Source organism: Rhipicephalus sanguineus, chromosome 9 (genome assembly GCF_013339695.2).
Source record: "Rhipicephalus sanguineus isolate Rsan-2018 chromosome 9, BIME_Rsan_1.4, whole genome shotgun sequence".
Taxonomy (NCBI): domain Eukaryota; kingdom Metazoa; phylum Arthropoda; class Arachnida; order Ixodida; family Ixodidae; genus Rhipicephalus; species Rhipicephalus sanguineus.
This window is the reverse complement of record NC_051184.2, coordinates 65,119,026-65,191,114: the sequence shown is the minus strand read 5'-3', so window position 1 is coordinate 65,191,114 and position 72,089 is coordinate 65,119,026.

The following is a 72,089-nucleotide window of genomic DNA, read 5'->3' as shown; positions in this document are numbered from 1 at the left end:
CAGCTTGTGCCCTTTCCCACTTGAATTCCACGTTGGTTTTCCTAAGGAGAGTTAGTGGCTTGGCGATCCGTGAAAATCTCTTGACGAAGCGTCTGTAATGGGCCCAAAAACTGAGAAATCGGTGTACGGCTTTCTTGTCAATGGGCGGCTGGAAGGCAACGATGACCGCTGTTTTCCGTGTGTCGGGGCGAACTACAGACTCCAACAAGAGCTACTGGTACGGAGAGCGGCACTTTTCTGGTTTCAGGGTGAGTCCAGAAGGCTTGATTGCTTGAAGTACAGCTTCAAGGCGCCGGAGGTTATCGTCGAAGGTTGAGGCATGCACATCGACGTCGTCCAAGTACGTGGCAGGTCTGCCACTTCAATCCTGGCAGTACTGTATCCTTAACAGGCTGGAAAGTGGCAAGTGCAGAGCAAAGCCCGAAGGGTATTACCTTAACTCGAAGAAGCCGTCCGGTCTTATAAAGGCACTCTTATTTGGGTCTCTCTCTTCGACTTCCATTTGTCAATAGCCTGTGTTGATATACACCGACGAAAAGTACTTTGTGCTGTGGAGATGATGCAGGGCGTCCTCTATCTGGGGTAGAGGGCACACGTCCGTCTTCTTGATGTTTGTTCAGGCAACGACAATCGACACAGAAGCGTAGGGTTCTATCTTCTTCCCTAACACCACGGAAGACGACCATGGACTCTTGGACGGCTGGATGATGTCGTCGCATAGCATTTCGATTACTTGTTTCTTTACGACCTTGCGTTCGCGTGTAGAAACTCAGTACGGGCTCTCACGAATTGGTTATACACTTACTTCTGTTAAAATGCGTAGTTTCGCAAGTGGAGTCTGTCAAATTATTGACGACGAGGGGAAGCAGTCCTTGAATGGCAGGTGCAAGGCTTTTCAGGTGCATGGCGGCAGGTGCAGGGCTTTGTGCTTCGGGAGACTCGGGTTGACACCTAAATTTGGTTGGGGACCTTCATCTGTCCAAGCATGTTCGGTAACATCGAAGAGGGTGAAAGTATTGCTGGCGTCCACGAATTCTTCAAAGTAGGCGACACTCGTGCAAATGTTGAGGTGCCTATATTCGTGGCTGAAGTTTCTCAGCACTACCTTTGGTTTCCCATCAGGCAGATAGGCTATGCCTCTTGCGATGCAAATGTGTACGGTTCAGGAGCAGGTGCTGATCGCCCACGATGACGCCTTCGAGGTCTGGGGATTTTTCGGCGCCGACGGAAATGATGACGCTAAAGAGAGGCGGAACGGTAACGTGCTCTTCTATCGTATTCGATGCGTGGTTCCCTGCCGTAATGTGGGGCAGCAGCGTGTTTTTTAAGGATAGTAGGGCAGCTCCGCTCCAAAAGTAAGACAGCTCCGCACTAGTGCTGCAAGGACTCAGGTAGCGGTGGAGCTACGGGCGTTCCCCTCCTCCTCACTGTCAGCTCCCCATTTCTTTTTCTCTCTCTCTCTCTTTCTTTGTTTTTCACGGTCTTTCGATCTTTCTTTCTCTGTATCTGTATTTCTCGCTTCCTCTTTGTATCTCTCTCTCGCTGTCCATATCTTTCTCTGCCATATATTCTGACATTTCCTCTCAATTTTTCTCTTCCTACTTTTAGTTCTCTCTGGAGCTCCCCATTTTCCTGTCGTGTGTTCTACCCTCTCCTCTTTTCCGTCCTTCTCAACCTTACACCTGCCCTCCTCTCCCTCGCTTCCCTGTCTCACTCTCTTGCTATAGACGATTTCACGTAAGACACATAGGCGCCGCCACCTGGGTCTGTTAATGGAATGTTTCTAGCTTTTGTATGTCGCGAAGTGAAATATTAAAGTCATAAAACATCGACTGGAGCAGCCCAACCATTTCTACGTGCGTGAATCTGGCGTAGGGCTGCTCGTTTAGCCGTTCAACATACAAAATGGCAAGGCTACAGCCCAACATGGAGGCACCGAAAGCTGTCCGTAAGATAGTCTGTACAATACTATGAAATGCTCTAGTGTGCTCTGCTAGCCGGTCGCCTTCGAATGGTGTGTACGCGAGTTCGAATCTCGCCTTGTGAAAAAATGTTTCCCTCCGCCCTCGCGGCGGAGAAATCAGCGCTTCTGCTTTGTGAGTGAAGTCGACGACGACGAAGAGGAGGACGAAAAGTGCGCGTGTCAGTTCATGATGATATTCTTCTGGTGAGACCGCACAAACTATGGCGAGCTAAAACAGCTTCGCTGACAAAAACAAAGAAACAAGAATATCTGGGTACATATTATTCTTTAATCGCCTGTGCAAGTCTCTTGTCCTGAAAATTGTTAATACTGCCTTCATCCACGATGCCTTTAACGACGACACTCAAGGGGTAGCTGTCGACCTCAGACTGTGGTAGAGGCGAGCTAAGGCGACTGCAAATTATCATCTCGGCACGTTGTAGCGAGGGCAGTTGTACAAGATATGTAGCGTCTCCTCGCTACCACAGGCATTGCGAAGAGTGTTGAGAGGCATTATATTATGACAAGCGATCTTTCAGATGGAACATTCCCTTTGATAAAAACACGATCACTCCCTTGACGTTGATTGATCAGGTTCTAGCCGCGAGTGCTTGTCATCGGCTAGTGTCGCAAGTGTTTTCTTGGTTAAGTGACGCATGACGGGTCTGTCAAAAGCGAATGATTGAGGCAGCATGTCGCGTCCATGATACGGGAGGCTATTTACTCCTTATCATCGTTCTGTAACCTCGCTGACAATACATCCTGGCATCGCACTTTTATATATGTGTCACCGCTGGTGGGACATCTTACGAGAGCTTAACACTTCTGTGCCTACAGGACTCCTCAGGACACCTCGCTTGTCCAGTGGAACACTCAGTACCACCAAGCCGACAGCTCCGTCTCGTCCTACGGTACGTGTACTTCTCTTGTCCTTTTATTGCCGCAACTCTCACGGAGCTGGCAGGGGTAGCCGCTAGGACCGATGGTCTCCTGGCCGACTGATCCAATCGTGGACGTTCGCACGCTAAACTTCAGCTGCATGTATATGGTACTAAATAAATGTTTTTCCGTCTCGTCCTCACCACAAGCAGTGCAATCTAAGCATCATCAAATAGCCCAAACTTCTACTTTTCTAAAGCAGGCTCTTGTCGGCCTCTCTGCCTATTGTTGGCATCTCTTTGTCTGAAAAACCGGTTTCCCCTTCGGTAATAGGTAGCCAACTGTGTTCACTGTTGGCTTAACTCTGCGCCTTTGATATGTCTTGTCATGTGTTGAGCGCTCACACTAACCAATAACATGTGGGGTTTCACATGACAAACCCACAATATTATACAACACAGAGCGCATTTTTTAAAAAAAATCTTGGTATGATGTGAAAGAGATCAAAGTATACTACGCGGTGTGAAAGTGATGTTGGCGCACAAATAAGGCGCCGCCTACTCCTTAGCTCCAGAATTGATTGCGCGTACTGCACAACAAATAAGCATACGAATAGTAGCTGAGGGCTGTGGAAATATCCACGCTATGGTGTTCCATAAGCGCACTGCCGTCGCACAGAACAGGTGCCTCTAGCATTTCAGCTCTATCGAAATGTCACCGCCGCCACGGCCAGGATCGAAGGCGCGATTTTCAGGTCAGCAACACAGCACCGTAACCAGACATCTTACGGTAGGGCAGATGTAATGCTTCATTAGGGATAACGGAATACAACGTGTTGAAAAACAGGTAATGACTGAAGAACACTTGTTCAGTGAGTTATCCCTGAACAAGAACGGCTGAAAAGACTACGTTTGGTTCAACAATTTATGCCACAATAACGGTATGCACAGGAATTTAGGCAATAGGTTGAAATGAATAGAGAAATGTCAACCTTCAATAATTTATTACCCCTTTTGTGGAATCGATGATAAGGTGGCGAAGTATACCTTGTGAGTGAGATGGCTTCAATGATAAAACTGAAAACATGCGAATGATGTGAATTTCACACTATATATTTACAATAGCAGCGAATCAGAATTTAGTGACTTGTACATGTGCGTTTTGTATGGTACAATTGTCTTCTACGCGCCACTGACCGTTTCCCAGCCTTCTTGTTATGCAGCGTTGTACTGATCCACCTGGACGCAACCAAAAGTGTAGACACATATCTGTGCAAATATGCAACTGTGAGTAATAGGCAGCGGCAAGTTTGCGCACATGTGTGTCTTCTTTTCGTGCTGTCCTGGTTTTCTGCGCAGCGAAATATTCTATCGCAGCAAAATAACGGTGCCATACCAACTGCCCCCATTGAAGCATTATTGAACGTTTACCCAGACTAGGCAATCATGGCCTGGACATTTCAAAATGGGAAAGAAAGCAGTTGGACATTACAATTTCAGTTTTACTCTGGTCTAGAACGAAACCGGGCAGCTTTCTTTAGTGCCGTAAAACTGCAACCATCAGCGGAGCTAGCATTCGACCTAGCTAAGTTTTGCTAGTAATGCCAAGCTTTTGCTAAAGATGCTAAGCTTTTGCTAGTAGTACTGCGTATGGCTTGGGTTGGCTATGCTTGAATAGTCATGTCACGGGACTACCTGTTAGGTGGTGTGATTTGAGTCACGCGACTAGTTGTTACGGGGTCTTTGGCGGGAACATGTCACGTGACTAGCAATTACGTCAGGTTACTTGATTTTATTGACGTGATTAGGAATTACGTGATGTTGCGTAAATGTTAGTCACGCGACAAGTTCTTACGTGATGTTACGCATTTTCAGCACGGTGACTAGTTTTTACGTGATGTTACGTGATTTTTATTCACGTAACAGACATCAGTTTTTGTATTCTGCGCCAAGCAAATAGGCACACGTGTTGTTGAAAAGGACAAAGCAGAAGTTAAAGAGTACGTTGAAGAGGATGGAGCGGTGCGTACTCGTTCATAATGAGAATTCCTGTTCGCACTACCCGGTGCAACCAAAGGATTAAAGAGCTCCGCTCATAAAAGGCCAAAATATATATTACTTCACGAATTCCTGCCAGTAGCGGTCACCTTCTTCGCCGAAGTGCCCGCTGCTATGGTGGAGAGGTTATGGTGCTCGGCCGCTGACCCGAAGGTCGTGGGTTTGATACCGGCCACTGCGATCGAATTTCAATAGAGGCGGAATGCTAGAGGCCCGTGCACTGGGCGATGTCAATGCACGTTAAGGAACACCACATGGTCAAAATTTCCGGGGCCCTATACTACGGCAAGCATCATAATCATATCGTGCTTGTGTCATGTAACACCAACGATATTAATATTATTATTACTCGTCGAAACAATTTGGCGATTATATCAGTCAGTGTGTTGCCATAGAAACAGTTCAGCAGGTGGCGCTACTGTCGGGTTAGTGTTTAGAAATCACGTAGATAAGACTTCCTTGTTTGACATATATATTAGAATGTAGTGTAGCCGTGAAGTGCGGTATTGTTACACATTGGCGAATCAACGCCGGTGTTCTACCGCACGCAGACGTGACCCCCAATGAAAGAACTGGGATACAGTATTCGAACCCCATCAGAAGCCTCTGGGACGCAGTGCCAAGTACAAGCCACGCGGGCAACCTACTGCCATCAGCCACAATAGAAAACTACTCTAGGTGAGTGCAGTATTTATACTTTTGAATAAATGGAGCAACTAAGAAGCGGGACGGAACGCCTGTCCACGGTTGATTTATTCAAGGCATTCGTGCTGGGCTAGGCCAAAAAAAAAAAAACAGATGCACCTAAATCTTCAAAAGTGCGTTTAAAGTGAAACCATGACGTGTCCTGGATTGTAAACTGAACAGACATCAATATCTTTCGACATCCGTGTCATGTGTGATTGTCGCAAAAGACCTGAGTTGGTCGTGTGACTTTGCATTTTAAGTCTCTGATGAGAATTCTTAGCTGTGCTAGTTGGTTCATAATAGTGAACAGCAAAGCGGAAATTGGATACGGGGCATCAGAGGACACACCCAGCACAGTACAGGCTACCTCTCAACTACCTTTATTGTGAAAAAGAATATTAAAATGCTTTGCACAGTGGTGCCAAGCCCGAAGGAAATGCGGAACTGGGCGGTCATCTTTGTTTCTCTTCATTTTGTTCTTTCCTTCTTCATCTTCTTCTTTATTCTTTCTTCCCTCTAGTTTCTCTAGGTGTCCCGGAGCCCTCTGCGTGGCAGTTGCGTATTCTACCACAAAACCACACCTGTCCTAGAAACTCTTTCCCAAACAGGCGTCATACAGGCGTCATGTCGGGCAAGGAGTCACGTTAACATATATAATGTAGCGTGGTAGAAGAGTAAAAGATAACGCCGATGGCGATGGGCCTTCATGCTTGCCGATCTTCTTCCTCACAATAGCTTCGCTGTAGAAAGATCTATGCCTCTACAGAGCAAAATGCCGACGCCATGTCTGCTTATTCATTAGTTAAATCTAATGCTCCTCGCGTCATTTGACAAGGTTGTAGGCGTGCGCACACGGAGGGGACGGGTGTGGCGGCCCCGCTAAATCATCTATAATCCCGAAGGAGGGTGCCAATTCTGCCGCCACACCTTCACACTGTGGCACCTTTCGCGTCATTTTTTTAATGCGCAGGGCTATGGCTAGGCATGCTTTTTGGACTATAAGGGCGACCGAGAACCCCTGTTAGTGGATTACAATAACTGTTTGCTTCCCACATTTACTGTAGAAACCCCAGGGACCAATGGGAGACCTCTGTGAGAAGCCCCTCATCGCTCCATCTTCGTTTTTGCATCCATTGCCGAGCTCGTTTTGTTTGGGACTCGACCAACGGGGAGGGGGTTGCTGACCCTGAGCACGCCTATGGACAAAGTCACATATTCAATGATTCGGCGATATAGTGGTTCGCATTGCGTTTATTTGAAACATATTTCTCATGCGTAGGACATACAATAGAACAGGTACGAGCGGATTGTACAAAATGGGTGAACAGAGAAATCTTTTGCAGCTGCTCTCATATGACTTGAGTTCGCGGTGCGACGCGTGGCAGATTCAACAATTTTGAAGTAGCTTTATTTCACACTTATTTAGATTTTTTTTTCGAACAATCTGGCCATCGAAGTGGTATTGCTTGAACAGAGAAACGAATTCACCGCTTATGGACTCTCAGGACAAGCAGTTACCATCGACCTGTTGCAACAGTGAGTCAATGTGTAACTATGGTATAACTGCTTCCAGGATGACAGGCCATGCCGAAGGAACCGCCGTAAGGAACGAAGGAGAACCGGGTGGAATCATCGCTGATGGCGGCGGGAAGCCCCATGTGTGCATCCACTGTGACAAGAAATGCGCCACAAGAGTAGATCTTAGGAGGCATCTCAGGCTGTGCGGACCATACAAATGTGATTCCTGCGCACGTTATTTAAAGACGCCGTTGTTGCTCAACTCACACGCTTGTTCCGGCGTAAAGAAAAAGCAGTACAAGTGTGAGCAGTGCGGCAGGCAGTTTAGCCTCGAAACGAGCCTCACAGATCACAGGCGAATCCACGCGGGAGAGGCACCGTTCCAGTGTTTAGTATGCCTACATCGATTTGCGTCAAAAAAAGCTTTAGGACAACATATGATAACGCATCGAGATAAGAAGCACGAGTGTACGTTTTGCCGCACAAATTTTTCGACCAAGGGAAACCTCAAAAGGCACTGGCGAGAAGTACACGGTCATGAGACCGATTAGGAGGGCTCCTGTATTTTCTTTTATCTTTATGTGGGGGAGGGGGGAGAGGAAGATCCTACTTTTCGCAAAGTTCGGATGTTAGAGTACGAAAGGCTTTTGCCCCAAACGCTATCGGCATTATACTGGTGCAAGATCGCGCCTGTCAGGTCTTTTCTTCTTTACAAATGTAGCCAACAGATACTTTTTTTTTCGCGCCCCACTACCGCTTTTCGGCGAGTGTTGATTTAGATCCAGCAGGCTCACTTTCCTCCGTCCACAATTCTCATTAATTCCATGTGACGTAGAGTGCCTTTCACCACTCGATAACCCGTTCAACGCCGATATGTACATTCGCTGATTTTAGCACTTATTTTAGCAGAACGATGCGTTGACAAAAAGGCACGCAGTAGCCTTCGCACTGCAGTGTGCGTGTGTGTTCACTTTTCACAGACCGGAATTTTTAGTTATAATCTCGAGTACATGTCTTGGTAATAACTAAGCCGTAATTTTCACTCAAGTAAAACTGGACAGATAGTTTTAGCAAGTTGGTGAGTTCACATGCAGAAACACACAACTTCGTTTGTTTCCTTTTTTTTGCCCAGGCCACAACATAACTAACCGTAAGCTTATGCGGCTCCTACAAGCGCCTATGTGATCGCCATCAATGGATATTTGACTGGAACAATGTACCTTTGTTTACAGTAACCTCATCATATTAGCTTTTTTAACATCACATTCGCTGTGCTCTCAGTGACATATTATAGTATTTATAGGTATTTTTGTAAGGTAATAATAATATTCATAATAACAATAATAGCAATAATATTATTAATATCTGAGGTTTAACGTCCCACAGCGTCGATCTGATTGTGAGAGACGCCGTAGTGGAGGGCTCCGGAAATTTCGACCGCCGGGGGTTCTTTAACGTGAACCTAAATCTAAGTACACGAGCCACAAACATTTTCGTTTCCATTGAAAATGCAGCCGCCGCAGCTGGGTTTCGATCCCACCATCTTCGGGTAAGCAGTCGAGCGCCATAACCACTAGACCGTGATGCAGAAGCGTGATGCTTAAGCCTAAAATGGTAATAAATTTTCCAAAGCCACGTGTAGTGCCAAGCTGTATTTGTGCAGTGAATTGTTCAAGAAACTCCGCAATATAAGTACAAAAAAGTTATTCCAGACATGTGCCAATGTGTTTCAAATAACTGTTTATGTGACAGCTATTTCAGTCATTTCAATAAACATTTTTCATCGTGTGGTGCTTACTGTCTCGCTTTCCACGGTTTCAATATCGGTTTTCACGTTTTTCACAGTTTCACGGTGGAATAGTTCTTCATTCTTGCGGTCCCGCGCTGAATATTGGACCATCCATGAGCGGACGAAAAGGAAGCCACGTATCAAGTTAGACTCAATTCAGTGTTGGTCTATTTATCTCTGTCCATAACCTTGATTCGAAATCTGTTATTATTTATCTTAGAAACTACCGAAACGATAGTCTGTCCGCTTGCTCCTTCAACAATTACATTTTTTAACCTAAATTAAAGATTTGTTTAGTATAATTGGTGATTACCTTAAGCATCCTGCCGCCCGGTTCTTGGCCCATCCCCCTTTGTGGGTGAGCGCCATCAAGTCGAGGATATCATCATCATCATCATCATCAGTCGTTTGAGCTTTCTGTTCTTTCCAGCTGGAAATAAATGCGGATGGTTTACAAAAAAAATCGCCTTTAATACAGTTTCCTGTAGCAGCTAACATTTACGAATAAATTAATTCCCCATAACCACGATGATTTTGCGTTGCAAGCTCGGCGTAGAAGTCATCATGCAGCGTGAGAAAAATTCTGTGGCAGCTATACCATTTATCAAGAGATGCTTCATCAGCCTGTATTAACTGTGTAGATAGTTTGTCGCGTTCGATGGAAAAAAAAGAAAAAAAAAGAAAAGAACGACAGCAGAAGCTCACGGCTGAATGAACTTGCGCAATAACAGTACAAGTCATTTCTTTCACAAAAAAAATTTCACAAGATGCAGGCAAACTTTGTCGTTCCCCAGGAGTCCGGCAAGAAACAGCACGATGTCCCATACTTTTCGTGGCTATCGAATATACCATCGTCTTCCAGCACTGAGTGTTTACCTCTTCGAATAGTAAGCCCGAAGGTTCGTTCTCTGGAGTTCTCTGGACACCCACTTCCTATGTATGCATTTTGCCGAGGCAACGATTCCTACTCTCATTACATTATAGAAGGAATTCTCAGATCGGCTTTACGATCAACTCAATCGACTGAAGATAGAAAATTCGGTACTCCCCCAGTACACGTGTCACACTGCGGGTTCCTGTCGTTCCTCGCTCAACACTGGACACTGGAACGTTTACACCACGTTTTAAAGAAAACAACAAATAATGTAGCCAAGGAACGTATAGGGGACGTTATATGCAGTCTTTAACTGTAGCGTCGTAATTATGATATCGACCGAAACAGGTTAGGGTGGATAAAAAAAATCCGGCAGGCGCATTATGGGAGTCGACTTAATGCGAAGCAGTCAGCGAGTCAGCGAGCGCTGTGCTAATTCATTTATTTATTGCTTTGAACGTAGCGTTCTAAGTTGCATCGATGACAGTGTAAGTTGAGTACATTTTGTGGGCGTACAGGCACGTTAACTACACTGTCGCCTAAAGGGTAGCTTATGGTCCGACGTAACGTCAACACTGATGTTAGAGCAAATAAGTCAGTTTTGTCGAAACGAATTGCACGCCACATTGCGATGATGTGCATTTCATACTAGCTACCGTTAGCGTATTCCTTCGGGGTCCAGCAACGTTTGACAATATCTTGCTGACTCATAGGAGTGCATGTCTTGTTTATTAAATTATTGTGAAAGCTGACAGCCAACACTGGAACCAAAATTGTCGTTGCCGTGGGAGGACGCCTTTAAAAGGTCTTGTTCATATACAGTTTGAAGCACTTGTGCCGCCCTGCGGGGCTATATTTGACTGCCACGCAGAATGTATGGGTTTGATTTCCGCTCACATCGTGATTCTTATTATTTCCATCCATCAGAATCTTCCGCTCATCGACAACACCGCCGGTGCCGGAATATCTTTTTCCCGGGCTCCTTAACTTGATCGATCGCGCTACGAGTTGCAATGTCTGTTTTCGCCGCTCCTCCTGAGCTCACATCAACAGCGAATCAATCACCTGTGGCGTATATATGCTTTCCGCAGGCCGTGGTTTGCGGGTATGCACCACACGTGGCTGTGAGGAAGGGCGTCAAGACATGCGCGAGAGGCATGCCATGCTGTTCATGTCATGACTTATCAGTAAGATTTGTCATACACTGATGCCCTCTATGCCAACTTTGGTATATACGAAGTAAAGCAGGCGACCATGAGTAGGTAGGTAGGTAGGTAGGCGGGCGGGTTTAAATGCATTAGGTTCGCTAAGAAATGCTTCACATTTAAAGGGACACTAAAGAGCAAAACGATTTTTCTCGCATTAGTAAAGTAGTGTTCCACTATACCAAAAACACCACGCTTACTGCGCGAAGACGCGTAATAAGCGAGAAAACGCGCAAAAAAAATACAGGTGGCGACGCCACCTTGGAATTCCCGCACCATTTGCCGTGACGTCACATATGTTTGACGGCGCCTGCTTGGGTCTACGTAGTTCCTAATCGGTTAAATCGAAGTACATTGTCCTCTGAGGGGGCCAGAGACTTGACATAACGAATTTGTGGAAATTTCGTCGAGCCAGTGGCGCCAAAATACGTTAAATGCTCTTTCAAGTCTTTTACGTCACGAATTACAAAGTTCGGCGCGAAATTTAAAAATGAAACATTGAACTTGGTTTTCTCCTCTAATAATAAACCTATGGTGGTGCAATAAACTACACAAGAGTTCTCCGAGCACACTTTATCAATCTAAACCAATTCATTGTTTCTCTTTAGTGACCCTTTAAAACAACCTGCCGGCGGTAGGGACCGAGCATGGGGAGTGTCATCCACAGGTTGTAGGGATAGGTCGACAAATAATGTGGAGATCGCCAGACTCACACATGAAACATATCTTGCCCGTATACTATACAACACCCGTATACCAATCCACTTATCTGTTTGTGTGTTAGGCCATACACAAATGGGGAAAACGGCACACTAACAGGTACGTGAATTGCTGTGCGGGCGTTGTATACCAAATTTTGTTAAGCTGTGGAAAGAGTTTCATAGGGTAGAAGGGCAGGTGTATAAACGACAGGTCGCGTGAACATAGCAAAAACGTGAACGTGACACCGCCGGACGGGTCCCTGTCTCTGCAGTGCGAAAAATGCAACTGCAGCTCGCGCTTTCAGAATACCACCATCTGAGATAAGAATTGGTGCCAAGTAATACGACTGATTGTAGAAGCTGAATGAGTAGATAGAGCTGGTAGTCCACGTGTAAGCAATCCGTATATTACGCTCTCGAGAAAGCAGCTGCAATACGTGCGCATGAGCTGAAGTGTGAAATGAATGAATTTGCTTGTTTCTTGTCTGAAATGTTTGTGATGCATTATTAGCGGCTGAAATATTGCTGATGATCTGCTGTTTGTGCTCCTCCGCGCGTTAGTTACGTTGGTATGCAAAATGCGTATAAGAACGGCGTGGTGCCCGATAATAAAACATATGTTTGAAGTGTAGCGTGAGTATCTTTGTTTCTTGCGTCCTGTTTCTTTGAGCTGCCAATGTTATTAACCATATGGTTCGGGGGCTTGCTGGAACATCTGCGCTACCTTGGGGCTCTGCCGCTGAAGTTGTGGCTTCTTCTTGGTAGCCATCCAAGGTGTGCGACGTTACGACACATCACGAGTCGTATTCAGCGACCCCGGAAGACTTTACTTTCGAATCGAAACTTGTCTCATGATGTCCTCAATGATTCCTACCACATCCTGACAAGTGGCACGAAAAAGCTTTTTCATGATCAGACACGACTTCAATGTATACAAACTCTGAGCACACGATAGGGATGTTGTTCTGTCGTTCCTCACATTCCTCTAAAGTGCCATTTTGCAGCGCACTGCCGGGTCCTCAGTATCCTAATTGCAATGCACTTATCGACCGAAAGCAAACGGCTCTAGTGGTCGCGCTTTTCCAAGCGAACGAGCAGCGGAGCTTCAACGCTTGGTCGAGAGCAGGCGTCGCCATCCCACCATCGAAAGGTTGTTGAGGGTTTCGCCGCTAGGGGCGCTTCCACGCATACTTATTGTAACTGCGCAAAAAACGGACGGAAACACGAAGGGCAAGAAAAGGACAAACAAGCGCAGTTTCCGTCCATTTTTTGCGCAGTTACAATAAGTATGGATCATTACCAACTAGCCCAACTTACCACTCTTCTGAGCTTCCACGCAGCAGCCACTGAGATTTATTTGTCGTGCCTTCCGCAATACAGCAGCACGGAGAGGCTTTTCGAGCACGTCTCCAGGTTATCGTCGACCACGACATACAATAAAACTATTGACCAGGCAGGCATAGCACCTTTAGTTTCGCCGCAAAATACGCACCCTCTTCCTAGAGAAGCAAAGGAAAGCATAATGGTGGAGCCCAATCCGAGACACATCCACCGAATCTTTAACAAGGGTCGGAGAGTTACTCGTGCAAAGGCTATCCTCGAAAAAGTTGGCCGACACAGGCCTGATGTTCTCTTTGTCGGTGCAGCCAAAAACGAAGTAAAAGAAAGATTCGCTGCAGCGGTTGTTGACGCACGAGGAACACTAATCAATGCAGCATCAGTGCATATACAAAACGTGTATATGTGGCGGAGGGCCCGCCATAGCCCTGGCCCTCCATACGGCTAAGCAGCCCGTCTACTCGGATTCGGGCACGGCGGTCAGAGCCTACTCTAATAATAACAGGCCAAGCTGCTAGCACCACTCACAAATCTCTACAAGGAGAAATAAATAAAAAGCTGAGCGGTCACCACATCTCCTGGTTCCCTGCTCACGTCGAAGGTATTAAAGTATTCGATCCCAACGAGTGGGCTCTTTTCCTAGCGTGAGAACTCACCTACCGGCCTGGGACTAACGGGCCGGCTCAATTACAGGACTGCCTTATTAAGCACCCTTTAACCACATTTGATGAAATTACACCTCACTATAGAGTGAGTGGGAGGAAGTTCTCTCTACGCAACCCCAAATTAAACAGAGCCCAATCAATCCCTCTCAGAATTTTGCAGACACGCACGTGTCTCACTCCTAGAACCTTCAATTGGTCAATCCCGATTTCTTCATTAACCATGGAGGGGACTTTATACCGTGTGTTTTATGGTCTACAGCTTCAATTTGTAGTTTATTAAACATTACTTAATGTGCATACAACAATGCATTTCAGTAATAGGGTGACTGAGTACATTCACCTCATTTGCATACTTTCCCGGTACTGTTGCCATAGTGATGGACATATGAAACGCGAAGAAATTACAAACTTTCTTGAAATGTGGCAAGGGTTTCACTCTTCTGCTTTCTAGTTTTTTTCCTTCCAGGCGATTAGCGACAACGACACGCGCCACCGCTGGACATGACAACACTAACCCCTAAACACTAACACGCCAAAGATGACAAGGAGCCTTTGACAAAGATAGGTCCTCCTGTCGAAACGTCGGCCAGCCTGTCTGAAGCACTTTCTCCTGTTCGTTCAACCTATCCTAGTCCGTGTATCCGTCTGTCGGCTCCCGTCTTGACTTTGGACTACAATTACTTCTATAATTTTAGGCAAGTGTTTGAAATGACGTTTGTGTTTCATACAAAAAACGCTTGTTTTTTTTTTCGTAATGGTCGCAAATAATTTTAGTTTCAACGTACGCATTCCGGAAGAAGTTGTCTAACAAGCTTGGGCTACAGTTACTGCTGAAACGAAGGAACATTCTGGTCTAACTTTCTCAATTCGCTTCATGACGATCCGTGTAGCTTGGTTTTTGTCTGGGTTCGCAGTTATGCGTGGCGGCAACTTCCTGTGGCAGAGCAGCCAAGGTTACGGAACCGGAAGCACACCCTTACTTACTGCGCTTCTGCATGTATTCCGCGAACACTAACTTTTGTAGACTGCGTTGCAAAGAAGACATAAAAAGAAAACAAATACGTATTATGTTCAAGATTGCTTTGCATTGTAATTAAAAAAAGCTTAGCCCGTGAAGGATTTTCGTTTTTTCCCGTCTCTAGTTTTCTTGTTTTGTGCTGTCGAGTTCACTTCTTCCTGCCGCTGTAAACAACGATGGCGTCGCTCGGCTGCAGCAGCTCAACATCGAATCTTGCAACCGAGGATGAGCGCGTGTTCGCTAGGTGATTGTATTCATCGAGGAGAAAAAGACGAAGAGAAGACAGAGGTGCGTTGTGAAATATTAGGCTTTCCGCATACAACCACCGGGAAAGAAGATGTGTGCAAGCGATACCACCAGCTCTAGTGCTTCAATCATCGCGATAGCCACCTTGACATATAGTTTCCTAAAGTTAACTAATGCGCCAGAGTTAACTCTGGTGCTGCCACCATGAGAATGATGGCTAATACACGTATTTGCCTAATCTTCGTGCTTGTGGCTTCGAACGTACTTGTGTGGCTATGTTTATTGCTGCGTTTTGGCGTTCGTTTAATTATTAATAATATCTGGGGTTTAACGTCCCAAAACCACAAAATATACGTCCCAAAACCACGTTACGGATAAAAGAATGGAGCGTTGTGAATGTCGTGACCAGATTTGAACGGGTGAGCCGAAAAAAGGTAAAGTGGCGAAGTGGAACTGCTGACTTTTGCTGAACTTCGTTTTGCGACAAAGCGGATGCAGGCGACGCAGATCCAAGCGGAGCCGATAGAACGAAGCTAAGACAAATCCCTGTACTACCCATCATTCCCATGCTGGCTGAAGTGCCATACGTTGCAGCTATAGTGAACTACAACATATATCCTAGTGGTGCGAACGGAGGAGCCTGGCAATGCAGCGGCTGAAACCGAACGCGTCTCCTCCCCGCAAGGATCGCGGCTGCACTTTTTTCTAGCGCTCCGATGCGTTCGCCTATAGTGGACTCACTATGCGTCTAGAGAAAGAAAAAAAAGTTAAGAGAGGACACTCCGCGAAATCTGGCCTCAGGAAGTGCGTCACGACTACGTAACGAACTAGTGCTCTCACCAAACGCCAGAGTACGCAAGCGCGAAAAAAAAAAAAACAAGTTATCATCAATCCAACAGAATTGTTTTTACAAAATAACAATTATACGCCCAAATCTGGCATGTTCTTTATACATAAAAATAATTGATTCTACACGCCTTACGTGGTTAGTTTTCTTCAGCCATACTGTCATAAACACCATCTACCCAGCGAGAAGCCCATACCAAGGAGGTTCTATAGAACCTCTGGAGTGGCAGTCCCGGCCGCCGCCAACGGGAGCAAGTGAAGCCGCCGGCGGCCATGTAGCTAGAGGAAAAACAGGGCGCGACCGCCATAGACGGCAATGGAATACGCGCGGCGCGCGCGTTGGTTTGCAGTCCCACAATCAAAAAATGAGGTGGAAACTGCTTTAAACCCACGAACAGTTGCCTCTTCTCGTTTATGAAACAAATTATATCATACACCCATTGTCAGCTGCAGACTTTCAGAATAATCTGTTGTCGAAGGGGTGCTTCGTATATCGAGCGTGCTGGCGCACTGTAATTACATATATGTGTGACTAGGAACTGGGTTTTTGTGATGTAACGGCGTCAGTGTTCAAGGGGTAACCACAAGCTAACGTGGAACGCACTTATTCTCTTTACATAAGCACACATCCATCACGCGAACATTTGGCCAGAAGGAGGATTCGCAAGCACTAATCATACGTGGGCGACGTGTGCCATCACGGCAAGCGCAGCTAGAGTATACTAGAACTGTCTAGTACACTGTAGCGCAGCGCGCACAGCCTCGAAACGAGGTAGCTGGACCTCTCAGACTAGACGCAAAAAAAAAGTAAAGCACCCGCGTCCTTCGGTGTTTCGGTTTCGGTTTGGTCGGATTTTAGAAGAGTTACATCTTGCTTTTGCCGCAATTTCTTCTTTTCGTAACTATTTGTGTTGAAGCTACGTCAAGGAGGTAGAAACTAACAGGCTTTTGTAGATAGCTGGGAAAGCAGGAAAAATTGTAGGTACACTGCCAGGCCGTCTGCCCCGTTCTGTCGAAGCAGCATTCTGCGAAGTGAATAGAGCAGATGGTGTTGGTTGGTTGGTTGTTCCTTCGCAACCTGGCGCAACCCACAGCGGGGGATTGTCCATGAAACGGGCGGCACCTTATTTTAGAGATAAAATTGTTTTACATGGAGCAGAGGTGGCCAGAGCTGGTCACCGTCCTTAGCTCTCTAACCACTTCTTCGACCGGCACGTTCCCAGGTAGAACGCTGCGCGCAGTCTTTTGGAAACATGTAACACGGATAATCACGTCATGGAATGTTGCCTTTGCCAATTCCTCGATAAAAATGCATCAAATTCGATATCCATGCACCGAATAAATATGCATGCACGCCGTCAGTCTTGACTTGCAAGAAAACACCAGAAAGCTCGGAATTCTAAGGGCGTTCAGACTTCCTACACGTACCAATAATGTTCGGTACGTCCAGCTAGACTGCACCCCATTATTTGGTACTTCGTGCATACACTTAAAAATCACGTACAGCGTCGTGTCAGCGAACATTTAAAGCGTAAAATTTTCGTCGATACAACTGTACGCATGTGTTACATGTATGCGCACCTTTCAAATTGTTTCCAGTTTAACAGCATGCACGGAAAAACAGACAATCGTCAGCGAACGAAGTGAGGACACTTACACGTGAGAAGTGATCCCAGGCGTCTTCTAATTGCGAATTGTGCAGCCATAAGCGACGCACGAAGTCACCATAGCCTCGTAAAATGTTTAACTGCTTTACAAAAGCATGCCACCGTCCCCAAACACAACTGCGACGGCGGGGCAACGGAGCGCACTCTGTCGTCTGCTTCCAAGTTTTTCCTTTTGCAATATGGCGGCGACCGGCTTCACTTACGGGGGCGCCACCTCCACTCCAGAAGAAATAGTATATAACCTCCTTGGCCCATACTGCCCATACATTACAAGCCCATGCATGACAGCGGGAAGCTTTCGTCAACGTCGGCTGTGGCGGTGTTTTCGTGTGTGAGACAACAGGTGAGGCACATTTTCAAGCGAAGCTTGTAGAATGTAATGTTGTTGGGCTAGTTGGGTCATTTATTCAGAAAAAGGTTACAACTGCGCCAATAAGACGCCATGTAAGAAACAGAAACACGCACACACACGTTGCGCTTCGTGTGTGTGCGTTTTTGTTTTTTACGTGGCGTCTTATTTGCGCAGTTGTAACCTTTTTCTGAAGCTTGTGAGGACGGCGAGGTACGCTAAAAAAAGTTCCCGGCTCTATGCGGTGGCTAGACGTGAACATTGCGCAACGTATGCAGCATAGCAAAGGGGGGCACGGCGTCAAGCCGATGCGACGCGTGCTGCGTCTGCCACCAACGCGAGTGTCTGTGCGCTGAGCGCAGCTCGGCAGCTCGGAGCTCGGTGCGAAACATTGAGGAGCGTTCGCTGGGCGTCGCATGCTTCACGACGCGTTTCCCTAAACTTCGGACCACAAAGAAATCCAGGTGTGACAGAGACAAATCTGTACCAACCAAGTGGCCATCATCTTTGCTTCTTTGCTAGCCTTGCGCCGTTAGTGCAAGCTGGCCACAAATCCTTTTACGTTCCCAATATAATTTTACCGCGCAAATTCGAAAACTTATTGTACTCCCAATTCACTGCTTATACTGCGTACGTACAAAGGTGTTCTAAAGTTCCCAGGCCGCGATAGCATTGCATTACAGGCGATAGCGTCCTGAAAACTTCTGAACACCTTAAAACGTGGTCTTAACATATCTTTGTAAGTCCGAGTTTTATGGGTTAGAGATGTGTCACTGGTTTTGTATTGTGCATCTATTCGCTGATCAAAGGGGTTTGCTGGTACGGTTATGATGTGCACATATCTTTTTAGTAATTTCTCAGCGAAGCATGCACTTACTGACATTTTCAGACCACCCTGATGCGATGCCGTCCGGCGGTCCAAGCTACGGCAGCTACTGCTGTGTGTCGTGGTGCTTCAACAATGGCAGAACCCACAAAAAGCCAGCGACGAGTTTCTTCCGGATACCACGGGACGGCAGGTGTGTTAAATCTTTTGTATGGTTTGTATGTCTTCAAGCTTACTGTTCGTACTTGCTCAGTGCGGGTAACATTAAAAGTTCACTATTCAAGCACTTCCCGTTTCAGCTGATAGTTCTTTGCCAATGCAGGCTGAAAGCATGGATGCAGTATGCTGGTCGAGATGATCTGCTGAGTAAGCCAGCCAGCCTGTTGTACGCAACGTACAGGGTTTGTAGCGACCATTTTACTGCTCAAAGTTTCATGGACCCTGGGCACACAAGGCTTACGAGAACGGCTGTTCCCAGTGTGCAACGAGTTGCACCATGTAAGTGATTGACAGAAACTCAATTATCTGCAATAGCAGCCGCTTCTATCGAATCATTGGCAACAGTTAACCTCGGAAGATCTTTGTAGTCGATGGAGAAACCTCGCTCTAGAAGTAACACTTCGAAAGTCTTAAATTTTGTGAGTTGTGGGTTATTACCTTCCTAACAGCTTTATATTTATGTCGTTTTTTGATGCTGTTGACCTACGGAACTTGTTTTGAAAGAGTTTGAAGGGCTATTTCACATTATATTGAAGCCTGCGTGCACATGTACATATACCTCACATCAGGGAAAGCTGGCAGTGTTGATAATTCCACAAACTACAAATTGCTTGTTTCTCAGTTGGTGCCTTATCTGTTCTTCCACCTTCCACCAATTTATGCGTTTGAAAGGGCTGTTTAAATTTCCCCATGCTACAAGCTTTGTACTTCGTACCAACTACACATATGTGCAGGTTCTCTGAGCATCGCTTCAACTAGTGCCTGCGACAGGACTGCAGAAGCTGCACTGCAAGGTGTGAATGAGCTTGAGTTTGTCTTATTTTAAGCCTATTACTGAAAAATTGTCATTGTTTCATTTCTTCAGGACCTGCGGTAGAGGTTTCAAAAAGCGGCTCCCACACATGCCCCGATGAGCAGGGTGCGTTCAGTGTCGACATTTCTTTTTTTTTTTTTTCGCGCTAAACCGACTGTTGACCAAACCTCTACAGGTGTCAGCTCCCTTGTAGCTGGTGAAGGAGTTCCTGCTGACTTCGTCTTGCTGGAGGAAACCTTGACCAGTTGCTCAGTTGTCACAAGAGGAACTTGTGTGACCGGTAAGTTTTATGTTTACTTCAACACCAGACTGTATTAATATAGAGACTTCCGCAGGCTGCGCGCAAGATTCTTCCGACAGCAGTGTCCGAGGCACTGAACAAGCTTCGCAAGACTCTACTGAAGACGTGTGCGCCAACAGCTCCACGACTGAATGCCGTAAATAAAACCGTAGTGATTATCATTACCTGCATCTCTTTCTATTATAACTTAATCGCAATAAAAATTACGTCACAACCTCAATTCGCACGAACCACTGAACTAGACAAAATAGGGAATCGCTAAATCAAAACGACAAACAATGTCTGTGCCATTTGGGCGAAGAAAACTGGTCTGAAATCATTAACTTTCTCCATAGCCAAACGTCTGTTACGCAGAGTAATCCAAAATTCGCGCCAGTGAAACCGAAACAGGAAGCGCAGGCTACTTGCTCTCACCAACCGCCAGGTGTGCTGAGGCTCGATTGGGCCGCTGGGCTCTATAGGAGTGTCCTCTCTTAACTTTTTTTTTTTCTATGCGTTGCTCTTTTTTTTCCACTCCGCAGTTATTGTTATTATTATTATTATTATTATTATTATTATTATTATTATTATTATTATTATTATTATTATTATTATTATTATTATTGTTGTTGTTGTTGTTGTTGTTGTTGTTGTTGTTGTTGTTGTTGTTGTTGTTGTTGTTGTTGTTGTTGTTGTTGTTGTTGTTATTATTATTATTATTATTATTATTATTATTATTATTATTATTATTATTATTATTATTATTATTATTATTATTATTATTATTATTATTATTATTATTATTATTTTGACAAGCATCCAGTGCTGACAGCACTCCTCGGCGCCGCCATTGAAGAACGGTGAGACGCCGTATGTACCACTGGCGTCTCAAATATGGTAGCTGCGCCGAAGCAGCTTTAGTGAAATATAAAGAAAAATATAAGATAATAAATTATAACGATTCCAGTTCACTACAGACGCCGCTTACACACCGCAGTTGTACGTCCTCAACCAAAAGTGTAGAAAGCGTGCATCAAGGCACCTTAATGTGCCCGCTGCCGTGACATCGTGTAGTTGTAAAGGCTTTCGAGATGTTAACACGTTCTCTGTTAAACGCGTTAGACAGTTTTATTTGGGTATCCGCAGCAGCTCTGCGGACGCAGCCTGCCAGCCATTCCCAATGACAGGCTGCGTCCACATATATGTAGCGGGCGGTCCACTAAAACTGTCCATTAATGCACGGCACCGCTACAACGACGCGGAACGTGAAGAAATGCACACAAGAAACGCGCGCAAGCGCCTACAGCAGAAGGGGCGGTGCGACTAGAAAGAGCTGCACTGGCGCCGCCTGCATTTTTCTTCGCCAAGAGGAACGCCTGAATCCTCCCGCTCGCTCAGTTCTAGTTCAGTGTAGTTGCAGCTCTAGTTCAGTGTAGTTGCAGTTCAAGCGAAGCTCGCATTGTGACCTCTAAAGCTGGTGATGGTGGTGTTCCAAAAAAAAAAAAATGTTCTCCTCATTCACAGCTGGCGCGCACCATAGATATAATAAATATAGCAAAATAACCTTTCTTTCCTGGCCTGGGGTTTGAACGCAGGTACCCTCGGTCCGAAAGCGAGTGCTTTGATCCCTAGGTCCCGCGCCCATGCTTGCCGAATGTGAACTAAGCTGAAGCATACGAATGAGTTCTAGCGCCGATGCAAAAAATAAAAAAAAACTATGCGGAAGCAGTACACCTGCTACGGGTGCTTCATTGAAATATTTCTTGTTGGCGGACTGAAAGCGATATCCTGGACAATGCGTAAGGCCCGATATCAGCAATCGCACATTTCAAGAAAATTCCGACTTCGACATAACTGAATGGCTCCCCCGCGTTTCCATGATCGCGTGGTGGTCCTTTCGTTGGGCCGTTCTACAGACTGACGAACGTTGCAAAGAGCACGAAAGACTCCAGGTCCATTCAGCCCGAAAACACCATTCCGGGGTCGGCTGCTACTGATAATAAAACTGACCGCTTACGTTATGAGAAAGCATTGCGCAATCCGATCTAGAGAAAGAAAGAGAAAGAAAGAAAGAAAGAAAGAAAGAAAGAAAGAAAGAAAGAAAGAAAGAAAGAAAGAAAGAAAGAAAGAAAGAAAGAAAGAAAGAAAGAAAGAAAGAAAGAAAGAAAGAAAGAAAGAAAGAAAGAAAGAAAGAAAGAAAGAAAGACATGATGCCAGATCAGACATGATGCCATACGGCATCATGTCTGATCATCATATTGTGGTTTTAAACGCAAACACCCTGTAATACTATTATTACTACAGTTTACGGAAGTGTTTGAAATACGGTTTGGTGTTTCATACGAAAAAAAAAAGCCTGGCTGTTTGTAATAGTTGGAAATACTTTAAGATTCAACGTACGTATTCCGCAAGAAGTTTTCAAAGAAGCTTGGGCTACAGTTGCTGCTAAAAGGAAGGGTTATTCAGGTAGAGCTCCTTCAGGTTGTCTCCACTAGCCGTTCTTGGCGCATCTTATGGACCTTTTGTGGAAGCACTCTTATTGCGGAGGGTTGGTGGCGTGACAAATTTATCCCTTGAATTTTGAAAAAAAGTAACGGTTCTGCCGAAAGGGCGAAGCAGTGCATGAGATAGCAAGAAGTCCTAACGTTATACGAAGTAAGGCTAGCATCTAACTCTTTTGAATAAGATCGCGCGTAACTCTACAAGATGCTGGTGTATGAATACGGCCGGGAGAGCAGCGGTTTTCGTGCACTCTGTGGTCTAGTGGTCTCAGCGCTGAGCGGTGCGATCACAGAGCGTAGGAGGGTGTACGAGCCGTTGGCTGATGTCTGCTGAGATAGAGCGCGCAGCAGCGCTCGTGGCGAATGCGTACCAATCTTCACAGGTGCGTTAGACGAGTGGCCGTGTTAAACCTAATTCGAAGGCATACGCGACCAGAGTTCATGCACGGCCTCCGAGATGTGCCCGCAAAAGCGGATCTGTGGAGGCTGCGTACGTTGCGTTGAAGCGTATTCCGCCCCTCTCATTTGTGTCGAGAGTTGTAAAAACTTCGCGACGTCAAAACGACGTTGCAGAAGAACCGGAAACAGAGGGCGCGCTGCTCCCCGAGCTACAGTCAATCAGTGGCAGCAGAAATAGACAGTTCATTGCATGGACACATCGAGAAGAGCTCCCCTGGTGAAGTGATGTATTTTATGACAAGGTTCCCCGTTCAGAATTACAGAAATGACAAACGGCGGAGAGCCTAATTGTTGCGTGACGGCGGCGGCACCGTGATCACTCTTGAGACTTCGGCGTCGGTGGGAGTGATGTGAGCGATACAGGCGGTGGCGGCGGCGCACAGGTCTACTTTGAACGCGGGTCCCCCGCTCCGAAAGCGACTGCCTTGAACAGTAAGCCTCGAGCCCACGCTTGCCCAATGCGAACTGAAATGAAGCATACGAATGCGTTCTACCCACGATGACAAAAAAGTACTACTGGGAAGAAGTACACCAGCTATGGGTGCTCCATTGAAATATTTCGTTTCGGTAGACTGAAAGCGATCTGCTGGCGAACGCGCAAAAGGCCTGCATCAGGAATTCCACAATTCAGGAAAATTCCGACTTTGAGAAAAACTGAATTGCGCAACCACGTTTCCATGATCGCGTGACGGTCCATTCTTTGGCCCGTTCCATAGGCTGACGAATGCTGGAAAGAACACAAAAGACGCCATGCCGATTTAACCCGAAAACGGCGTAACGGGGACGGCTGTGACCGATAAAAACAGAACGCTTACGTTAAGGGGGCATTGCGCAATGCGAGAGAAAGAAGGATGATGAACAGGCATCACTTTTTCTTTTTTTCATCTGAAGGCTGTCCCAGTACCATATATACCAAATGCTGAACAGCGTTTCGAAAGAGACGAGCTCGCTCATTCGACTACTATAACTACAAGAATTTTTTTTAAATATATGGCTCAAATCTTCATCATAGGAATCGGTATAGCACGGAAATGATAGGTCTCTTCACAGGAGTAGCTGTTTGTTTGTTTGCAAAAATATATGAGACCACGCACATGTCTATTGGTGTTTGGCAGCTATAGCGCCGTTTAACGTGGACGCTACCACGTTGATGTCTAGTGGGTCATCTGCATCCCGATGACGAACGTTCATGAGCACTAATAAATCTTTGTGATAGCTGAAGTACTTAACATACACCAGGGCGCACCACCCAAGGTTGAGCCACACAGCCTTTGTTGTAAAAAATTATGCGCGGCTTCAACTGACTTAACGTCGCGAAGGCTAATCATTAAACTGCGCAGCTGGTGCCAACAGCCGACACCCCCAAGATTTCTAAGGCCTTTCCAATGGGTAAGACCGAAAGACGAGCTACTTGGTTCATATACATCTTAGAAATTTCAAGCGCGGACTGTGACAGGGAAAAAGAGGGAGGGAACGAAGCCACCACTTACTATCAACTGAAAGCGTTATTAAGCAAGACCGCCCCGCCACGGTGGTCTAGTGGTTATGGCACTCGACTGCTGACCTGAAGGTCGCAAGATCGAATCCCGGCCGCGGCGGCTGCATTTTCGATGGAGGCGAACATGTTTGAGGCCCGTGTACTTAGATTTAGGTGCACGTTAAAGAACCCCAGGTGGTCGAAATTTCCGGAGCCCTCCACTACGGCGTCTCTCATAATCAAATCGTGGTTTTGGGACGTTAAACCCCAGATATTATTATTATTAAGCAAGACCACCTATACATACCCAACCCTACCGCGTCAACCGCTGCCCATGCGCGAGCCCCTTTTACGAGCCCCTTTCCTTAAGGAGCGACACTTCCCTGCGGCAAATTCTTAATGACGGGTGACTGTTACAGGTTGACCCCTAATGTGAATGCGAAACGTCTCTGCAAGTTCCCATGTGATGCGATCGTTGTGCTTAAACAGAGTGACCGTATCAGAAAAGCGCGATTCACCGCCACACTGCGCACAATGCACAGCTAAATGCGTGAGTGGCCTTCTTTCGGAAGCGAAAGGCGCTTCCTTAGGCGTATACTTAGGCAGCGACCCAACTGGCCCACATACACTCGTCCACACGGAATACAGCATACAAGGTTCGACTCAAACGATACATAGCTAACTTTGTGGCTAACTTTACGAGTGCCCGCCCGGCCGTCAACTTCCAGCTTATTTCCAACGATGGAACACAACTTACCCAGTTCATTTTTGGCTGAAAAACAACATTTAGCCCGTACCTATGGCCTAATCAAGCATGTCAAAGGGTGTCACCTTCGCGAGCGGCAAGAGGAACGAAACAGACTAGCGGTCATACCGTATGCGCATGCTCCATCGAATAGAATAATAAAGACCGCCCATAGGTACCTGCAAAATGTAGTTTAATCCTGCATTTGATGCAAGCAAATGTTACCTGCATTTTACAGTGAAAGCTCCATTGAGATAACAACAGCCGATTTTGGTGGCGTAGCTATCCGTCGCCACCGGTGTGCGTAACCGCTATCGCGCACAACGAGAAAAAAAAATCAAGGATCGAACGCGATTTGAACCTGGGTTCTGTGCGTCACACTCGAGTATTCTACCACAGAGCCAGCCGCTACTGGAAACGTTTTCGCAAAGAGACCCTACACAGGCGTCATGCCGGCCACACAATCCCGTTAACCAATGTGGTATAGCGTGGTAGATGAGTGAGATAACACGAGGCGTCACAGAATGAGAAATGCGTAATGAGTGGGCAACCTAATGCTATCCATCCGTTGCAAACCACTCAGGCATGATTTTTCGCATCAGCATAGTGCACGTAATCCCTTAGAGGCAGGTAAAGGGCACCTCGCTTCTCAACAGAATGATGATCAATGGCAAATTGGACATTTCTCCACTTCGCGAAATTACGATGATTTATGGCGTATAGTGGGTACCTTGAAAGTGAACTGGTAGTAGTCGCCTCAAGAGAAACTTTCTAGTGGTGCGACCGGCGGCGTCTGCGGCCGGCTCGGGTGAAGCGAGATGACACTGACGGCCGGCGACGGTGCTACTGCGCCTTTTACTAGCCTCCGGCGCTCCCGTTGGCAGCAGTTGGCGGCACATGGCTGTGAGTGTTGTGGTTTTGCTCGTTTTGAGCGCGCGATGTTACTCGGATAACTTAGCATTATCTTGCATATCTTCGCGTAAAGTAGTCAATGCAGTGAGAGGGATCTATATTGTACCAGCGGCTGGGAATATTGCGATGACATGGCGAAAAGAACAGATTCCCACTGTTTTGCACCAGGCTGCCGCACCGGCTATCCGGGTGAGCCGAAAGCATCGCTGTTCGCCGCACCAAGAGACTACTCGCTTCGAAGTAAATGGGAGCGAAACCTAAGAAGAGCAGACAAGAGCCTGACGGAATCATCAGCTGTGTGTGAACATCATTTCGAAGCGCATTGCATATTGCGCGATTACGTTCATGTGGTCGATGGCGTGGAAGTGCGCATTCCGAGAGGCAAGCAGTCTTTAGCTCCCGATGTCATGTTGCCGCAGTGCCCAGCTTACTTCTCCGTTAAAACCCCGAAACAGAGAACGGAAAGCAAGAGACCTGCATGTTCGGTTCCACTTCGAAGAAAGAAGCCGCGCCAGGACGTCAGAAGCGCTGACTACACTAACAATGAACATGAGGTGCTTGAAGAACCTGAATTTGCATAATCCTCGCCTTTCAAGTTTCAGACCCTGCGTTCACTAGTGCCATCGCCGAGGTGGTGCCGCACTGAAGATGATAGTGTCGGCTTGATTTTCGCGACGTCTTCGTTGAAGAAGGAAGGAAGGCGTGTTATTCGTCATGAGCGAGCAGTGATTTTCAAAAAAACCGTTAGGGGACGAAGTTTGTGCTGTCATTTATTGTCAAGGCATTTTGTGCTCAGAAAAAACAATCGCCTCCGTTGGCGACGCTGCAGCTGTACTGGATGATGCCATGGAAATGTGTGCTTGCAAGGGAGCAATGTCCGACAACGAATTCAGGCAAATGTTGCTGGTTTCGATGGTGAAGCAGCAAGCAGCAACATACACCAACGGACTCTACGTCTTCAGCGCCATGTGCTCCGGGAAGGTCTTGTCCGATGGTAAGTGCGTTGAAGTGCTTTGATCTGCAAGCGCCGCATGTATTTATTGTTCGGGTGTTTAAACAATTGTGTTTCTTTCGTGTACAGGACTAATTTGCCCAGAGTGCAAGTCGCATCGAAAGCTATTGTTGACCAGAAAGTCGTGCCAAAAAGCTCATGTGCCTAAGAAAGGAGCCCTTGCCCAGTGCCTGAAGCTTCCTTCAGAGGCGCTGGGCAAGCGTTTGAAGAATAGCGCCACTCCATTGAAAAATCAACTGAGAGCAATGGCAGCTAAAAACAAAGCTATCACTTAGGAGGAATTTACCTCTAGGATAGAAGCCCTTCCTCCAAAACAGCGTGAAGCAACACTTCACATGTTTAAATCGGCATCCCGAAAAAGCGCAAAAGGCATGAGATATTCGAATGAATGGGTTTTGGAATGTCTTATAATGAAAATGAAGAGCACCAAGCTTTATGAGCACCTGGGGAAAGAAAACATTGTGTTACTTCCAAGTAAACTAACATTGCGCAAATATTTGAAGTCGTACAGAACAGGGTGTGGCTGGGGGAGGGGAGTAGCATTCCACAAACGGACTGTTGGTCCCCAAAGATTTTCAATGTGGTGAGTGAAAAGACAGCGACAATGGAGGCAATTATTGTACATGAAATGCACCTTTCTGAGCATCTTTCCGTAACAAGCGCCGGCCACATAGATGGTTTTGTGGATCTAGGTAACTTTACACCTCTTAAAGATAAGCACTTACCGTGTGACCATGGAATGGTTTTGATTTTCGTACCGTTCGTCGGGAAATGGACTCAAATTCTGGCAGCGTTTGCAACCAGAGGAAACGTCAATGGAGGTACCTTGACCAAGATGATGCTTGATGCCATAATTTTGGCAGAAAAAGCAGGCCTGAAGGTGGACTTCACATGAGACGGTGCAAGTTGGAACAGACGCATGTGGACGCTAATGGGTGTCAAGGCCTGCTTGAATGAGATCAAGTGCAGTGCACCACATCCAGTAGACGAGAACCGTCATCTCTACTTCATATCAGATTTCCCTCATCGCCTCAAGTGCCTTCGAAACCGGCTGGTATGGTGGGATTTTCAAACACCGAAGGGTCAAGTAAGTACCTTAATCAATCAAATTAACGTTCTATTTAACCTAACACAATTTTTCTGCAGCAAAAGGGAGAGTTGGGCTAGTTGGTTGGGGTTCATATTGAACAGCCCAAAAAACGAGACACAAAGAAGAGACTGAAAAACACGAGCGCTGACTGCAACTAAATGCTTTATTCAAGCACAAAGAAAAGAAAAAGAAAGGAAAGAAACAGAAATGCGCACGCAACCTAAGCACATGACAAGCGAATGCAGGCATACAGCAAATTTAAGTGTTGTCCAAGTAAGCCATCTCACAACAGAGCAACGCAATCGATGGAGTGCTGACACACGTGTCACCATTTTCGCTGATAGCAAAAGCTTCAGCTATCTCCCTGATTCGAGCCTCATAGTTTCCAAAAACAGTGGTCGTGCGGCAGAACTCCGGTGAGCAGCCACAAGAGGCACAGTGGGCCGCCAAATGCGAATACGGCGCACCCTTCAGAGAGTTATGATGCTCGCGCAGGCGAATGTTGAGGCAGCGCCCCGTTTGCCCACATGCACTTTACTGCACGACATTGGAATTGAGTACACTACATTGCTTTTGCAAGGGACGAACTGCATGCGGTGTTTTACTGTGCACGTTCTCCTAGATGACCCACTCGCACCTGAGGAAAAATTATCAATTCTGGCACACAGGGTATTCAGCTTATTCTTAGCGAAGAAGTAGACGTCAATGTTAAACTTGTCGGCAAACTTTTTAATGCGGTGAGAAATGCCATGAATATACGGGATCACCGCTAGTTTGTTACCCTTTGCTCGTTTGTCATCGAGCGGTTTTGCTGGACCAATTCTAACTTTGTTCAAAACTTTTAATGACGCAGAAACAATGGCGTCAAGAGGGAAGGCCGCGTGTTTCAGACGCTGAACTTGAAATAGGAGGCTAGAGGACATTTTGTGGACACAAGACTTGGTTAGGGCAGAAAAAATGGTGTTAACAGCGATAGCAGATTCCACAATCTTAGAATGACTGGAGGAATAGTTAAGCAAAGGTGCCTTGGACCTAGGGGCCAATTCCCAGCAAACATGTTGCTCATTAAACGTCAGAGACAGTTCCAGAAACTGAATCTTCCTTTCCACAGGACTTTCGCATGTGAAGTCAGGCAGTCTCTTCTTTGTGTCTCGTTTTTTGCGCTGTTCAATATGAACAATTTTTCTTCCAGTCACTTTGGATTATCACTGCTTTGGTCATATGCAGGTGACTATGCGAGCTATTCGCAAGGCTTTGGAACTTGATGGCAGCAAAGTTACCCTGCAGGCTATGCATAGCATCACAACCAGCCATACAAACCCTAAAAACTTCGAGAAAATGCGAGTTGGCTTGGCGGTCCAACTCTTCAGTGGAAAAGTAACACATGGGCTTCAGCTGCACAACCAGGCTGGAACATCTGTGTGGTAGCATAGCAGCAACAATTCACTTTTTTTGAGTAAGCATTGCATAATTTTATATTTACCTAATTTTGTGCTACTTTAACTCTTTGCAGCTTTCTTAGCTGCACATACAGCTCACTGAAACATTCTTTTGCAGGACCATACATGGTGTTATAGAAGTCATGACATCGTGCTTTCCAGCTTAAGCGCTCCGTCCCAACTTTCGATCAGCTGAGAAGCCAAACTCTTTTCCAGCCTTTTTGTCAGAGTGGGAACGCCACACAAATGGGCAAAGGGGCTTTCTCAGTCAGTCCACAGCAACTGGACTGCGAGTAACACTATCCAATACCTTGTCGCTGTTGAAGTATTTGACTGAAAACGTAGGTTTCAAGCACTTGATGAAATGTTGAGCCAGGACCCTCTCGAACATCGCTTTGGCATCGGTAGACAGTCGTCAGGGTGCAGTACCCACCCGACGCCTCAGCAGTTCATTGCTACAGTGAACTGCCACAGATTCAGCAATCTTTCGTGGAGTAGCATGTCAGGCGAACAGCCATGCAAACATCTCCAGCTTCATTAAAATGTTTATCGCTCTCTCTATCTCAGCAATCTTGCGCATTCTGTTTCAAAGGGGAACTGTGAGCCTGCTGTTCTCAGTTCACTCTTGAATGCAGATGCTGGTGAGCAGAACACTTGCACTGGGAGGCAGAAGTTTATTGACAGGTTTCTCGATGATGGGATACCTAGAAGCCGCAGATGCCTTAGTCACTAAGGCTGCGCCAGATCATTCTCCTGTTGTTGTGGCATCAAGCGATCGCAGACTAATCTTTTACATTGCCGGTTATGTTGCAAGAAAGTGGATTCTTATAACTGGTTGTCAAGAGTGCATTATCCTTCTTTTGCTCATCAAGGAGGCAGCTGATGATTTGAATATGGCTGTGCTTGTCCGTTTGAAGGACAATGGCGGGTTACTTTATCCTGCAGGCAAGCTGTGCAAACTTGTGGCCGACCTCGAGGAGTCATTCACAACGTGCTTTAGCCTTTTAGATCTGCAATCTGAAAGCGTGCTGGATGTGTTAGACCTTGTCAAAAAAAAGCAGCAAACTACGCCTGAATGCCCAGAACATGCTGAAGCCATAACTGGTGACGTAACTGCATTTTACTTAACGACACGCCTGCATTTCTTCAGGAAAAGTACCAATCGAGCTAACGACAAAAGGCGGCAGGCATCAAAGCATTTGAAGTTGAGTAGATTCTAAATGAGTGTGTATAAGAAAGCTGTTGATCATGACGGTCAAGATTTTTCCTGTCGTTATTTTTATAGTGAAGTAAGTTGTCAATAAATTCTTAAAGTGTGGTTTCATATGAACACGGCTGTGGTGTCATTTTTCATAATTACGAATGCATTAAACCGCCATAATCGTCAAAAACCTTCGTGGCCATAACCCTATTGTTTAAACAGATGGAAAAGGTCCGACTGAGTAAAAGTATACGGCAAACTTTGTGCCCACTAGGTCATTTGGGGGGACTCGTGCGCACGCCTATGGTCATGCGAATAGGTAGCTTTGCACGTCATCATAATATCTCTCCCACTAAAGTCAACCTTGCTTATCTAGTGGAGCTGCTATTGCATTTCTTCATGGCATCCGTGTTGGGTGCCAGACAACAAGACGACGATTTCTATACCGGTATTCCTCGTAACAGTTCGGCTGTACCAATCTCGTTCCTGCTTTTTTTACACCAATATAACAAATGAATCTTGCTTACCACAGTCGATGAGCAGCAGTTACGTTATCATTCGCCTTCAAACCCCGCGCTTCCGCATGCAGCGTGGACATTCAGCACGGGTCTTGTGTTCTCTGGCAACCATGATGTGCGCAGTAGAATCTGCAGAGAAACACAATGTCCATCAGACGCGCTTACAGATGCGCATGTGACTCGTATAAGACAAAGCGTCTGCGACCAAAGTTAACTGCTCATGCGATTTGTCACAGGTCTTAAATCCAGCGGACAGCGCGGTTGGCAACTTAGGCAGCGCAGCGATGCAAATTGCTGGCGCTGCTCGCACGCTTTGTCGACTTGTGTATTCGATGCCATTTGTTTTCCAGCTAAACTCATTGGCGTCCATTTGGCGCCGCAGCCTGAACCGCCACGCCTGCAACTTTTGCAGAAGCTTGGGCCAGTATAGTTTTAATGTAAACTTGTATGACTGATGATACGTAGAGTACCATAATATAAGCGAGAAACGGGAAACACATGAAGCAGCGATATCGCGTTCCTTTCAGTTAATAAAGAACCGCTGGTTGCATAGATGTAGTGGGTCGGTCCTGAGCGGATCACGCGTACACTCATGCACAGTTGAAACGCGAACGATAAAACATTAGGTACAATGGGTTTCGTGAGGAAACTCTCGAGAGCACTATCCCGGACTGTATTCACGTGGTCGACGAAGACACTCTAAAAGTGCAAGCGGAAAGCATGCCGGATATGAGAGTACTGTTTGAAGGAAGAACGAATCAAGGCGCTTTATTGATCACAGCTTGTTCGTATTTCTGTTGCTCTCGACTTTACGGGTGCATCCCCAGGCATCAAGGTCCTTAAGAAAGAATTCGAACATTATTGTCGAGGTCACCTAAAATATCCCCCTTTCTGCGATATCGTTCATCTTTTCCACGGTTAAACAAAGCTATCAAGGATCATGTCCCAAACCAGCGGCGCCCGCACGAAAGAGCAGCTCAAGCTGTTTCTGGTTTTAGGCTACCTCAAGCCACCAACGGCTCAAAAATTCAAGAAGAAAAAAAGTCCGCATCATTGCGGAGTCCTAATGGCCCGCCAGTGCCCAATTAAGAACAGCTTGCTCACATCATTTCGTCGCCATTGCAAATCAAGTTGAATAAATCGAAGCAGTCCAGTGTGTCCTTTGTTTTTTGCTTACCTGCCATCCTTGGCTGGCAGCAAAAAAAAACATGGTTGATCCCTCTGTCATAGGAATCGGTATAACACGAAAGTAAAACGTGTCTTCACAGACGTAGTTGAGCGTTTCTTGTGCATTGTTTCGCCCCGAAGGCGAAGGAATGAATCCTATAGCAACAAGTTGTCATGTCGCGCGAAGAACGGCAAGCAGCCGTGATCCGGCCGTGATCGCAGTAACGAGGAGTTCATGTGTAGTGAAGTATGAGGTATAGTACAGCTGTTGGAAATTGTGGTTGCGTCGGTCATTTCGTCGACAAATTGTCCATCGATAGAGCCGGTGACATGTCCGAACCTGAAGTCACCCTTCGCGTTAGTGAGTTATAGGCCGTAGAGGGTGGTAGGCCTGGATAGTGCTACGTAGACCAACATCAGTGGATGGCGCTCGTCGTATTCGTAGACTACCTGGGCGTATGTGGCCTACGTAGCCTAGTCTACAAAGCGGCTGTCAATCAATCTGGCATCATTATCGGTCAGCATGAGGCCATCGCCCAGCCTTGTAAGAAATGAAGAGGACACTGCGTCGTTCTGGTGGACTAAGTGCACTTTACGGTGCGATGATGTGAATATCATACGTAACTTTCATTGACGTATTCCTCCGGGGTGGAGCAATGCTTCATTATAGCTTGCTGAATCATAGCAATGCAAATGTAATGTTCATTAGAGTGCTATAAAAGCGGAGCCAACACTGCAACCACAGATGTTAATGTGATATGACGCCGGTATCGTAGGAGTACATAGGTAGTGTTTATTGCTTTCTTGTAAAGTTAGATAGCCGCCACCACAACCACAATTGACGTTGCACCAACATTACGCCTGCATATGCTGTTTTTACAAACCAGTTTATAGACCTGGCGTGGCTCTGTGGTAGTACACCTGATTGGCACGCAGAATGCTTGGGTTTGATTCCTGTTGGGATCCTAATTTTGATTCTTTTCATTCGTCGGGTCGATACTGCCGACGTAACGGTTTTTCTTAACGCTCTCGCATTTAGGTTAGCAATGTCTGTTCTCACCATTTCTGGGTACATATAAACAGTCAATCACCTGTGCGCGTACCCGTACACCACTGCCCGTAGTAAACGGGTATGTGCCACACTTGTATAGAAGAAAGGGTTTGATGACGTACGCGACATGATTTTCACCTTATTCATGCTATGACCCGACAGTCATATTCGTCAAATCCTCTTTACCCTCCTATGCAAATTTCGGTCTACACCAAGTTACGGAGGCGATCATGAGAGTACCCAGACGTAGGCGGCTAGATAGATAGATAGATAGATAGATAGATAGATAGATAGATAGATAGATAGATAGATAGATAGATAGATAGATAGATAGATAGATAGATAGATAGATAGATAGATAGATAGATAGATAGATAGATAGATAGATAGATAGATAGATAGACAGACAGACAGACAGACAGACAGACAGACAGATAGATAGATAGATAGATAGATAGATAGATAGATAGATAGATAGATAGATAGATAGATAGATAGATAGATAGATAGATAGATAGATAGATAGATAGATAGATAGATAGATAGACAGACAGACAGACAGACAGACAGACAGACAGACAGATAGATAGATAGATAGATAGATAGATAGATAGATAGATAGATAGATAGATAGATAGATAGATAGATAGATAGATAGATAGATAGATAGATAGATAGATAGATAGATAGATAGATAGATAGATAGATAGACAGACAGACAGACAGACAGACAAATAGGTAGATAGATAGATAGATAGATAGATAGATAGATAGATAGATAGATAGATAGATAGATAGATAGATAGATAGATAGATAGATAGATAGATAGATAGATAGATAGATAGATAGATAGATTTATTGATAACGATGGAGTTAATATTTAAAGCCTTATATTCGCAGTAAAATAGCGTCAATGAAACAAGGGGTAAGACGAGGAGGCGCAACACGTACACAGGGAGCTGGGTGCGTGTGCTGTGTAAGCGCCATGTGTACGTGTCGTTCTCCCTCGTCTGGTCCCTGTTTTCGCCGGCGCTGTTATACCGCAACTATGAACCAACTAGCCCAAAAAAAAACGTCTTGACAAGTTATATATTCATTCAGTAATACGTAACGACACAGCAAGTCAGTATATGTGGTTCACAATTCTGGCGGTTTGGGCGTCTTGGTATGACATCACCAAAACATTCTAAGCGCACAAACAACAAAGAACACTTATGACAACAAGCACTGTAGCGCCTGTGTGTCATACGTGTTCTTATTCCTCGTCTGTTTGTGCGCTTAGAATTTATTAGTATACGTGATCTTAAGACTCAGGACTATATAGAATGTCGTCTCAGAGTCAACAAATTAGAACAGAAATTAAAAAAAAGAAACACCGCTTCGCATAACCAACTGTAGTTTTACTTGTACGGAGTATGCAACAAAGTGCTTTCGTTTCTCTTACAGATAATTAAACTCGAGGAGTCGCGATGAAGACAGATCACTCAACCCTACACTGCTAAGATATGTTGCACGAAACATGCGCCAAGAACATAAGGAATGTGAAAGCACTTGTGCTGCGTCACGTTTTTTATACGTCGCATATTTGTGCTATGTTCTCGCGATCAGGTACTTAAAGAATGAAAATCTAAAAGACAACATGCAAGCTCTCGGACGCCTTCGTACACGGGAAGGAAATGCTGCTCAAGCCGCGCATGCGCATAGCGACATTGTGGTGGCGTTAGGCTGCGCTCGCAGTGTTGGAAGGCACCGTTCCCGGCGTTCATGCTGTTGGCGTTCATGCCCGGCGTTCTGCCATGCTGTCGAACTTTTTATTTTTATTTTTTTATTTTTATTCAGAGATACTGCTGTCTCATGTTTCAGACATTGCAGGAGTGGTTACAAGAAACGCACAAGAACAACAATGAAAAAATGAAAAAAGAACAACAAAATACATAATTGGCACTTGTTTTACAAACTGTGCATGTGGTAGTCGTCCCAAAGAAGTGTCAAGATTTTTCCAAGTGTCAACTGTGCACGGAAAAAAAGAGTACTTATATAACATATGCAGGGCTGGACAAAGATACTTTGAAATTGTATCTCGATACGATACAAGATACTCGGGCAAGAAGTATTTGAGATACAGATACAAGATACTCGCGGAATAATTGTATCCGATACGATACTTCCCAATTGTATCTGAAGATACTTCGATACATTTGCAAATTTGTTGTTATATATATATACAATGAAGCAGCAAAGCCCTATGTAGAAATGTGTTTACTTGAAAATTTCTCAACTGCGACCAGCTTTGTTTAATTTTAACAAAATACCTGTTTGTATCACTAGATACAAACTTTCTTGCTCAAGGCGTATTAGTTTCATTTCTAAACGACTTATTGGTGTTTGTTTGGCTGCTTAACATGACAGCTCTTTAATTGCAGCGCTGTTAGTTGTTTTTGCTTCACACTTCTGTAGTTTATTGGTGTCGCTGCTCTACTTGATGACCAGCTAGCTTGTTACCATCTACTTGCAAGTGCCTTCGCACGATGGCGCAAATACCGCTGTGCAGTCTTACCTTGTCCGCAAGCGTGTTGTTTTCGTAGTACCGCATCCACCGACAGGTGTACAGCAGCAACAACGTTGGTAGCGGTATCGTGTTTGTGACGCATCGTGTAAAGACGATGAACTACATAGTCGGCGCTCACGATTAATTGAGGTCATAAAACTGCAGTGTTTTTTTTTCATATTTTACTTATCTGCTGGCGTAAAGCATTCGTTAGCAACACATTAACTAACGTGCAATCTTTTACCATGTGTTCTCCGAGAGAACCTGAGCCGCCAGAAAACGTCTCAGACGTATTCTAGCGACCCAAAACGCCGCAGGTTATCTCTGCTATTCACACTATTGCCACTCCTAGCTCTGCTTACCTGCGGATTTGTAACAAAAGGAATACTTTAAGGTGACCTAAAAAGGAAAACGAAAGATTTAAGTCAAATAGCAAGGTGGTTCCGTATTAAACAATCAAAGTGAATAAGTATACAGGGCGTTTCACGTATGAGTAGAACCCAATATTTAAAAAACAAGTGGTTAACCGCCGCTAAATGAAACCAAAGGTATTTGGTTTGCCGTCATGTGGCACTCGTTATGGAATGTTTTGTACTGAGCTTAACTGGTTAAATAAATAAGGTCAATTATGCGACATTGTGACATTTTTATTATTCACTTAGGGCCAACTGCGCTTCGACACATCGTAGAACAAATTTAAAAACGACCGACCCTATTTTTTTGGCAGCGTACATGCTGCGTGGTGAATGTTTTGATGCTTTTAGAGAAACCCCGCGAAATATGAAATAAAACCACGTTCGCAGATAGTTAAAAAATAAGAATAAAGCAGAGAACGTATTTTAGCAGCAGGTTACAAAAGACATATTACATTAAACAGATGGGCGAAAAACTATGTAGAGGACTAGGTAATGTATGGGATGCAAACGGAAGACAGCAAAGAAAGCACTTGTGCTAACAATCAAGTTATCATTAAAAGAACTTTTCGAATAATTTAGCAGGAAGAACAAAGACACAGTACGTCAGAATATTTCCTGTTACGTAAATGCTGGTTCTATTGCATCTAACGTCAGCACCGATAGTGGGATGATTGTTAGAATCTCCTTTGCATGTGAGTCAGTCTCATCGTACTATGTAAGTCAAGCTTGCATCCAGAAGATCTTTCAAATCGCTGATGTGTGAAAGGCGCGAGACGCAAATCAGCCCCATTCTAGCATTCTTGAGACGCTGCAACGAATCATCACGCAAGACAAACTTCGATAGCGACAGTATAGCGGCATCAGAATTTGTGCGAAAGACGCCGCACGCATTGGAGTACGCAGCAGAGTGCAGGGTCTATGAACAAGTGTCATGACATCAACACAACTAAAAAATTCGGCAGATCCCAGGCGTTGTGGGAATCGGTTTCATGCGAAGCAGTCAGCAAGTACTTCTATGCTGTATTTTATGGCCTTGAGCCAAGCGTTACAAGGTGGATCGACGTTTTTTTTTTATAAGTGTAGTAGCTGTGTGCACATTGTGGGCTTACCAGGCACGTCGACAACACTGGCGTTTAAAGGGTAACTTACAGTGCGACATAACGTCACCTCTCACATTAGAATACATACATCAGTATTATCGAAACTAAGTGCACCTTATGGGGCAATCATGTGAATATCATACGTAACTTTCGTTAATGTATTCTGGGGTCGAGCAATGCTTCAATATAGCTTGCTGAATCGTGGGAATACAAATGTGATGTTTATTAGACTGCTATAAAAGCGTAGCCAACAGCCAACACTGAAACCGCAAACGTCAATCTGATATCATGCCTGTATCGTAGGAGTACATACGTAGTGCTTATTGCTTTCTTGTAAAATTAGATAGCCAGCACCACAACCACAATTGACGTTGCATCGGCATTACGCCTACATACGCTGTTTTTCAAAACCAGTTTATGGACCTGGCGTGGCTCTGTGGTAGAATACCTGATTGCCACGCAGAATGCTTGGGTTCGATTCCTGCTGGGATCCTAATTCTTATTCTTTCCATTGGTCGGGTCAACACTGTCGATGTCGGTTTTTCTTAAAGCTCTCACATTTAAATTACCAATATCTGTTTTCGCCGTTCCTGGGTAGATATAAACTGTCAATCACCAGTGGCGCATACCCATACACCGCGGCCCGTGGTAAACGGGTATGTGCCGCACTTGTATAGAAGAAAGGGTTTGACGACGTACGTGACAGGATTTTCACGTTATTCATGTCATGACCCGACAGTCATATTCGTCAAATCCTCTTACCCTTCCATGCCAATTTTGGTCTACACCAAGTTAAGGAGGCGATCATGAGAGCAGCCAGACGTAGGCGGCTAGATAGATAGATAGATACGTAGATAGAAACGCTCAAAGTGCCAAAGGTTCGCTAAGAAATGCTTCGCATTTTAAAGAAAGAAAACATTTAGAAAAATAAAAAGTAGGCTGCGCGTAGACGTTCGCACGCTTGTTTTTGTCGCGATGGCTCGAGCGCCATCACGGGACTATGCTCCACCAATAGGGACGCTTAAACATCATCGCCTGTGCTAGCTGGAGCGCTCTGGCGGAAATATACAAGAATGTTACTGTCGTTAGTTTTGTTCAGGTGGCTTAGTGGCAGCAATATCAGCTTGAGAACCAGAATTCCGGTTGACGTTTATTGTTTCGCACGGTGGTGTTTCTATTGCAGTATCTTGTATCTTAAGATACAGGATACATTATTGAATGTATCGGAAATACAGATACAGATACTCGTTTTGCAAGACGCATCGCGATACAGATACAAGATACCCAAAGAGTATCTAAGATAGTATCGAAGATTCATGTATCTTTGATACTGCCCAGCACTGAACATATGAATGACACAATGTTCAACGAATTGTATCGGCGGATCACATGGGTAGTATGACCGGTGAAAGAAATGGGTGTAGATATGCGGGCAGATTTGTGCACGATGTTATGCAACGTGATAAGCCGATCCCACATACGTCGGTGTTCTAAACGATTCAGCGATAAACCATGGTAGTGCGCTGAAGGGGAGAAGTTACGGTCGTAGCGATTAAAAATAAATCTGATTGCTTTTCGCTGAACGGACTCAAGTTTATCTTTGTCATTTGCAAGATGTAGTGACCATACAACTGACGCATATTCAACAAGAGGCCTCACCAGTGACTTATAAGCTATTAGCTTGCATTTGTTTGTGCCGTCTTTTAACGTTCTTCTTAGGTAACCCTATTTCTTAAGCGATTTTGCTGAGACAAGGTCAACGTGCTTGTGCCACTTTAAGTTTGGTGAGAATACCAACTCCAAGGTACTTAAATTCCTCGACGTTTCCTAGCGCAAGATCGGGATTGCCATACCTAAATTGCAATGGTTCCTTTTTATTAGTAATAGTCATTTTCACAGTTTTCCGAAAATTAAGCTCCATCTGCCACGTTCTGCTCCAGTTGCAGAAAGAAGAAAACACATCATTTAACAAAACCTGGTTAGTGACGCCACTCACATTGGAATACAAAACACAGTCATTGGCCTATAGACGTAGATTAACTGGAGTGTTACTGACAACTTGAACGACATCATTATTGTAAATTATGAACAAAAGGTGTTCCAAAACAGAGCCTTGTGGAACACCTGAGGAAATATGAGCTGATGATCACTGTTCGTGGCTGTAGCGAACAAACTGACTCCTCAGGTGCAAATAATCCGTAATCCAGCCAAGTAAATTGTCAGTATATGGGCCTGTGAGAAAGTTGCGAAGTTTGAGGAGAAGTTTTTTATGGCATACTTTGTTGAAAGCTTTCGAGTAATCAATAAAGATGGCGTCGGTCTGTTCATGGTTAAGTGATGAGGCCATGTCATGCGTGAATGCGATCAGCTGTGCAGCCGTGGAAAAACCGCTGCGAAATTCATGCTGATGCTGTGAAAGGACATCGTTGTCAGTTAGGAATTGAATAATGTGCTTGTGAATGATGTGCTCCAGTAGCTTGCAACACGTTGATAATAAATGAAATTGGTCTGTAGTTAGAAATGATTTCCTTCTTACCCGATTTGAAGATAAGAACAACATTGGCGATCTTCCAAATTCGCGGAACCCGTTCGGAGTCAAGTGATTTCTTAAATATAATGATGAGGTACCGTGCACACCATTCGAAGTACCTTTTCAGAAAAGCGTTGGGGATATCATCTGGACCGGCACTTTTAGTAATATCTGTGTTTAGTAAGAGATTGTGAATTCCAGAGCAACTTAACTCAAAATCCCGAATAGCTACCGATACAAGCGGGGGGGGGGGGGGGCGGACGAAAAAAGAGACAGTGCCGTTATCAGTGGTAAATACAGACTTAAAGTAACTATTGAAGGCTTCTGAGATCGTCTGAGCGTTCGAGCAAGTTTCGTTTTCAATAATGAATGAGCAAAGGCTGGTGGGAGGTGGACTCATTGTCTTCCAAAACTTAGTGGGATTTTCCCTAATGAACGTTGACAATGCGTTATTGTATTAGAAGTCTCTGGCGTCATGAATTTTATGTTTTAGTGTTGTTTTTAACGTGTACAGAAGAAAATCATGGTTTCGCTTGGAGCGGCATCGGCGACGTAGTCGCTTTATGCGGCGAATAAGCTGTAGTGTTTCTCTGTTGTACCACGGGCGTTTATGATTGCGCTTGATACATTTGTGTGCAACTACCATGATGTTGTCCGTGCACAATCCTGACGTGGATGCACGAATATGGCAGATGAAGAAAGTGATAAGAGTATTCCAGAAGCTCTCGTGGATTCGGTGGACAGCTACAACGCAGTGCCGTGAACAAACCAGGCAAGCACGGCTCAAGGATTCAGAAGGTCAGTCAAGGTTTGCTTCGAATACTGTTGCGCTAAGCGCAAAAAGGCGAGCCGTAGCAGGCACATGACTGATCCACTAGTTCAAATCTTCTAAAATGCCATGCAAGTTGGCGGAAGGCTGCTGCTCTACCTGGAAGGAATGACATCGTGCAAATTTTTCATGTTCGAACTTTGTCTGGTTTCCTAGAGGAGTGATGTAGGGATCTTTTGGCGCTCAAAAGACTAGGAGTATGGTGCCTATTCGTCCGCTCGTATTCGACTTGTTGCTCTGTACAAAGTCTATTACTGCAACAGTGTTTTTACAACAAGCTTTACGAAAGTAAATTTGAACAGAGTGAAGGGTATACCACAGCGCCGTGTTTTTCTTCCTTTTATACCCTCTGTCACTGCTGCAACAAAATGGCCTCATTTTGAGCATGACATTGATTCGCTATTCTAAAGATGGCTCAACACTAGCGTGGTCTACTCCCTCGCAGAGAAGCGTCAAATGCGGGCTTTTAGTTGGGGCCAGTGCATTTGAAGGGAATCGCGAAAGAAACCAGCTCCGGTTAACCTGTAGCTACAAGCAGCTGCAGGCGGAGTGAGTAGGAACATGCAAAAAAAAACTAATAGAAAAGCATTTTTTTTTTTGCGGTTATGAAAGCGCGTAAAGAACATACTCGTCATTGTTCCGCCGCGATAAGTGCTGCAAAGCGTGAAAGTTTATTTTGGCTCAACGCACTTGCCTACTGAGCGTGCAAAATGCGTTTTGCACTTGCGCGTTACTCACAAAAAGGCACACGTATAATCATATCATAATGTTTATTTGAAATGATTGCAACAGTTGTGTAGGACCGACATGAATATGGGTCTTCTTTAGGAGGCTTTTCACTTAAAGAAAAGAAAAATAAGGTTCGTCATGTATCAACGACACTTCAATATAACTCTCATGGGCAGAAAGGTTTTTGACAGGAGGCTGTCACTGAGGTGTTGCGCGTTAGATGTTCTTTCGTAGTGCTGCAGATGACAGTGCGATGTAAGAAAAACTGAGCGAGCAGTCCAAAGTTTACTTCTTCCCACATTATTAGTTCGCACTAAATGGACATACTTTTTAAGAAGAAAGCCTTAGATGCCTCCTCAAAGGTGAAAATTCGCTGGCGACGTCCGTCGGCATTCCGGGGCTTCGGAGTCAACTCAAAGGGGCAAAAAATCATGAACATGCGATAACCTCACCGCATGACATCATCATAACCTAACCGAGCGCCATAATTTGTGACTTCAGTATGACGTCGTCATAGCGTCCCATAACGTGACGTCATCACATGATATGATCCCTTGGTCAATGGGGAGCCAATCACGGAGGCACTACAAAACTTGATGATGCGCAGAAAGCTTCCAACGCCGCCAATCCTGGAGGCAGTAGAAAACCACGTTAGGTGCAGAAATATCTGAGGCGAGCGTGGGATGATCAGTACATCGCCTGAATATAAAAAGATGGTTTTCGCCTTCCAGTCATCATAGGCGAATGCATATGGGAACCTGTAAGCTTTAGTCTACTGCGTATGATGAACCGACTAGCCCAGCAGCGCGTTCTTATCGGTAACGAACCTTGACTCGTTCTTTTTTCTAACACGTTGCGGTTGTAAAAATCAAGGAGTTACGACCTTACAACGCTGCATGCAAAAGTTATAAACGCAAGTCCTGAACACTTATCACCGATGACTAATAAATTAACTTCGTTCAAGTAACGTATACCTAATATATCGATAGAAAATGACAGATTATTCCAAATAAGAAAGAAACTGCGGACGCTAATGGTATCATCGTATCACCACACTTTTAGATAGCGATATTAACGACATGCAGGCGTAGAAGCTGACGCTTGCTTATATTATAAATGGCTTTAAGGATGGCACGCATGTGTCATCCTTTCGCGGTGCTGTTATTTTGACTTCCTCTGCAATCTTTGCATGACTCAAGTGTCGGCACACACATAATCACCCACAAAAATGATCTCCGTGTAACAATGGTCATCGGTGCCAAAAGCAGCTTTACTTTCACATAAAACGTCATACCCTTGTTTCTCTGTAGGTTTGTTCGTCGTACCAGCGATGTCCCATTGAACATTTCTCGGAACACGGTCGCCAGAACATGCAAATCGGGTACGTATCAAAGCGCACTGGAGCCTGATGCCGAAAAAGAAATTCACCGAAGAATAAGAGTCTGCTGGAGCGCATTCGGAAGGCACTCCCAAATAATGCCAGGAAATCTACCCACTCATTAAAGCGAAAACTATAAAACCACTGCATACTGCGAGTTCTAACATAGGGGTCTGAAACGTAGACTAACAAAACGACTAGAGGGAATATTGAGGACCATGCAGCGGGCAAAGAACCATAAAATGATAGGAATAGCACTGAGAGATCGGAGGACGGCCGAATCGGCAAAGGACCAAAGGGGTTGCAGGTAAACTAGTCGATATCAAGCGAAAGAACTGCACCTGAACCGGCCACGTAATGCGTATAACAGCCAGCTAGTGGATAGTAAGAGCAACAGAATGCTTACCAAGAGATGCGAAAGGCAGTCGGGAAAGACAGAGAGTTGGATGGAGTGACGAAATTGAGAGTTCGCAGCGATAAAATGGAATCAGCTCGCACAGGATAGGGTCAGTTGGAGATCATAAGGAGATGACTTTATCCTGCAGTGGTCTAAAACAGACTGGCAATGATGATGATGATGACGACTAGATATTCAATAGCCAATAACGTTAACCCTGGCATGGCAGCTAGACAGCAAAGGTTTACAGATTTCTGGCGTTGAACTGTTTATATTTTAATGGTTTTTATTAACGCGAGTGGTTGGACGAACATCGAACAGTAGCAGTGTGAAGAGGTTGACTCGGGCGAGTCGGTTTACTCCTTGATGTCGCAGACTGTAGTTTCCAAGTGAAGCTCGTTATCACTCGCTGATATCGGTGGCCTCGTGCGAGGAAAACCGGGAACCGGCGAGCGTACAGAAATGCGTCGCTCGAAGGTGTGCTCGTCACATGCGTATTTCCATGCGCTGTTTTCAAAAAAAGTAGTGCTATCTAGACGCTAGGCTTCTGAGCGCTCAGTCATTTCTGTTGTGGCAGCTTGATTTTTCATCGAGGTCACTTGTCATTTCACGTCGCCAGATTTGTTTGTTGCCTAGATATGAGCGCATGACCGTCGTTGTTGCCTGTAGGAAATGAAGTGTAGCGCAGCTGAGCACGTGAATGAAGGCCCCATTCACGACATGGAGGAAGGAAGCAGTTAGGAGGGAACATTGCGTAGTGCGTTAGAAGTAAAGAAAGAAAGAAACAAACAAAGCAAGAAAGAAAGAGATAGAAATCACTTGACAGTGCTCGTAAAAGACCACCCGATGGTCGAAACTTCCGAAGCGTCCCACTACGGCATGTCTCATAATCATATCGCGGTTTTAAAACGTGAACACTACACACTACTATTAGTACTAAAGTTTTAGGCAAGAGTTTGAAATTAGGTTTGCCGTTTCACAAGAAAAAACGCCTGGTTTTCTGTAACAGTATGAAATTCTTTTAGTTTCAACGTGCGTATTCCTCAAGAAGTTCTCGAACAAGCTTGGGCTACAGTTGCCGCTTAAACTAAGCAACATTCTAGTAGAGCTCCTCTGAAGCTGGCTCCATCGACGGTCCATCCCGCCCGTACCCTCTACTAGATAGAGTACATCGTATTCTAAATCGCCAAACATCTGTAAGAAATCCTTTGTCCTTTTCTGGAAGAACACACCAGAGCTGTCCCTCTGCAGTTTGCACAGATTTCCTGTAAGGCTTCAATATATCCCACTTAGTGTACATGGTATTCTATATCGCGTAGCATTCGTTCGAAACCCTTTGTCCTCTTCTGGAAGCACACTCCAGAGCTGTCCCTATGTATAAAGATATATACCACCCTAAGTGCAGTCTAGGTATATTCAAGCGAAGCTTGTATTGACTGGCCTATGAGGCTGGGGACGGTGGTGTTCCGAATAACCATCCTCTATCACAGCTGGCGCAATCGAAAGAAGTAATAAAAAATTGGCCGCGTATCTGCGTGCTTCCCTGCAAATGTCGTCTAAAGACGATAGAAGAGGCGCTGCGTGAGATATGGACGCCATCTGGCAATACGTCGGGAAACATGAGTGCTGTGTTGCGGGCTGGTAGTCCCGGCGCAGCAGCAGGCGAAGACGGTGGTGACCAACGCGACCGGCGGGGACGCCAGCCAGCCCGAACACGCGGTTTGGCGCGAAGTGCTGAAGCAGAAGAAACGTCCGCACTCAACGAGTACTTTCCACACACTTTTATTTACACGTCGCCTGGGTAAAACAGGAATGCCAGAGCGGCGCCCCATAGGCTTCCCAAGCAACGCTTAGCGGCGCTGCTGCTCTTGACAGGCAGCGCCATCTCTGGCAGAAAAACAGAAACTGGGGTGTTAGCAGCGCGCGTTTTCCCTTCTCTCCACCGCGTTGCTGCTCGCTTCTGCGCAGGTGCAGAGCTCTCGCGGTGCACTTTCGGCGCCTCTCAATGTACCGCTTGCAGTGCGGCCTCAAAAGCATTTTCAAGCTTGACTGGCACTTCCGAAAAGCGAACTTGATAAAATGAGAAAGGCTCGTCAATCACTTTAACGGTGAAGAGCTGACGATCGACAACAACGACGCCCAACTCAAAGCGAAATGCATTTCCCAAGTCGCGATTACACCGTGTAGGACGTATACCTCGAGGTAAGTCTCATTCTGTCATGTTAAAGATGAATAATGGTCCACATGCACTCCGAAATGAAGCCGTACACGCTATCGATGTTCTGCGGCGTGGACTACGAATCATATGATTGTTGTTTTGATATGGCATGCTTACAGTAGCAGCCGTGTACTTTCGTGAACAAACGTTTGCGGCGTGCGAAAAAAAGATTATACGGCCATGGCACTGCTTCCTGAGAAGGTTTGAGTCAAGTCCTCCGTGCCGCTGGAGAATCACCCGCCGATTAAGAGGCGAGGCAGCTAGCTGAGCTTCATCCACTGTGAAGCAAGGTGAACTGCTCGCCCCGTTTTTTCGGCTCTCGCGTCATGCTTGCAGTCTCTTTTTATGATACCGACTTGGCAGGCGTATAAAACCTGTTGCGTGAACGCGGCTAGAAAATCGCACAAATTCAGAAGGTGGTTACTTCAAGGTTGCAATTGCAAAGCATGTATTAAGTGCCAGTTATATTTAGCGGCTTAAATATATATCACCCTAATAAAGTGACCAAAACAAAGCAAACCTGCAGAACGATGTCAAAGCTTGCTGAAAATGCACAGACATCCGTTCCGGCGTGATAAAGCAGCCTTCCCGACGCGTGAAATGCAGGCGCCGAACTTCTGACAATGTGCCGGGTTCAGTTGAATTCAACCAACCGCGCAACGCTAACGGTATAACGCGAATGTGAACGTTCAACAACGACGGGTAGGTCTCACGAGCACGGGGACTCAAAACACAAAGTTGCTTCACCTACAACCGTAACTGGACTTTAACAATGCGAGAAGACAGCGAGTAATCATTACTGTAATCGCTGCGTGCATGCGCCCCGTTACTTACCGATTCAGGTAGTCGAAACGAACGAAAGCGATGAACTCAGACAGCCAAAATAGAAGGCGAGACAGCGCTGTCAGCTATCAGCGTGTCAGCGTGTCATCGTGCTATCAGCTATCAGCGTGTCATGCTCGTATCTTATATTCCGAAGATCAGCAAGCAACCGAGCAAATAAAATCCGCAGACTTCACACGCCCCCGCGCATGCGATAAGCTGACAAATGTGCATCGTTCGTGTGCTATGTGGCGACGCAAATATTTTTTTTTCTGCTTACTCTCGCCCTTTTTGCAGCATGGTTCCGTCGTACGGCGCTGACGCACAAAAACGTCGGCGCTCGCGCACGATAGTTATAGATTTGGGCGACTGTACAATCAGTGCCTCGACATCAGTCTTGCTGCCTTGTTTTTCCACACAGACTAGGGACCTCGTATTAAGCATTCGAGAACTTCCGTCGTAGCTCGCACGTTAGGGCTTACCGGGAAACCTTTCTTCAGGTGGAATCATCTAAGAAATGACGATGTCGACAGACGCCGCCCTGTCTACTGAGACTTCAGTTAGTCGTCGAATAATGGTCATTTTTTTTTTGCATAGAACAATGCTGCAGCGGATTTCGTCAAATGAATAATTTCTGTTGGGTCTGACGTGTACGGAAAGACGTCTTGGTGTGCCACGTGGCAAGGTGGCATGTCGTCGGTTGGGATGTTCCTGAAGGAATGCCGTATTACCTCCATCGTCGCATGAGGCCTTGGCATGATTTCGCGCTGCGGACTCCGAGTCATTCCATGAATGATTAGCGCTGTTTTTTTCCCTAAAGATGAGAAGAGGCGTGCGACTGCTGAGGAAGCACTTAAGCAATTCTGGAGCTTGCCAGAGAACTCTAACAATAGTGATAACGTGATGACTGGTGTTCCAAATGAGCACAGGTTCTCCGCAAACACTGAGCACCTGGACTTGACTGGCACGTGGTGGCGGAGCTGCTGCTGCTCAAATAACAAAAAAAAAGTGCGCACAAAGTGCATGTGCATTGTGTGAAATGTTCCGCTTCGTGCAAATTGCTTCGCACCATTTAACCAGAAAGTGTAAACTGTCTGAAGTGGACATCGAGACATGAGTCCGACCTGATGAAAGTGGTCTAAGTGGACAATTGGACGTAAGGGTCCCACTTCTTTCTTCGCCATAAAACACTTCTTAAAATCTCGGATTGGCTTTCTTAGAAAGAAGGGATTAATAACTCACCAAATACTGTTTTTAACATGATAAATTTTGTTCCGTCATTGCGTCCACCAAAGGGTGAAATATATTTCGTCCAAGTTAACTAAAACATCCTGTATACAGCCTAACAATAGCACTGTCATGAATACGTTTGTTTACCGCTGTCTGTATTACAACGAGGACGTTAGAGACAAATTGCAAACCGGCATTTGAAGAAGGACGATGCCCGTGCAATAGTGTTTAAACCACAGAGCCCGAGACCCATGCGCTTGTTTGTCTGCAGGATTCCAGCTGGCACTTGGAGCGTCCAACACGGCCCTGGCGACGGCCCAACGTCCTCTTACGGTATGTGTGCCGAACCTTCGGTCAAGTTGAGAGCATTCTTGGCAGCGGAAGAATCCAGAGGACGAAAATATCATGGCTTACGGAATCCAGAAACATTAGTACGGACACTGTTAGGCAGAAAAAAGAGGGGAACGTGATCCTTTTAGAGTTTATAATGACCAATCCTGACACTTAACAGAGCTTTTGCGCACATGGGTTAATAACTCCAGCATATTTCAGTGCCAGTGAACGCTATTTCGATGTCCAGGTCGTGTTGTATTTCGGAGTCACGAAAGCATACAAACCTTCAGGGCAATATATATACCTACTCGAAGGTTCCCTACGCCATTCCAATAATTTCACACGTTGCCTTACGGAATCGATATATATTCGGTATATTCTTCGTATATCTGCGGTATAGTTCTGTAAAGATCATACGGATACGCATGCAATTTTTGGAATACAGTACGGGCCCTTTCACTAGTCAGAAGCTTGAAGCGATGAAGACATCGATGAGATTCTTGAACAGGGAATCTCGCGGGAGGGAACATTTCTAACAGTGACCTTTTCTTCTCCAAGACAGCAACTGGCTTCCTTACCAGCGTGGACATCGTCCTTGCACTTTATACGGTTGCGCGAAATTCCCAACCGCGTAGCTGAAATTATTTCAGTATAAAAAAGAGGCTATGTAGTCGTCGAAATATCACCCATTATTCCTGACCAAGTCGCGAAGGTTCTTTTTACAATTCCGAGGAGGTCGATACAACTCGATGAAATGCTACTACAGGCTGGTGTCACTACTCCGACAGCATGTACACCCCCCGAGCCGTTGAAGAAGCAGCTGGGCGTCCAACCAAATTTACATTTAATGTATTTGCCCTCTCAGTACTTCCATAAAGCCTTCAGCTTAAAACTGCGCAGATGCTTGTGAACATACTTCATCCGTAAGGCGGTGGATACATTTCCTCGGACTGAGTGAAGGGCTGAATCACCACTTTTCATTTCAGGGTCTGAGCAACCGGCCATAGCCGGAAGCAGCTGTTTCTCAAATCCGCCGTCCTGTAGCGGCGGCTTTTATTCGATTGCCACTACAAGCAGCGCGGTCTTGGAGGACACCATGTGGCCACACGACACGGGGTGAGCACGAATGTTGGAGCGACAATGAAAGCAACTCACGCAGGTTCTCGAACAATAAGGCGCGGTTTGCGCTGAGCGTTGCTGACAGTCTTTGTGGACGAAAACCGAATGCAGCACAAGTGATAAGAAACGCACGTGGCAATATATATATATATATATATATATATATATATATATATATATATATATAAGAGAGGCATCGAGACAGCATCGAGTAGGAGTGGAAGAAGACCAAGACGAAGAGCCGAGAGCACGCGTTACAGTGTTTGACACCGTTGAACCCAGGCCTTTGGTTTTCGTGAATAAACCCCCTAATAAATTTGTGGAGGTGCTGGGTAATCTTCGAAGCTGGATCTACGAAGCCGCACCTTACCTCCAGTGTCAGCAACGCCGGAAGAATCCACCAACCAAGGTACCTCGACATTCCAGCCACTGCATGTCCCGGCGTGTTGCTACTGCGTCACCCGGCGATCTCAGCGGCACTGGCGACCAAGACGTTGAGGAGTGGTTGGCTACATACCACAAAGTGAGCGCAGCGAACAAGTGGGACGATGCGGCTAAGCTGAATTATTTATGTCAGCTTTTACTTGGCCGGCGTCGCTAGTCTCTGGTTGCGGAATCACGAAGCTGATATTACCAACTGGGCTTCGTTCAAGACAGCCTTTTCAGAAGTCTTCGACCGCCCCGCTGTGCCAAAGCTACACGCAGAACAGCGACTTCGTGAGCGCGCTCAACAGCCAGGAGAGAACTTCACCAGCTACATCGAAGACGTTGTTGACTTGTGCAGGCGTGTGAACCCATCGATGCTGTCTCGCTGTCTGCATGTTCCACCTCTACGTCATCGCACCACGAAGTATTTATTCTTATCCTCTTCATGTCAGGGCGATCCAGAAGAAAATCGAATGCGTTGTCATGTACAATTAGTGCCTCGATATCAGTCTTCCTGCCTTGGTATTCAGCACAGACTAGGGACCTCGTATTAAGTACTCGATAACTTCTGTCGTGGCTTCGCACGTTAAGGCTTACAGGAAAACCTTTCTTCAGGTAGAATCATATGCGAACTGACGATGCTGACAGACACCACCGTGTCTACTGAGACTTCAGTTAGTCGTCGATTAATAGTCATTTTTCAGATGCGAAGCAGCTTTTGCTCGGGGCTCTGTCTGTGCTTCCATCGGCGACCGTCCCTTCGCGAACCATGCGTGCTGGCACGCGCTAGCGCGTTCGGGCCTGTGTAAGGGGCTGGGTAAGACGCTGTGGCCTCTCCCCCTTGCACTCTCTCAGCAATCACGTGATGGCGTCGGGGAACCATAATCGGCAGACGTGCGACGAACCCACGTGCTCCCGCGTGCCCTAGTCGAACGAAAGTTCGGGACGAGTAACAGCAACAGCAACTACAGTGAATTCATGGTGTGCTCCACTTGCAAGGACGCGTAAACATTGGGCAAGGTGCCCGTGATGAACGGAACTTTAAGTTGACCCGTGCGCTGCTTCACATCCCCCCATGGTCCCCTTTAGTGGGAGATGGTGTAATTTTTTTTTTTGCATAGAGCAATCCTGCAGCGGACTTCGTCAAATGAATAACTTCTGTTGGGTCTGACGGGTACGGTAAGACGTCTTTATGTGTCACGTGGCAAGGTGGCATGACGTCGGCTGGGATGTTCCTGAAGGAATGCCGTAGTTCCTCCATCGTCGCATGAGGCCTTGGCATGATTTCGCTCTGCGACCTCCAAGTCATTCCATGAATGATTAGCGCCGTTTTTTCCCTAAAGATACGAAGAGGCGTCTGACTGCTGAGGAAGCACTTAAGCAATTCTGGAGCTTGCCAGAGAACTCTAACAATAGTGATAACGTGATGACTGGTGTTCCAAATGAGCATCGGTTCCCCGCAAACACTGAGCGCCTGAACTTGACTGGCACGTGATGGCGGTGCTGCTGTCGCTCAAACAGCAAAAGAAAGAAGTGCGCACGAAGTACATTGTCTGAAATGTTCCGCTACGTGTAAATTGCTTCGCACCATTTAACCAGAAAGTGTAAACTGTCTGAAGTGGACAGCGAGACATGACTCCGACCTGATGAAAGTGGCCTAAGTGGACAATTGGACGTACGGGTCCTACTTTTTTCTTCGCTATAAAACACTTCTTAAAATCTCGGATTGGCTTTCTTAGAAAGAAGGGATTAATAACTTACCAAATACATTTTAACATAATAAATTTTGTTCCGTCATTGCGGCCGCCAAAGGGTGAATTATATTTCGTCCAAGTTAACTCCTGTTAACTTGGACATCCTGTTTTAAAACATCCTGTTTTAAAACATCCATCTTCACGCCCTGCCCAGCGCCTTCGCACACCGAAAACAGAAAACACTAGAATTAAACCCACCGTCAATGTTATACGAAGACTGTAGAATCTTGTTTTTCTCCTTATAGGTAATTGAGCTTACTCTACCAACAGTATAGTGTACAAGTCAGACGGCCCTTTCTCTAACAAGTGTTGCAAGGCTGAAACTGAGTATAACAAACCAACTTGACTGAATCAGGACCCAGCCACTGCGCTGGTCTGGTGGTTCTGGTGCTCGACTACTGAATACTGACTCGAAGGCAGCAGGAACGAATCGTGGCCGTGCCGGCCACATTTTGATGGGCAAAGTTTTAGAGGCCCGTGTGCGCAGATTTACGGGGACGTTAAAGAACATCAGATTGCTAAAATTCCCGGAGCCCTCTACTGCTCCTTGCGTCATAATCGTATCGCAGATTTGGGATGTAACACTCGGAACAATTAATGTTATTCAGTGAGGACGACGCCGTTTTTCAAGCTGTGGCTGTGATCGGTCTAACCTAAAAGCAAAACTTCTTTGCAGACTAGTTGGTTCATACTAGTAAACTCGACTTGCTGCGCAACCAGCAGGAATGAAGGAGGGAGAGAGGAAAGAGCGCTCTTTCCTGTCTCCCTCCTTCATTCCTGCTGGTTGCGCCGCAAGTCGAGTTTACTAGCCTAAAAGCTTCGTCTTGACCTCAAATGAGAAAGAAAGTAGGTGAAGAGTAGGGGTAAGTGACGCAGTAACTGTCTCTCAGGAGAGGACACCGCAACCACGGCCCTTGAGGGGAATGGGGAAAGAAGTATAGGAGAGGTTAGAATGGAGCAGGAGGCCTCGAGGAGTTAAACACATCCCTGGGGGGAGAGGGAAAAAATTACACCATCTCTCGCTAAAAGGGGGCGATGCGAAGCCGGAGCATTTGCACGATCGCGTTCTGTTGGCGTTCGTTGGGCATGCTACCGACATCGCGTCGCGGAACGCGAAGAGAAACACCACGCGCGTCGTGTCTTCCCTCCAGCCTGGCCGTTAATCCTCACAGCGCGAGCGGGGAACGCGGTCGACAGGTGCGCGAGCGGGAGGCAGCGGAGGAGAGGAGAGAGAGGAGGAGGAGACGCGCATGCGCTGGCGCTCATCGCGGCGTTGCGCAGGAGAGAATTTCGGCATGTCGGGCCCGCATTTCAGAGGAGTCAACGGAAGTAAGCGCCGGACAACGCGCGCAGGGCTCTATCCGCTTGAAGGAGAGGAGACTAGAGGAGGAGAGTAGCGCATGCGCCGCGAGAGCAGAAGCGAGAACGCAGGAGAAGCGCAAGCAGGTTCTGGGAGAGAAGTGGAGAGAGTAACGCGCAGCTGTTGGAAAGAGGGAAGGAGGAGAGTTGCGCATGCATAGTGTGAGTGCGGACGCCCAGGCCAAGGCCGCGGGACATACCCCCGAGCAAGAGATGCTTCGCATCTAAAAAAAATTGGCAGATCCCACGCACTGTGGGAATCAATGTAATGCGAAGCAGCCAGCAAAGAGCTGCATACATCGCCTTGTTTGTCTTTCAGTCGAATGAAATCATTCATGCCGTGGCATCTAGTCCTCCATATATCGCATGTTTGCCATGCACGCATGCATGCACAATCTAGTATACACCATGCCAATGAAACGCATATTCTGGTATATACAATGCATGACCTGTCGCTTTTGTTCATCACGCACTCGTGTCGTGCCATACCAATTTTGGTATATCAGTTAACAAAACGGCCGGAAGCATGCCATGACAGTGGCATGTAAATAATACCGTACATAACATGCATAACATGATTCGCATGTTAAGACTTCTCATTTATGTTCGTCATACAGTCACATCGCGCAATATCAATTTTGGTGTATATCAAACGAGCGAAATGGCCGCGAGTGCACCACGAGTATAGCATGTAAATCAAGCCATACATGACATGCATTTCATGATTTTCATGTTAACACCTTTCATTTACATTTGTCATACAGTTGCTTCGCGCAATACCAGTTTTGGTGTATATCAAGCTAGGGAAACAGCCGCGAATGCACCATGAGCGCGGCATGTAAATCATGACATACATGACATCATGTCATGGTTTTCATGTTACCACCTTTTATTCATGTTCGTCATACAGTCGCGTCGCGCAATACCAATTTCGGTATATATCAAGCTAGGAAAGCGGCCGCGAATGTATCATGAGTGTGGCTTGCAAATCATGTCTTGCATGACCTGCATGTCATGTTTCCATGTTACCACCTCTCATTTACGTTCGTCATGCAGTCGCGTCGCGCAATACCAATTTTGGTGTATATCATGCAAGCGAAACGGCCGCGAATGCACCATAAGCGTGGCATGTAAATCATGACATACATGACATGCATGTCATGATTGTCATGTTACCACGTGTCAGTTATGTTCGTTATACAGAAATGTCTCGTCATACCAGTTTTCGTATATATCCCTTCATTTTAACGGCCGCGAGCGCCCAGAGACCATGTCATGTAAATCATGCTGCACATGACATGCGCGTCATGATTTGCACGTTAGGACCAGTCATTATGTTCGTCATGAATTCTTGTCACGCCGTACCAATTTTGGTGTATATGAAATTAACGGAACGGCCGCAAGAGCCTAAGGTCGTGGAATGTAAATCATGCAGTTCATGACATGCGTGTCATGATTTTCATGATATGACCTGTCATTTATGTTCGTAATAAGGCCATGTTATGACACACCAATTTTGGTATACATCCGATTGATGAAACGGCCAGGAGAGCACAAAGTCGTAGGTGGCTAGATAGATAGATAGATAGATAGATAGATAGATAGATAGATAGATAGATAGATAGATAGATAGATAGATAGATAGATAGATAGATAGATAGATAGATAGATAGATAGATAGATAGATAGATAGATAGATAGATAGATAGATAGATAGATAGATAGATAGATAGATAGATAGATAGATAGATAGATAGATAGATAGATAGATAGATAGATAGATAGATAGATAGATAGATAGATAGATAGATAGATAGATAGATAGATAGATAGATAGATAGATAGATAGATAGATAGATAGATAGATAGATAGATAGATAGATAGATAGATAGATAGATACGCTCAAAGTCGTAGACGTTCGCTAAGAAATGCTTCGCATTTAAAACACGAAAGTTCCGTCTGTTGCAGGCTTGGTCGGCGTGATTCAGAGACGGTCGGATAGTTGCGCGGCCTCAATGAGGTTGAGGACCGCTCGCAATGCAGGGCGCATCTGCTGGGCTGATCCTATACCGGGTGAAGAATGTCATGCACGATGGCAGACGACAGTCAAAGCTGCTTGAAGGCACGCGCGAGAGCCTCGCGGTGGCTCGTGTGGGCCGCGGGGTCGTGTGCTGTCTTTGCCAGGTCATCGACAGCCTCGTTCCCTGCGATGCCAACGTGCGACGGTATCCATTGGGACTTCAAATGGCTGCTAATGTAACAGCGCGAATAAGTGGAAAGGACGACGACCGAGACAGTGTAAAGAGCGCTGTCGACCTCTTTTCCGCTATGTTACTTGACTTGCAATGCATCAAATAGCCCAGCAAGCAACCATTCTCCAATGGCTACACATAAGCGGTTCTGCAACACTTTTTGAACATGCTCAGGAGAGTCAAATATTCGAAAATTTAGAACATCATTTCACAAACAGCTAAAACTCTCATGCTCTCCTCTCGGTATCCCGCGTAGTCGAAGGAACGAAAACAAAAGTGGCTGATGTAACTATTTCAGGCCCAGTGATTCCAATCGTAATAATCAATTTTGTTTGGCAGTCAGCAACCACCTGGTAAAAAAGCCAGTTTCGCTGCAAGGGCGAAGCAATGAATGCAATAGCAAGAATTTGGAATGTCACATGAGGAACGACAAGCAATACCCGCAGCGCACCGCTCAAGCACAAAGAAGGACACCCGAAAAGAATGCAAAGCGTGAAATAACAAGTGTCACAGTTGTTACGTCTTTGTGCTTGAGGAACGGGCTGCAAGTGGAAAGCACGACGACCGAGACAGTGTAAAGAGCGCGCTTTACACTCCGACTTTTTCGTCCACTTGACCCGCCACTTGGTCTAGTGGTTAAGGTGCTCGACTGCTGACCCACAGGTCGCGGGATCGAATCCCGGCCGCGGCGGCCGCATTTTCGATGGAGGCGAAAATTCTTGAGGCCCGCGTACTTAGATTTAGGTGCGCGTTAAGGAAGCGCAGGTGATCGAAATTTCCAGAGCCCTCCACTAAGTCGTCTCTCATAATCATATGGTGGTTTTGGGACGTTAAACGCCAACAATTATTATTATATGTCGCCCTCTTTTCCACTTCTTCGCTATGTTACTTGGCTTGCAATGAACCAACTAGCCGTGCAAGCAACCATTCTCAATTGGCTACAATAAATGGTTCCGCAACACTCTTTGAACATACTCTGTAGAGTCAAATAAACCGGTGCGCGCAGCAGGAAATTTGGGATTTCATTTCACAGACAGTTAAAACTCGTATGCTCTCCTCTCGGTACCCGGCGTAGTCGAAGCAACGAATACAAAAGTGGCTGATTTAACTCTTTCAAGCCCAGTGATTCCAGTCAGAATAATCAATATTTTTTGTCAGTCAGCAACCACCTGGTAAAAAATGGGTTGTTCTTACACTAGAACTCGACTAGAATGTCGCGCGAGCTAATCCCGGCAGCGGGGGCCGCATTTTCTATGCAGGCGAAGATGTTTGACGCCCGCGTATTTTAGATTTAGGCGCACATTCAAGAACCGTAAGTGGTCGAAATTTCCGAAGCCCTCCACTACGGCGTCCCTCATAATCATATCGTGGTGTTTGGACGTTATACCCTGACACTTATCATTTTTAGCTATACAGCTGCTATACCGGGTGTTCAAAGGTAAGTTTTATGGTTTTATTAAAATTCAGCACTGGGACGCAAGTGAGAACCATTTTTGCCAATAAGTTTTTATCCAGGGAGACACAAAGTGATAAAATGTCAGCTCTCTGACGGTTTCGTGCACGTGAAGAAAAACCTAATCTATAGACTATTTTACGGACGGGTTTCGGTGCCCCCATGCTGGGCTGTTAACCTTGCCGTGTTTTATACTGAACAACTAAGCGAACAGTGTTACGGTGGGCGTATACACATGACAACTGTTGGGTTCGTGCATTCGGCGTTTCCTGACTTTATCAGTACGCGTCAGGGGATACAAAAATAAGAAAACATTCGTTTAACAGCCCATGATGGCAGCGCCCATATGCCTTACGTAAAATAGTCTATAGCCACGCATGCGTACAGCGATACAGTGTGGCCGCTAGGCTGCGCTCGTAGTGCAGAAGGCACCATTCCCCGCGTTCATACTGAAGAAGTATCAAGGTAGTACAACCGTGTTGTTGAATGTAAGCCCCTGCACAGTTCATACGGAGACGCACGAATATGGCCGACGGAGAGAAAGAGAAGAGAGTTCGAGAAATTATAGCTTATTTGAAAGAAGGCTACAAGGGCTACAACGAGGTGCCGGAGACAAACCAGGAGAGCACAGCTCCGGGATTAAACAGGTGGGTTTCTTACGAACATTTCTTTGTCATTATGTCACGGAAAAGCGCATCGTAGAATGCATATTAATGTGCTAGTGTTAAGGTGATAGCGTTAACGAGCTGATTATTAAGGTGATGGCGTTAAAGAGCTCGTTTTGCAGAGCGTTTCTCGTTGGTGGCGGCGTAGTTGGAAATTTCCGTTCTCCATGAGCGAAAATTCGAGGTAGATGCATATAAACAAATGATGAAAAGTTTCAGACCGAGTGACAGTCGAACCGAGGCTTCTTGCTTGGCAAGCATGTGTTCTACCATGTGCCACGCTATTGCTTGAATCTGCTTCCTAAAAAAGGCCATTAGAAAGTCGTGTAGGAGGAGCAGTCACCTTAACGCATGTGATTTTGCATAGCAAAATCATAGAATCGCAACAGGCGTCAAAACATGTGAATTGTGCAACGAGTGGGTTGAATAAATCTGCTCACACATTCATTACACAGTGTGTGATTGCGCAGGTGGGAGGGGCACCTTACGGACACGTAATGGGTACTTTGCCAACTTGCAAAAGGAAGATATATGGCATAGTGGATACTCCGCAACTGTGCTTGAAGTAGGTCTTGTATAGGACTGTTTGAAAGGGCTAATGTTACGTGCGCACACGTTACTTTCCTTGCGGCGCGGAAGAAGGCCATGTACAGTGGCGGTAAAAATACTGCGGACGACGGCAGCGCGTGGCAGACAGCACCGAGGCGCCTACTCACGGCTGCCTGCGAAGCTCTAGAGCGCGCACTGCGCACGCGCAAGCTTGTTTACCTGCCGGCCTTCTCGTTCGCTCCCTTCAAGTGCGCGCGCACCAGAACGCCAGACAAGGCGCGAGGTGCCGCTTCTGCAGTCACCGCGGAAGCGCCGAGTGATTTACCTAATGACATCTTCGACAATTCGCACCGGTGTGCACCGGGGCACCCAGGCGCTACGATGATTTTACTAAACGGCGTACCAGGGCGCTCCCGAGCGCACCGGTCGGCTTGCCGAAGATGCCATAAAAGAAAACTTTTCTACTTGGCGAAAACTACGCCCTGGTCTGGACAAAATTTTCGTCAGCTTTCAAGATTGTTCTTCATTTCTTAACCCATGTGGGTTTTTCTTGTAGGTTCGTGCTACAAACCGGCCGATGGCAAGTTTTTTTCTTTCATAGCGCAAATGAACGGGCGCAGGACAGTTGCACCGAGCACCACAAAAAGAAATCGCAGCATGCATGAGCTCCGCGAATGGAAGCTGCTGGGTAATCTTATCACGCATGTCGATTTGAGGCAAACTGACGCAAAGCGTATTTTGCACGCTGCGGAGCGCCTGGGAACAAAGCGTAGAGTGTGGCGCGCACCGAGCAGTACAAGTTACATATTTTCGTCACGATATCATCGCTCGGTGCTTCCGCGGTGACTTCCGTGGCACCAGCGGCACCTTGCGATTTCTCTGGCTTTCCGGCGCGCGCGCACTTGAAGCGAGCGAATGAGCAGGCCGGCAAGCAAACAAGGATGCGCGTGCACAGTTCGCGCTCTAGAGCTTTTCAAGCAGCCGTGAGAAGGCGCCTCGGTGCTGTCTGCCATGCATGCGCTCCCGTGGTCCGCAATAGTTTGACCAGGGACGTAGCCAGGGGGGGGGGGGGGGGGGGGGGTGGGGGGGTTCAAAACCCCCCGAAATTTTTCAGTTTTGCTTGCGCATATATACACGCACACATACAAGCGCACGCACGCACGAACATACATAAAGTATGGTTGAACCCCCCCCCCCCCCACCGAAAAAAATTTCTGGCTACGCCCCTGATTTTGACCGCCACTGTACATGGAGACGTCAGCTAACGTTGTCATTTCAAGGAATGCGTCTACCATGTCCCACATATTGGTCATTTCGGAAGCGGAACCGAAACCTGTACGCTGGTTCTGAGATATAGAGCGTTCGTTCCACTATTATGTTTCAACACATTGTGACCGCATAGGGTACCTTACGAAAAAAAATTGCTATAGACCTCATTTCTATGTAGCTAAGTGAGATATTTACTAAGAAATATATAGCATGAAGACAGCCGTGTGCGCCCCGCGGGCCGCATATCTGAGAACCCCGGCTTAGTGGGTGCCTTGCAAATGGGCTTTTATTAGTTGGGCCATGGCAGTTTACAGTGGGGTATAGGCCAGAACACAGCGAATTCCATGCGCATCGCCATATTTGCATTTCGCGTCGCGCCATCTATCCCACACGCGACGAAACATGCGTGGGCTGCCACGCCAGCAGACGCTACACAGAGCAGACGTGAAACTCCCGAAACTCAGCCCGTCGGAGGGCGTGTTTGGAGTCTTTTCTAGCCTGGACATTTTCGCTGTTTTCATTGGAATATCAAGAACACCTTGTTCATGCAAGTCTCCAATGTATACAGTACGTGCTGAGCAGGCTGCGGAACCAACCTCGTCAGCTATGTACGCTGTTATATTTGTAAAAAAAGTCAGTTTTGCCGCAACGGCGAAGCAATGATTGCGATAGCAATAAATTGTAATGTAACGCGAAGAACGGAAAGCAGCTCGAAATTGCCAGCGCGTCGCTCGAGCCCAAAGGACGCACGAAAAGAACGCACACAGGACGAGCGTGAACTAATGCGTCACAGCTCGACACTTGAAGCGCACTGCTCAAACATAAAGCAGGACGCACGAAACGAACGAACAGGTACACACAAGACGAGCGCGAAGTAATTGTCACAGTTGTTACTTATTTCTGTTTGAACAGCGCGCTTCTTTCGCAAACGCGGCCGCTGCAGCGAGCGAAGCGAAGCACCCCACCGGCCGCCCCTTCTTTCCTTGAGATAAGCGCACGAAAGCGACGACGCCCTGTAGAGCGAAGAGCAACAGCGTTCGCAGGGGCGGGGCGACGATCTTTAAAGCGCGCAACACGCGCGTACGTCGCGCCATCTATGTGGCCACTATGAAAGCATGCTAAATTACATGGTGTATATAAATAGCTCGCCGTTAGCAGGCTGAGAGACGGTGCTGTCGTGGCCTAACGTCTAACGCGGCGGGCTGCAAAGCGTGAGGTCGCCTGTTCGATTGCGCGCGTCGGAAAGAATTTCTTAATTATTTTTCTTTGTGGCCTTTCTATATATATATATATATATATATATATATATATATATATATATCCAGCCGAGACTGTCCATAGAATTGCTATCGCAATAAAAACGTCCTCGCTGTAGTACGCGTGAATCGTAATTCCAGTGCAGCTCGCAAAAGAGTGAAACGATGTTTTGTTGCCCCATATTACAAGTTGTGCACAAAGCTTTGTGAAAGCTCATAATTTCAAGATGCAACGCGTAATAATTAGAGAACGCTTTGCGCGCAGTTTCGCGGGACGTAATTTTTGTTTTACGAGAGCTCTTACAATAATGCGTCTCGCTCACAAAAGCGTGCTATCAGGGAGTATCGCCTGCAGTATCGTTCATCGATTCCTTTTGGAAGCTATCTGCGCGATTTTATTCTTGTAACGATGATGCTTTACAAGCGAAAGTGTGCTATTAGTTAAGCCGATATTGAAGTGGCCGGAATCCAGTTGTCTTCTATTAGGTATGTGTTGTGTAAATATGCTAAAAATTTAGCTGCTCGAGCTGGTGCTACGCCTGCGACGTAAAGGACACTGGCGCGAGTAATGTTTACTTACGTGTCAATATATGTATTATATCCAGCTGAATGCGTCGTGTCCAAATAAATCTGGGGACAACCAACACTGAAATCAAAACACGAGATTCTGGCCAGCTGTTGAGGAACACCGTACCATTTATTACCTTTTGAAGACGAGATCTTGAAGGTGTGGATGCCATCAAAAGTAGTAAAGCTTATTTTTTTTTTAATTTCGAGAGTTTGCCCAACGGCATACATAGTTAAATATACAGGTAGAGGCCGGATTCCGCTATATACATCAACAATGCTCTATGGTGGGGCCCATAGAGCCACAGATCATAATCCGGTGGTCTTGTCGGATGAAGGCCCCGCTGTTCTCAGGTAGCGCCGCCGTATCTGATTCAGGCCAGGGCATGTCCACAACAGGTGCTTGATTGTAACCGCGGACGCTTCAGTGGTACAGAATGGGCAAGTATCCCCAAATGGTCCATGCAGATGTTGTGGCCAGGCATATGTGACCGACGGAGTAAGTGCTGCCCCCACACGAAGTCTCCGCAACACCACCTCCTTCTGGCGGGTAAGCCCGCCTGGGAGGTCTGAACCACACGGTGGAATTAAATCTCGTGCGGTGCTGCGGAGAATCTCCTTGCGGTGGAGGAACTCACCCCGGGGATCACTCGGGAAAGGCGCTCCTAATACTACGTTGAAAGTGGCAAAGCATGCTGATTGCTTGTACTTTAAAGCACTACCTTGCACTACATTTTCGTCAAAGAAAACGCTCAAAGGTATGAAGTGCACCCCACACAGAGCTCGCGCGTGCTTTCAACCCAGCTAAGTGTCACGCAAATTAGGTTCGTAAAATAAAATAGGTGGGCATCACGCTGCAGAATACACGCAGTTAGTGTACTTACTCGCGCATTTTCACTCGGCTCCTAGATTTTCTGCTCGAATCACAGTTATGCACTCGGGGCGAAGCTGAAAACACCGCACCGGCACTATTCCCGTGGCGCATCGTGATCGTCGCAGGAAACACTAAGTAATATCCTCCTGTTGCACTGCTTGTTTTGGCATCCAAAGACGACGCAGTAGTGACCAGACGAGCTCTTATACGCTGAAGCGGCGTGAACGGGTACTTTTTCGCACCTTAAAGCCTCAGAACTGCAGCTTGCCCTGTTTGCTTGGTGCAACCCGCTCGCGCCTTGGCAGTCCGGCAAGCCCGGCGTCTGGGTGCGAGAGTATCCTCTCGGCGCGCCAGCAGCCTGGACCGCTCTTCCAGCTTTCGCTGCGACTGTGCCGCGCGTTATGCGCAGGTCTGGCGTTTTTTTATTATTTAAGGTTAGCACACGTCATCTCTTGTGTTCCCGTCTCTTCGCATCTCTAAATCTAAAGCTGCGCGTTGAGGCCGCGCATGCGCACATATGCTATGACAGCTGCACGTCTACACCACGAATGCACCTCGAGCGTTAGAATATAATGACAGCGGTAATGAAACGAGCCAAGCAACATCGTGTTCAATAATCTAGAGCGCTCTGCGGGTAGAGTGTACTAGAATAGGTCAGTGCTCGGAACGAGCTTTGAAAAGTGAAGCCTAAACAGGGTCAATCCGCTTGTGGCGCTGCGATCGGTAGTCTGCAATCTGTCGTGGTTTGAGTTGCGCGCGGCTGCGGCCAAGTGGTCCAGGCATGGAGGAAGGAAAAATAAGGAGAGGCCCTGACGTCACATTCGTGAAGCCTCCACATCGCCTCCTAGCGAAGGAGCCTCGAAACATTTCGCGATTTCCGCCGTGTCGTTTGCAAGCGCATGCGCGATTCGAGCCTTTTTTTTTTCGCCGTGCAAGTACGGAGGCACCGTAGCAACCATAACTCTATGGTAGCAACCGTAGTGCAAGCGGCGCCGCGGCGCAGTCGATTCACGCGTGCTGCTCCTTGTATGTGTTCTTTAGGAAAGCTACGCAATGCCCAGCTGTTGCGTATGGTTGCGTATACCCGGTGCAAATCGCGTGCACTGCGGAAAGTACCGGGTGTCACTTTTCATGTGTACGTACACGTTCGCTTTATTGCTGATCACTAATGCATGGTATTTGCATGCGAAGCTCTCGGATGTGCGCTCTGTTGCTTCTTACTCATTGTGTCAACTCAGAACACACGTGAACTTTTGTTTTTGGCGTCTGACACGCCGTACATACCATGCGCTGAAGCCATCGTACGTTTTAGAGTCTGTGTCGTTGAAACGAAAGGACAATAAACGTTTGTTGTCGTTATCGGACTACGTGATGTATGTATTGTGCGATGTGCGCTCGCTGCGTGCTTGTGCTGTGTGCGCACTGTGTGTATACTTTACGTGCACGATCGTGTATACAATACAGCGGTGTCCTCTCTTAGACGTGAAGTTACGTCAACTATAGGTTGGCGTTGCGCCGAATAGCTACGAGCAAAGAACCGCTAATCGGGCAGTAGATCCGGAAATCGGGCTACGAGAAAGGAAAAGAAAGGCCTAATGCCCAGTAGAACACGTCAGTCACTGCTAGGTGAGTTCGAATACGATGAAGCAGGGGCAGAATGTTTTTGATTACGGCACGTACCGGTACTTTCTGTATACTATTGCACAAGAGCGCTCCACGAAGAATTTCAGCACGCAGCGCTCGGGCCTGCCACGCACGAACATCCTGGTAAACGTCTGCTTGCAACGTTTTACTGCGTGCGAACCGCACAATACGCGCTAAGTTTACACCGGGACTACATATCCGAGCAGAAGCGAACCACCGCGCAGAGCACGCCGCGGGGCGTCTGCTGTTTTGTTTGCCCCATACCGGTTTGTTTGCCCCATAAATCTGACGTCACTTCCGCCACACTTTTCGCAATGCATATGGATACGATAGGGCCTCTCCTTAGTTCTTCCTTCCTCCATGGATCCAGGGGTACAATGCCCGCTTCCCACTGAAAAGGCCCGGGTTCGAATGGAAGCTGCTGATCGCGGCTTCCTATTTTCAGTGTGTCTTGTTATAGCTCTATTGGTTTTCCTTTGTTTCTTAAAACTAGCTTCAATTGCTACGTTTTGGTTCAAGTAACGCAAAATGTGAAGTAAAATAGAAGAAATTTGACAGTGAGCGTGCTTATTTGCAGCGCCCCCGCCCGGGATTCCACAAAAACGTGAAGTATGGCCTCCGAAATCTCCGCGAATACTAGACTCGAAACGAGATTTCAGATTTTACGTAACTTTTTTTGTAGCAATCAGCTGCGCTATAGTATTACACGTAATGCGACGCGGTTTCAAACAATGTGCGCTTAGTCTTTATTTTGTATGCATATTTTACTTTCCTGTACTGTCCAGTGTGGATGTGCAACTACCACCACCAGAGATGCCTGAAGCAGCAAGGCCATTGGTTACAAGGACAAGTGGCAGCAGTTACGCATCAGTGCAGGGCACAAGCAGCGCATCAATGCAGCAGGACAATGCGAGGTGAAGACCAATACAATATTTCCAGCGAAGCAAATTACACGGCCAGATGCTTCCGCGTGCAGCAGACTGATAATGTACGGCATTTTGTTTCCACCCAAATATAGCAAGGACCAGGAAAGAGAGGGAAGGCGTGGATGTTAAGCAGTTTGGAATAGACAGCATGTTAACTTACAACGGGAAAAGGGAAGGTGAATGTTGTTAGGCAGAAGTGTAAAGAGAAGGGGGAAGCACGCACACAACGTCACATTTGGTCAGTCTTGCACCGTATACATCATTATTCTAGCCGACATTATTCCAGCCGACATTTCGATGAAGGCTAAATGCTACAGGCCTGTTTAGTTTGCGATATCGCTGCTCGTGTCAAAGAAAACGACGAGGTTGTAATCTCCGAAGCCCTCCGCTAGGGCGTGCCAATCATGTCGTCGTTTTGGCACTCCAGACATTCTTGTATACTCTATTACCAGTTTATAAACGAAAGTATGTCCCCTTCAGCAGTTTCAACGGTGCCTTTCTACGCGATGATTTTTCAGGACGACATTTTAAAGCGGTAGCTGCCGACATCGGTCGGTGGTCAAGACGAGCTAGAGCGTGTCATCGTCTCAGCACGTTGCAGCGAGGACGGCCATACAGGATGTGTCCTAATGTCTTCTCGCTACCGCAGTCGTTACAAAGTGCGTTGTTCGCTATTACAATAAGAAGAGAAAAATGATTTCGTGAAAGTGCCTCTTTGCCATACTCTTCAAAGCAGAGTGGCCTCTTTTCAGCAGAGGTGCACCTTTCTTTGGTTCTCGAGATGACAATGCTCAAACACGCGTGCACACACACACGCAGGAGCATCGGGAAGACACATCCAACCTGGAACAGCTGTGCACATATTCGCGCTTGTTGGAGGCTCCCTTACGCAAGCGTTGTGACAGATACAGTTCGCGTTCACTGGGGGAAGTACTATACGTGTCTGTCGACACGTGACGCAATGCTTGATCATTGATTAAACGAATGGTCAGTGCAATGTTTATTACGAATGACACTTCCAATCTTGCTTCGTACTTTAGTCTGACACCTTTCAGTTTAACATACGCAGGTGTTCGCACCGCAGAACGTAGCACGCATGCGTAGTATGCATGCCATGTAGTGGCACTGTCGCACCTGCGCGTTCGTGTGCCGTGTTGTATTCCTTGGGTTAGGGTTGTATTTCGTCACGCTGACGAAGCGAATCTCACTCGATTGCTGACCCGAATATCGTGGGATCAAACCCAGGCCTCGGCGGCCACATTTTCGTAGGATGCGAAAATGCTTGAGGCCCGTGTATTCAGATTTGGGTGCACGGAAAGACTCCGGTTGTCGAAATTTCCGGAGCCATCTACTACGGCGTCCCTCATAATCATATTGTGGTATTGGGACGTTAAACCCCATATATTATTGCATTAAGGATTGGTTTCCGTTGAATAGCTTGACGTGTCTCCCGTCTAGGTAGGTTCTGAAGTCCACAAGAGCCATGACAACAGCTACTGCTTCCTTCCCTGTTGTCAAGTAATTTATTTCGCCCTTTGTGAACGTATACGAGTAACACACAACCACTTTGAGTGGTCTTTCGGCAGGCTCGTTCTCATGTCCTCGGTATCACACTGCGCCTGTCCCGTAATGCGAAGCACCCGTGTAGAGTTCAAACGTCTTGGTAAAATCCGGAATTGTTAAAACTGGGTCTGATAAAATTGTATAGACGAGCTCGTGCTACGTTTTGTCGCACTCTTGTGTCCACACGAAAGGACAGTCCTTTTGTGTTAGCAATGTCAGGCGCCTGTTCTTCATTGCGTAGTCATTTATGAAAGCTCTGAAATGTCCGGCTAATCCCAAGAATACACTTACAGAATGCACGTCGTATGGCTCCGTTAGCTCGGATATGCAATTTACGGGTTCTTGTTTCGTGCTCTGTGTACGTCCATCGAAAACTCATCCCATGGAGACTACGTCATTATTGAAAAATTTGCTCTTCTTGATATTTATGTTTAACCATGCTTGGCTTAACGCGGTTAGCACCTAGGAGAGATGCAAGCAGTGGTCGTCACGTGTTCTGTAGTAGATGCTGATATTGTCACCAGGATAACTGATTGATGGGAGAAAGGCACAGGGCAAACATACAAAATAGGAACGTTTACTCTAGAACGAGGCCGACGCCCAAAAGCGCGCGCACACCGATCAACTTCGTTGTTCTCTTTCAAGGGGCTGGCCACTACGGTTGCCAGCCTACCTCGCGTCAGTTCCCCCCTCTCAAGAGCGACCGTCCCGGTCGATGGGTTCAGGGTGCAAGAAGAGAGCACTAGGGAGAAAGGTGGTTCCGTGAAGGAAAAAAAGACACCAAGGTAACGTAGTACAATATTTGAACGGTTTCGAAGTGTCGATTATCACTCGCGGGCGTGGTACGACTTCATTCGTACGACGTGAACAACCTCAGCACGTGGACGTCGTCGGCTCAAACTCGGGTCAGAGCTTTGGGGCACCACCTCGTAATTCACATCACTGAGGCAGCGCACAACTTCGTAAGGGCCAAAATAGCGTCGTAACAACTTCTCCGAGAGCCCACGATGTCGGATAGGTGTCCACACCTATCCAACATGATATTGACGCGAGGTGGGCTGGCCACTACGGTTGCCAGCCTACCTCGCGTCAATATCATCTACGTAGACATTGCGGAAGTTACCAATGAAATCCTGAAGCACATTGTTCATTATTCTTTGTAACCAAGCGCCTCAATTTTTCCACCCGAATGGCAGCCTTTTGCATTCAACCACATCGAAGTTAGTGGAAAACGCTGTGAAGTGCCTGAATTCCTCCTCGAGTGGAATCTGCCAGTACATCTTGCAGAGGTCGATGCGGGAGAACCATGAGCAGCAACCTGTTTCATCGATAATTTCGTCAATTATCGGCATCGGGAAGAAAAATAGGTCGGCCTGGCGGTTCACAAGCCGATATTCGGAATACATTTTGTACGTCAAATCCTCTTTCGGCACTCTAGTAGGCGGTGATGCGAACGAGGATGTAGAAGGCTGAATAATCTAAGCATCGAGCAAGCCTTGTAGTTCTTGCTTCAACCACCTTTTTGTAGGACATGCATTATGGCTTTTTGAATACGATAGTAGCGTCACTGAGCTTGAAAGGTTTGCCACCTTGGCCGCATGTGGATATTGTCCGATACATATTAGTCCTGTCTATTGCGTTGGTACCTCTTCGCTTGATGTTACCAGCTTCGTCGGTGCTTCATCTTCATGTACAGCGTCAACTGTATGTCCCACCTCTACGTCATCGCGCAACGACGTATTTATTCTCATCTTCTTAATGTGAGGGCGAACCAGAAGAAAATCGAATGTGGTGTCATGTACCGCCACCCAAATCCCTAACTATCGTGCGCAAGCGCCGAATTTTTAGTGCGTCAGCGCCGTACGACGGAGCCAAGTCGCAAACAAGGCGAGAGTGAATGCATACCCACGAAGCGCGCTCAGCTGGGCCCATCGTCCGCTTGGGTGTCCATTCGTGTGAACGTCACCTTCCATTAACTCACTTCAGACGAACAGGCAGCGCGTCTTGTTCGTATCTTCTATGCCGAAGATCAGCAAGCAACCGAGAAAATGAAATCCGCAGACATCACACGCCCCCGCGCATGAGATAAGCTGACAAATGTGGATCGTTCATTTGTTACCTGGCGACGCAAATGCCCTTTTTTGTGCTTACTCTCGCCCTGTTTGCAACTTTGTTCCGTCGTACGGCGCTGACGCACAGAAAAGTCGGCGCTCGCGCTCAATAGTTAAAGATTTGGGCGGCTGTACAATTACTGCCTCGACATCACACTTGCTGCCTTGGGTATTGGTCAGACTAGGGACCTCGTATTAAGTATTCGAGAACTTCCGTCGTAGTTTGCACGTTAAGGCTTACCGGGAAACCTTTCTTCAAGCGGAATCACCTGAGAAATGACAATGCTTACAGACGCCGCCGTGTCTACTGAGACTTCAGTTAGCCGTTGATTAATGGTCATTTTTTTTATTGCGATAGCAATTATATGGACAGTCTCGGCTGGAAAATGTCCGTTCCCGTCGCCGTCATTCACCGTATATGTATAAGTATGTATATATATAGAAAGGCCACAAATAAAAATAATTCAGAAATTCTTTCCGACGCGCGGAATCGAACGGGCGACCTCTCGCTTTGCAGCCCGGCGCGTTAGACGTTAGCCCACGACATCACCGTCTCTCATCCCATGTAATTCAGCATACACCATGTAATTCAGCATGCTTTCTTAGTAGCCACATAGATGGCGCGACGTGCGCGCGTGCTGCGCGCTTTAAAGATCGTCGCCCCGCCCCTGCGAACGCCGCTGCTGTTCGCTCTACAGGGCGTCGTCGCTTTCGTGCGCTTATCTCAAGGAAAGAAAGGGCGGCTGGTGGGGTGCTCGCTTCGCTCGCTGCAGCGGCCGCGTTTGCGAAAGGAGCGCGCTGTTCAAACAGAAATAAGTAACAACTGTGACAATTAGTTCGCGCTCGTCTTGTGTGTATCTGTTCGTTCGTTTCGTGCGTCCTGCTTTATGTTTGAGCAGTGCGCTTCAAGTGTCGAGCTGTGACGCATTAGTTCGCGCTCGTCCTGTGTGCGTTCTTTTCGTGTGTCATTTGGGCTCAAGCGATGCGCTGGCAATTTCGAGCTGCTTTCCGTTCTTCGCGTTACATTACAATTTATTGCTATCGCAATCATTGCTTCGCCGTTGCGGCGAAACTGTGACTTTTTTTCATAGAGCAATCCTACAGCGGACTTCGTCAAATGAATAATTTCTGTTGGGTCTGACGGGTACGGTACGACGGCTTTATGTGTCTTGTGGCAAGGTGGCATGACGTCGGTTGGGATGTTCCTGAAGGAATGCCGTATTTCATCCATCGTCGCGTGAGGCCTTGGCATGATTTCGCGCTGCGAAGTCCAAGTCATTCCATGAATGATTAGCGCTGTTTTTTCCCTAAAGATACGAAGAGGCGTCTGACTGCTGAGGAAGCACTTAAGCAATTCCGCAGCTTGCCAGAGAACTCTAACAATAGTGATAACGTGATGACTGGTGTTCAAAATGAGCATCGGTTCTCCGCAAACACTGAGCACCTGAACTTGACTGGCACGTGATGGCGGTGCTGCTGTCGCTCAAACAGCAAAAAAAAAGAAGTGCGCACGAAGTACATTGTCTGAAATGTTCCGCTACGTGTGAATTGCTTCACACCATTTCACCAGAAAGTGTAAACTGTCTGAAGTGGACAGCGAGACATGAGTCCGACCTGATGAAAGTGGCCTAAGTGGACAATTGGACGTACGGGTCCCACTTTTTTTTTGCCATAAAACACTTCTTAAAATCTCGGATTGGCTTTCTTAGAAAGAAGGGATTAATAACTCACCAAATACGTTTTTAACATGATAAATTTTGTTCCGTCATTGCGTCCACCAAAGGGTGAAATATATTTCGTCCAAGTTAACTAAAACATCCTGTATACAGCCTAACAATAGCACTGTCATGAATACGTTTGTTTACCGCTGTCTGTATTACAACGAGGGCGTTAGAGACAAATTGTAAACCGGCATTTGAAGAAGGACGATGCCCGTGCAATAGTGTTTGAACCACAGAGCCCGAAACCCGTGCGCTTGTTTGTCTGCAGGATTCCAGCTGGCACTTGGAGCGTCCAACACGGCCCTGGCGACGGCCCAACGACCTCTTACGGTATGTGTGCCTGAACCTTCGGTCAAGTTCGGTCAAGCATTCTTGGCAGCGGAAGAATCCAGAGGACGAAAATATCATGGCTTACGGAATCCAGAAACATTAGTACGGACACTGTTACTCAGAAAAAGAGGGGAACGTGATCCTTTTAGAGTTTATAATGACCAATCCTGACACTTAACAGGGCTGTTGCGCACATGGGTTAATAACTCCAGCATATTTCAGTGCCACTGAACGCTATTTCGATGTCTAGGTCGTGTTGTATTTCGGAGTCACGAAAGGATACAAACCTTCAGGGCAATATATATACCCACTCGAAGGTTCCCTACGCCATTCCAATAATTTCTCACGTTACCTTACGGAATCGATATATATTCGGCATATTCTTCGTATATCTGCGGTATATTTCTGTAAAGATCATACGGATACGCATGCAATTTTTGGAATAGAATACGGGCCCTTTCAGTAGTCAGAAGCTTGAAGCAATGAAGACATCGATGAAGCAATGAAGACTCGCGGGAGGGAACATTTTTACGAGTGGCCTTATCTTCCCCAAGACAGCAACTGGCTTCCTCAGCAGCGTGGGCATAGTCCTTGCACTCTAAACGGTTGCGCGAAATTGCCAGACGCGTAGCTGAAATTATTTCAGTATAAAAAAGAGGCTATGTAGTCGTCGAAATATCACCCATTATTCCTGACCAAGTCGCGAAGGTGCTTTTTACAATTCCGAGGCGGTCGATACAACTCGATGAAATGCTACTACAGGCTGGTGTCACCACTCCGACAGCATGTACACCCCCCGAGCGGTTGAAGAAGCAGCTGGGCGTCCAACCAAATTTACATTTAATGTATTTGCCCTCTCAGTACTTCCATAAAGCCTTCAGCTGAAAACTGCGCAGATGCTTCTGACGATATCTCATCCGTAGGACGGCGCATACATTTCCTCGGACTGAGTGAAGGGCTGAATTGATTGATTGAACAACTTTATTGAAAACATTCCTGAAGCTCGATTTTTTAGGCTGAGGCGGGCCGCGTCTACTTCATCACCACCAGTCCGAGGCGGGTACCTGCGTTTTGGGCCTTCTGGACAGCCCTTAATTAATCGTCGAGTTCATCGCTCTTGATGAGCCGCATCTACTTCTCCCATTCTCGGTCGGGATCGGTGAGAGAGGCGGGGCATCCCGCCATCACGTGTCTGATTTCCATGACACCATTACATGCATCGCAACACTGTCCTTAATTCCAGCTCCGGATAAATTTTACTCTCGTTGTACGGTGTCGGGTGGGTACCCGCCTGCAGTAACCGCAGACTGACGGCCTGTAGTCTATTTTTGGTGTGGCAACGGAAAATGCCTACGCTCCATGTAGAAGTGCTTTGCAATTTCGTTGTACGACAGCAAGGAATCTTTTGTGTCCCGAACCTCGAACTTGACCGGCACGGCATGTCAGTCCTCGGGCCCGGGCGTTGGCGACCTCGTTGTGGTTGACTCGGCTTCCGTCCACTTTCCCCATATGCGCAGGAAACCATCTCCTCATGACTGTTTCTGTGTCTTCTCCTAAAATTTTTGGTACGCATTTGGCTACTAGGTCTTTCTCAAGGCTTTTCATCGCCGTTTTCGAGTCACTGTATACGTGGGTCCATTTGTTACTCCTGACCGCGCGCCAGGGCTATCGCGGCCTGTTCTGCGACAAACAATTGCTCACTGAGTGCGGTTATCGCGTCCTGAACATCTCCTTTGTTGTCTACGACTGCTGCCGTGTATGCTTTTCTAACTCTGACCATGGCCTCCGAGATTAGCCGGCGCCGCCGGCTAATCTCGGAGGCCATGCTCTGACCCAGGCACGTCAACAATCGCCGCCTGTGTTCCCACGCTCTCGATTTCTTTAAGGAGGGCTTGCGCCCTCGCCTCTCTCCTGTTTACGTTATGTACTGGATGCATGTTCCTTGGGAGAGGGGTGGTTGTGATCGCATCTATCTTCTCGCGATTAAGCTCCACCTCGACTTCTTCCGGCTCACGCATTTTGTTTGGGTCTAATCCTATTGCAGCAAGTATTTTCCTACCCGCTAATCTAGCGAGTTGCGTTACCTGTTGTGTCTCCGCCGCCTCCTCCATGGTGTTATGGATTCCTAGCTATGCTGGTTTCTTGTTCGGCGTGCTAATGGGCAACCCGAGGGTGCACTTCGTTAGCTTTCGGAGTAAAGCGTTTA